This window comes from Muscardinus avellanarius (genome assembly GCF_963383645.1).
Source record: "Muscardinus avellanarius genome assembly, chromosome: 1".
Lineage (NCBI taxonomy): Eukaryota > Metazoa > Chordata > Mammalia > Rodentia > Gliridae > Muscardinus > Muscardinus avellanarius.
In genome coordinates this window covers 147,580,771-147,652,859 of record NC_137786.1, presented here as the reverse complement: position 1 = coordinate 147,652,859, position 72,089 = coordinate 147,580,771, and the positions used below count along the sequence as shown (strand labels likewise).

At 36.6% G+C, this 72,089-nt stretch overlaps 2 protein-coding genes across 3 annotated transcripts; one reads left to right on the top strand and one right to left on the bottom strand.

Annotated features, from left to right (window-relative positions):
- Positions 1-21,264: 21,264 nt before the first annotated feature.
- On the bottom strand, positions 21,265-26,183 carry KBTBD3 (kelch repeat and BTB domain containing 3; the record flags this gene model as incomplete). The annotated part of the gene is made up of 2 exons (XM_080706057.1): positions 21,265-22,867; positions 25,951-26,183. The coding sequence occupies 2 exons, from the start codon at positions 26,181-26,183 to the stop codon at positions 21,265-21,267; spliced, it is 1,836 nt and encodes a 611-aa protein (XP_080562183.1).
- Positions 26,184-40,463: 14,280 nt separating this feature from the next.
- AASDHPPT (aminoadipate-semialdehyde dehydrogenase-phosphopantetheinyl transferase) lies at positions 40,464-66,035 on the top strand (the record flags this gene model as incomplete). Of its 2 annotated transcripts, XM_080710390.1 has the most annotated exons (6): positions 40,464-40,646; positions 42,125-42,350; positions 52,754-52,875; positions 53,480-53,641; positions 63,010-63,081; positions 65,871-66,035. In XM_080710390.1, 6 exons carry the CDS (start codon positions 40,464-40,466, stop codon positions 66,033-66,035), a joined length of 930 nt encoding a protein of 309 aa, XP_080566516.1. The 2 variants fall into 2 exon arrangements, with proteins under 2 accessions (XP_080566516.1, XP_080566517.1); XM_080710391.1 differs by lacking the exon at positions 52,754-52,875 and having other exon boundaries at positions 42,125-42,310.
- Positions 66,036-72,089: the final 6,054 nt, after the last annotated feature.

Genomic DNA, 72,089 nt, shown 5'->3' with positions numbered 1-72,089 from the left:
ACAAATAAAAAAGAGAAACAAGCAAACAAAAAACCCAGCAACAATAATACCAAAGCAGCAAAAGTGATGCCATACCAATTTCAGACATAATGTTGAACTTCTATGGCAGCCTCCATTTCTGCCTCTTACAAGGCAACCATCCAGATACTATCCAGCTGTGAGAAGCCCAGGTGTTGTGGCAAGGTCTTAGAGGAGAAGATCTGATGTAGAGATGGAAAGATGTCAAGAAGCACTGAGGTGGCAAATGAGTAACTGGAAAGCACCATCTAGAAGTTGAATCCTCATTATCTGCCCCTGTGGAAGCTTCATGAACCAGAAGCAAACCATACAACCAAACTCTTCTGGAATTCTTGGTCTACCAACTGGAGAGGGACTCCATTTCTATCACTTAGTAATCTGATGACTGAAGGAGTTCTGCATTCACTTCCATTCACCTCCTCCTAAGGCAAGAATCAGCATCCTGTGATAATCAAAAAAGATAAATAAGGAGCAGGGCATGGCATTTGGGAGGGTGAGACAGGAGGATCATGGTTCTTGGACAGCCTTGGCTACTTAGTGAGGCCTTTTGCAACTTAGTGAGACCCTGTTTCAAAATAAAGAATAAAAAAACAGGGCTGGGGCTGTAGCTCTGAAGTAAAATACCCCTGTGTTTCATTCCCAGTACCCCCCCCCAAAAGTTAAAAAAAAACAAAGATAAATAGGTGGAGTCAACATATATCTTTGCTCCTTGAAGAATCTCTATGCCTAAAATACTGACTTGTATGCCCATTATGTACGTTTTAATTACCAAATTATCATTCTTTCCAATATAAACATAGATATTTGATATTAGGTTATCGATTTCCTTTGTTGACTTAAAGGTAGTTTTCAATTTAGGTGCAATGCTTTATAAAATACAGAAATTATGCTATTATATTTCTTTTGGTGCATAGTACTAAAGATGAAACCCAGAAGCATTTTACCTCCAAGTTATACCCTCAGCCCTATTTTATTCTTTTATTTTGAAATAGGGTCTCACTAAGTTGTGGAGGATCTCACTAAATTACCGTGGCCGGTCTTGGACCTGCAATCCTCCTGTTTCAGTTTCCCAAGTACTGGGATTACAAGTGTGGGCCACCACACCTGCTATATTATTGTAATAGTAACATTTTAAGCAATTGCTAGCATTTTGCTCTCCAAATATATTTTACATTTTATTCCAATATGATTAAAAAGCTTTCCTACATTTTTTAAATTATCAAAATGATATTCCAGGCCAGACGTGGTGGTGCACGCTTGTAATTCCCTGAGCTTGGGAGGTGAAGACAGGAGGATCGCGCAGGTTTGAAGCCAGCTCCGCTGGTTTAAGAGACCCTGTTTCCAAATAAAAATGATTAAAAAATAGGTCTGGGAGTGTAGCCTGGAAGTAGAAGGGTATCCATGTTAAGAGTAGGTCTCCACACTTTCCACAAACCCGGAGCCTATGTCTCTCCTCACCTGTGTAGGAGGCAGTTCCCACTGGGACCAGACCCAGGGTATAAGTAGGAGTCTAAGTTCTCCACAGATAGGGCTGGGTTGGTCTGACTTCTTCCTATCACCTTGACTGGGTGGTCTGTGGCAGTCTTTATAGACCCTACTAGGGCTCTGTGCTATGGGGACTATAGGCCTTTTTGCCCATTTGGCCCTGGGCTGTCTGCTAATCCATGCCTCTGCTGTGTCTGACAGATTTCATCCCCACTTTCACCAGGGTGAACCACAAAATCTCAGACCCTGAAAGTCTATCAAGTCTATCTCAGATCCTGCAAGACTATCACTTGCTGCATGAGTCACTGCAGCCATGTTTGGTGGTCTTCCTTGGGGATGGCTAGTTTACTTATGGTGTTGTTGAATGCTGCTCTGCATCTCTGGAGGATGTGTTGAGCTCGGCTGCTGCTGCTGCAGAGTCTAGCCAAGGTTCAAGCAGTAGTGTCTCTGTGGAGCATGGGAAGAGGAGCCAACTGCTTACAATTCCAATAAGGTACAGCGCCTTACTTTGTTCCAAGTCATTGGTTTTGTTATTGTTGTTGTTGTTGTTGTTGTTGTTGTTGTTGGTTTCTGGAGGCCACAGTATCAGCATTACCAGTGATGTGAGGCAAGATGATGCCACTGGGAACCCCGTGGCAGCAGGTGTTAGAGGCAAGTAAGGTACTTTTCTGCCCTCTGTTCTGCCTTCTAGCTTTTTTTTCCACTGCCTTTTAACTCTTGGTACTCTGTTCAATTTTGTGCCATTTTTTTCCCTTGTCAAGATGCTGTTTTCATAGTGATAGAAATCTAATGTCAGCAGGACTGAGATGTTCTGCTTCCCTCAGTCATTTTCCTGTAAGTCCTGGTTTTTCTTACAGTTCCTCTTTTCTACATATGCTTCCCATGACCTTGGAGAGCAAAAAATCCTTCCCCCAGTCCACCACCAACACCACCACCACTCGTTTACCCACAGTCAGAATGCTGGAAGAAATACCAGTTCTAAAAATTAGGGCAGTATTGCTGCTTCCTTTACTTTGCCCAACAAACAAGTACATGTCTTTTATACTTTTAGTACCTCTGTCTTGATAGTCCCTAAATCTATAGCTGCATGGCACCAGTACTCCTACTAACCTTCCCCTCCTTGTGCTGAACTTTCCACTAGGTGTGATTTCTCTTCTGAAGCTTTTTAAGATATCACATCTAAAGATTCAAATTGTTTGTTGATAATTTTCTACATAACAACCTTTCTTTATGTCTCTGCTGGTCTCCATGTGTCACTTATTGTATCAAGTCAAAGGTCAAATCTGTGGCTAGGCTAGCCTTGAGAATGTCAGATGGCTATGCACATTCAGGATAGGTATCAATGCTCATTTTTTTCTCTTTTTTTTTTTTTTTTTTGGTGGTACTGGGGTTCCTGGAAGCCCTTCTACTTCCGGGCTACACTCCCAGACCTATTTTTACATTTTTATTTGGAAACAGGGTCTCCTAAGCCAGTGCACGCGGCTGGCTTCGAACCTGCCCGATCCTCCTGTCTCTGCCTCCAAAGCGCAGGGATTACAAGCGTGCCACCACTACACCCGGCTAAATGATCTTTTTTTTTTTAATTTGTATTTTTAACATGGTTAAAGAAAGCAGGATACACACACACACACACACACACACACACACACACACACACAGTGTCCTAAATTATATTCCACTTAAAAAAAACTACACTTCAGAAAGTAGACCACACATATTTGCATGTTTAAAAATTGAATCACTAATCAAACAAAAATTCATTAAGCTATGAAACAGCAGAGCTACAAATCTATGTTGCCTTTAATGAATGCATTTAATTGTCAAGGGATAAAATGTTCAGAAAAAAGGCTAAATGAGTCCTTGGTTTTGAGTAGATTTAACCTTGCAAACACTATTTGTATATTTAGCCTCTACTGCTAAAAATAAATAGCAAAATATGCTATTTGCCAAAATATGCAAGAACAAAGTATTAACTAGTGTTTTGAAAATGTTAAAATACTATCATTAAACATTCACTGAGCATCCACAGAAAGAAATGTGCTTTACTAGGTACTTTGGGATCATTGTAATTTTAGTTAGACCAGTACTTGTAAAATAAAACATAGAAGCAGGTAAACAATAGGTTTAAATAAATGAAATAATTTATTATTAAGTATAAAATTTGTTAGATTATTAGCAAAACCAGTACTTATAAATTGTTATTTCATACAATTATCTGTATTTTAAAATATGCATCTAAAGTTAAAATGTATATGTTTGTATTTGAAACATAGATATATATTCAATATACATAAATATATTTTATGTATATATATATATATATTGTATATATATTCATACATAAAACTTTAATATGCTAAACAATGTAGTGGAAGAGCCCTGTGGCTTTCTATGCCATATTCCTCCTAAAGGTAATGAAGAACAAAAGAGGAATGACTTCTTTAAATAAAAATAATTTCACATTGTAAAATCAAAATTTAAATCTCTCAAATATTCATAGATATGGTAAAACCAAAACTATAGGACAGAAAACACTAAAGAAGTGTGGATGTGAAACAGTTATGTACTAATTAATATATAAAAAACACTAAAGAAAGTTTTGAATTTTTTTTTTTTTTTTTTTTTTGGTGGTACTGGTGTGGAACCCAGAGGCTTTCTACCTCCAGGCTATACTCCCAGACCTAATTTATTTGGAAACAGGGTCTCACTAAGTTGCTGAGAGCCTCACTAGTAGCTGAGCCTGGCTTTGAACCTGTGGGATCTTCCTGTCTCAGGCTCCCAAGCGCGGGAATTACAAGTGTGCACCACCAAGTCTGGCTTGTAATGGGTTTTGAAAATATTTTTATAGGCATTTTCCTGATGAAGTACCTACTATAAGCCATTACCAAATAATATATTAGTAGAAATTACTGTGAGTAGCAAATTTCATTAGAAAAGTAATGTAGGTTAGAAAAACAAGATTAGGAGCCAGGCATGGTGGCACACCCTTGTAAGAAAGGCTGAGACAGGAGGATTACAGTTCAAAGACAGCCTCAGCTACTACTTAGTGAGTCCCCATGCAACTCAGTGAGACCCTGTTTCAAAATAAAGAATAAAAAATAGGGCTGCGGATATAGCTTGGAGGTAGAATGCCCCTGGGTTCAATCCCCAATACCACAAGAGAAAAAAAAGACAAAGAAAGGAAGAAAGAAAGAAAAACAAGATAAAGAGGGAAGATTGCTAAGCGAAAAAAGGACAAAGAATGAATCCTGAAAATACCAATTTCATCTTCTTGATGATTTGGCCTGGCTCTGGCCTTAATAACAAACACATTATTTACTTTTAGTTTAACAGACAGAAGATCATTTCATCTCCTAGCATCGTTAATGTTGGCAATAAACTACTTTCTATAGACATGGTGACTGCAGCAAGCTCCTTTCATCTTCCCTCCTCTGATGCTACATTAATTACATTTGTAAGGGAAAAGCAAGATCTTGAGTTAGTAACGAAAAGGATCATTGTAGATAAGTGGACTGTTTCACGACTGGCCATCCTCATTGAGTATTTCTAAATATCAATAAACTGGCCTCTGAACATTTTGCAAATATGCATTATTTTGGTGAGTATGTATGATGGGGGAACACATGAGAAATGGTACTTTCATGCAATTTATCAACTAAGAAGTAGTAAAATAGTGCTCTGCATAATACTTGAGACTTCACCAGCATAGAATATTAAATAGGGTCAAATACATGTACCAGGTAGAATATTACTAAAAACAATGAATTTTATTCATTCAAAAATGTATTCTTCTGCATCTGAGTTTAGAAAAATATATTTAGTAGATTAAAGTCCTCAGTGGGCTACTAAGATCTCTCACTCATTTTACTTTTTTCCATATTTTATTTTATCTATAAGTGGAACATATTAAAAATGGTGTACATTTAGATTGTGCTTCGTGCCCTCTCCCTGCCCACTCCCCTTCCCCTTCCCAATAAAGAGTGTCCAGGATAACCATGCTATATTTATATTATTACACATAATCAGATTTAGCTCCTCCATTGAACAACCTCAGCTTTCTTCCTCTCCTATCCTTCCATTCAAGCTTTGCTGAGATTTCCCCACCATCATCTGGAGTCCCTCTGGTATTAACTACTCCCTAGCTTGGGCATATTAGAGAAAATATATATTCCTTCTCTTTCTGTGCTTGACTAATCTCACTTAACATAATGTTTCCAGTTCCTTCCATCTTCTTAAAAATGCTATTATTTTATTCTTCTTTATAGCTGAATAGAATTCCATTGTGTGTATTTCCCATAATTTTGCAATCGATTCATCTGTTGATGGAGATCTAGGTTGGTTTCATATTTGGCTATTACAAACTATGCTGCTATGAACACGGGTATGCATATGTTAATGTAGTTCTCTGATTTCAAGCCCCTTGGAAAGATACCCAGGAGTGGAATAGCTGGACCAAATGGTGGATCTATTCCCAGTTTTCTAAGGAATCTTCACACTGATCTCCATAGCAACTGAACTACTTTGCACCAGCAGTGTAAAAGAGTTCCTCTTTCCCTGCATCTTCGCCAGCATTTGTTGTTGTTTGATTTCTTTATGCTTGCCACTCTGATTGGGCTTAGATGGAATCTCAGCGTAGTTTTTATTTGCATGTCCCTGATGGCTAGTGATGTTGAACATCTTTTCAGGTATCTATTGGTCATTTGTATCTCTTCTTTTGTGAAGTGTCTATTCAGTTCAGTTGCCCATTTCTTGATTGGGTTGTTTTGCTAGTGTAGAGTCTTTTGAGCTCTTTGTATATTCTGGATATTAGCCCCTTATCAGAGTGGTGGCTGGTAAAGATCTTCTCCTATTCTGTAGGCTTCCTCTTTAGGTTCTTGATGGTTTCCTTTGATGAGAAGAAACTTTTCAGTTTCATGCAATCCCAATTGTTAATTCTTGCTTTAATTTCCTTTGCTTTGGAAGTCCTGTTGAGAAAGTTACTGCCTGTGCCTATATGTTGGAGTTTGATCCTATGCCTTTCTCTAATAACTTCACAGTCTCTGGTCTAATATCTAAGTCTTTGATCCATCTCGAGTTGATTCCTGTGCATGGTGAGAAGTAAGGATTTAGATCCCACTTTCTACAAATGGATAGTCAGTTCTCCCAGCACCATTTGTTGAAAAGGCTGTCTTTTCTCCAGCATATGAGTTTGGCCCCTTTGTCAAAGATTAATTGAGTATAGATATGTGGGTTTGTTCTGTGTCTTCTATTCTGTTCCACTGGATAGTCTGCCTATTGTTGTGCCAATACCATGCTGTTTTTACTACTATTGTTCTATAGTATAATTTGAAGTCCAGGATTGTGATGCCTCCTGCCTGGTTCTTGTTGCTGAGAATTGCTTTGGCTATTCTCTATCTTTTTTTTTCTCCATACAAAATTCATAACTGATTTTTCTATGTCTATGAGAAATGTTGTTGGTATTTTAATGGGGATTTCATTGAATCTATAGATCACTTTTGGCAGAATGGCCATTTTGATTATATTAATTCTGCCTATCCATGAGCAAGGGAGATCTTTCCATCTTCCAAAGTCTTCAATTTCTTTCTTTAATGTTTTGAAGGTTTCTCTGTAGAGGTCTTTTAAATCTTTGGTTAGGTTTATTCCTAGGTATTTTATTGGTTTAGAGGTTATAGTAAATGGAATAGTTTTATTTATTTCTTTTGTTGTGGATTCATTGTTGGTGTAAAGAAAAGCCACTGATTTCTTTAGGTCGATTCTGTATTCTGCAACTTTGCTGAATTGGTTAATCAGCTCCAGAAGTCTTTTGGTTGAGTTCATTGCATCTTCTAGATAAAGAATCATGTCATCTGCAAATAAGGATAGTTTTAATTCCTCTTTTCCTATTTGAATTCCTTTGATTTCCTTCTCTTGTTTTATTGCTGTGACAAGAGTCTCAAGGACTATATTGAAAAGAAGTGGTAATAATGAGAATCCTTGTCTTGTTACTGACTTTAAAGGGGATTCTTGCAGTTTTTCCCCTTTCAATATGATATTGGCTTTGGGTTTATTGTATATTGCCTTAATGATGTTGAAATATTTTCCTTCTATTCCAATTTTCTACAGTGATTTTAATATAAATGGATGTTGGATTTTGTCGAATGCTTTTTCAGCATCTATTGATATGATCATGTGGTTTTTGTTCTTAGTTCTATTTATGTGGTGAATAACATGTATTTATTTGTGTATGTTGAACCAGCCTTGTTTTTCTGGGATGAAACCAACTTGGTCATGGTGCACAATTCTCTTGATATGATTTTGAATGTGTATAGCTAGTATTTTGTTTAGAATTTTTGGATCTATGTTCATTAAGGATATTTGTATGTAATTTTCCTTTCCTGGGGCAGGGTACAGGCATCCAGAGCTAGCACTGGACCTGAGGTGCACGCTAAGACTTTCAGCTTCTCTGAGTGCGCTCAGATACCTGGCTTCCTTGATCCAGGTGTCTGGAGTACTCACTGCGCCACTGTGGTCCTGTCTTTGGTGAGCACACTGGCTTCTGGCTTGCAGACTGCTCGCTGTTTAAGATTTTGGAGCTCTATGTCTGTTTTCAGACTCTTGGGTTATTTTGCCATGTTGGTGTCAGTCAGGTCCAGGGATTGCGGTTTGGGCTGTTTAAGATTTTGGAGCTCTATGTCTGTTTTCAGACTCTTGGGTTATTTTGCCATGTTGGTGTCAGTCAGGTCCAGGGATTGCGGTTTGGGCCGGCAACCTGTGCTGGTGCCACCGGCCCAGCTGTGTAGCAGATCCGATGCTTGAATTTTTTATTTTTTTATTTTTTGCAGTGGATCTTGCAGTTCAGCGCTTCTGGATTCCTTCCACCGAGGTTCTTGGATCTGTTTTGGTTCCAGTCACGTGAGGTGTCGGGGAGGCCTCTCTCACCCAATTTAGACAGCTCTACATCTCTGGCTGTCTGACTGCTTTGCTCATGGGTAAGCAGGCAAGATGAGCCTCATTCTTCATCTGGCACCAGACACAGGGGTCCTGGTTGAGGTTGAGAACTGTGGGACAATGGGAATGCACATCTGAGCAGAGAAGATGTGAAAGCTTCGGAACTATTTCAGGTTCAAAGTTGAAAAATCATGGAAAACAAAAATGGGACCATGTTGGAAGTGTTAGGCATAGAAGTGATGGGCAAAATCAACAGATTCACAGAACCAAGTGGATTCTCAGTGATTCAAAGAAAGCAAGATCAGGCCCTGTTTTCTTGTTTTTATAATGCCAACTCTAAGATAGTAATAACACTCAGTTGGAGTTCAAGACATGGTTGTTGGATGAATAATACATGAGAAACTCATAGTTGAGAAAATGTTTAGGGTAAAACTAGATTGTGCATTTGTTTAAGTTTTACTTTATTATATTGATTCCTTCTGGCAAGGTGGACTTAGGTAGTTTTCAGATTTAATGTTTTATATATTTATTGTGGAATGAAAGACTGGTAGCATTTTGGAGAGTTGGTAGAAGATGACTTCCACTGAAATCAAGCAAGAAAAAAGAAAACATTTACTGAACATTGTCTATTGGCTGATCACTGTGCCAAGTATGTCATATGCATTATTTGATTTAAGTCTTAGGAGTTTTTTTTTCACTTTTTTAATATATTTTTATTGGTGCATTATAGTCAAACATCACAGTGGAATACAAGACTTGTGAGGTTATACAAGTATATATCATCCAATTAGCCCTTATCCCATCCCCATTCCATTCCCTCCCTCAATCCCAAGCTTGATTTGGTGATTAACTTTGATACATTTGTTTACATACATCATGCATTTTAAAGAGATTCCATCTTCCCCCATCCCATCTCCTCTGTTTGGTCACTTTGATTGCTCTTCCATGGGGCCCTTTCTTCAGCTAGCTCTCCTCCCATTACCCATTTCTTCCTAGTTTTTGCATATTATGGAAAGCATCTGATTTTCTATTTTCTGTGATGTTTCTCTGTGTATGCCATATTGCAAGTCCCATTTCCACTCCTGAAGGCCCCGCTGCCGGCCTTGCCCCCTGGCAGACTCTGATCCCAGCCTTGCTGGCTCCAGCAATGGCCTTGCCTCATGACAGGCCCCGATTCCTGCCCCGCTGACCCGGCTCCGGCCTCACCCCTCGGGAGGCTCGGATCCCTTCTACAGAGGCCTCAGCACCAGCCTTGCCTCACAGCAGGCTACAGTCCCTGACTTGCTGGCCCTGGGATCAGCCTCACCCCTCAGCTGGCTCTGTTTCCGGCCTCGGAGGCCTCAGCACCGGCCATGCCTCACAGCAGGCCCCGGTCCCATCCTTGCTGGCCCCGGCACTGGCCTAACCCCTCGGCAGGCTCTGATCCTAGCCTCGGAGGCCTCGGCACCAGCCTTGCCTCACGGCAGGCCCCAGCCCCGGCCTTGCTGGCCCCAGCTCCGGTACCAGCCTCAACCCTCAGCTGGCTCCTATCCCGACCTTGGAGGCCCCAGCACCGGCTATGCCTCACGGCAGGCCCTGGTCCCGGCCTTGCTGGCCCCAGCACTGGCCTTGGCTCACGGCAGGCTCCGATCCCGGCCTTGCTGGCCCTGGCACCGGCCTAATCCCTCAGCAGGCTCCGATCCTGGCCTCGAAGGCCCCTGCACCTGCCTTGCCTCACAGAAGGCTCCAATCCCGGCCTTGCTATCCCTGGCACAAGCCTCACCCCTCAGCAGGCTCTGACCCTGGCCTCAGAGGGCCCCGTCTGGGCAAGGTGCAGGAGCCCTGCACCCTGGAAGGCCCGGTCCGGGTGGGGGGCATGCACTCTGTGTCTTAGGAGCTTTTGTGGGAGGTATTTATTATCTCAGTTTTACTGATAAATAAATAGGAACACAGAATGTTCAAAAAACTTGGTCAAGCTTCTGTAGCTTATACTTCATTCTCTCCAATAGCAATACGTTTTATTAATTAATTAATTTATTTATTTATTTTTGTGGGTCTGGGAATGGAACGCAGAGGCATTTGACCTCCAAGCTACACCTCCTGCCCAACTTTTTATTCTTTATTTTGAAACAGGGTCTCACTGAGTTATAGAGGGCCTCACTTAGTAGCTGGAGCTGTCTGTGAACTGCAATCCTCTGGTCTCAGCCTCTGAAATGCTGGGATTACAAGTGTGCACAAGCATGCCTTGCTAGCAATAATATTTAAACCCAGGTCTGTATGATTTCAGAGCTGAGTTCTCAACAGTGACCTCAGGGTGTTCTCTACCTTACCTACTGATAAAAATTATTTATAATGCTTGTGAAAATACAGGTCTTCAGAAGCTGAATCTAGAAGTTTTTGAGTAAAACTGCCTAAGCGTCAGACCCTAGATTTAGTGCTACCAGGCACTCCTCAGATTATTTTATTTTTTTAAAGCAAGTTTAAGGAGCACTGCCTGATACTACATTTGTGGTAGACATTCTATTATAAAAATATTGGATAAAGCTACAGTATTGCACTTATTAAAGAAAGAGATGTAGATGCTTTATTTTAAACTATTGAATTATTTTTCTTTGTAAAATTTCTTAGAAACCCAAGTGCATACTAATTTGCTCTTGTAAGAGAACCATGAACTATATTTAAATGAATACTGTGGAGTAGGTACGAGATGATTGCTATTTGTAAAAAGAGCAAAAAATTTCTTGATTTGTTAAAAGGTTGTTTAATAGGGAGCTATAAATAGTTTGAATTTCAATTAATGTTTCATAACATAAAAGGGTGGTTAATCTTTAAAAGGAAAAATGTTAAAGCTAATTGGATTTTTAAATCTGAAAAGCCCATAGGGAAAGGCTTTTCTTGATTAAAAAATTTAAATTCATTTTATAGAACACATTTTGGTCAAGGTTAGGGAAGGGTAATTAACTTCCCATGGAAGACTCACTAATTACTACGAGAGCAAAACCAGGTTAAATAAGCTTTGAACTGGGAAGAAATGCAAAAATATTTATCAAGTGTAGTGGAACCTAACACTATTGATAGCAAGATGATCTGTTTAATATTTATATCTAAATTCTATTTCAAGAAATTGCCCACAGATTTCTTAAGGTTTTCATGGATATTATTAAGTTGGTTATCTCAGGTTTAGGTTCAATAAGCTTTTTATAAGTCTTTAAAACCTCAACATTTAATAAGTACAAAATGGCTTTATCTAGGAAATACACGTTTAAAAATAATTTACTAATAAATTTTATAATTTTAAATAACTGATATTCATTATGTATGCTGGTCAAATGCCACATTGCCTCAAAATTCAATGTTATTTTTGTATTTGTCTCCCAAACCCCCAAACTACTAACGATTGTGAAACTTAGTGGATTCATAGTGAAAATAGTATTACAGTTTTAGGGCTATTTTCTCAGAAAAATATCAATTAAAATCAACATAATGATGAAATTGCTATCAATAGTCATTTGTTTTTTTGTTTTGGGTACTGGGGATTGAATTCAGAGGCTTTCTATCCTTTAGTTACACACCCAGTACTATTTATTTATTTATTTATTTTTGAAGCAGGGTCTTCCTATATTTCTGAGGCTGATCCCCCTGTATCAGCCTCCCAAGTATTGGGATTATAGGCGTGTGCCATCACACCTGGCTACCACCATTAGTTTTTGACAAGTCATATTGCACAATTCACTTTGTAAATGCATAATAGCTTGTAGGTTCATATTAAGTAACTGTTAATGATCTGAAAGAGGATAAACTGCTACTTTCAAGGCTTTTACCACTTATTTTCTATAAGAATGAAGATTAAAATTTGTTGAGGGGCTTTTTTTTTTCCTCCTATAGTGAGATGAAATGGGCTAATTCAGGCAACTTCTGAATTTAGGGGAAGAATGCCAAATGCCACTTCATCAGACTGCAATGATTAGCCCGTCTACTTAATGACTTAAAAGGAAAGCTTCACTTGCTTGGGGACTGTGAGTATGAAAATATTGACTTAGAGAGAACTCTGATTTAAAGGGAGCATACATAACCACCGAATGGCAGGCAAGTTCTCTACAATAACCGTTTTTTTTTGTGTGTGTGTGTGTGGGGGGTCTGGGGATGGAACCCAGGGCCATTCGACCACCAAGCTACACCCCCTGCCTTATTTTTTATTCTTTATTTTGAAACAGGCTCTCACTAAGTTGCAGAAGGTCTCACTAAGTAGTAGCTGAGGCTGTCCATGAACCGGGATCCTCTGGTCTCAGCCTCTCAAATGCTGGGATTACGAGCATGCATCACCACGCCTGGCTTAACCTTAAGTTTTTAATAAATTCTCTTAAAAGATTCTAAGAGAATTAACAAAAGGCAATGGGTCAGGGTTTGATGGCAAAAAAACTGGGAGCACGTGCAGAAAACTGGGAGCACGTGGAAAATAGGAGGTAATAAGGAAAACAGTCTAGAGCAGTAAGTTGGGATCAAGAACTAGCCAGTCGCATGACTGAGCTTCAGAAATTAAGAGAATACCCTTGGCCTTATGTAGAAATGTGGGGACGGGACAGAGTTCATTTTTCAAGACTGGGTTTTCATGGAGAAATGCTGTTTCAGCTGGCACCATAATCTGGAAGAAAGACTTAGTAGCCAAGGTCACTTAATAAATCATAGCTCATCACATAGGAAAACCAAAATAATGATTAAAAAATGGCCCTGTCCAGAGAGAAGGAAAATTATAGGAACTAGAATTAAGATAGTATCTGTCCAGGGCACATTTGTGGAAACTCTCTTTCCGGAGTCACTGGGATTCTTAGACACTAGGCCCCTTCACTACCCCACACCTAAGTATGTCAGGTAAAAGGCTTACATCCTGGCAGCTGGCTGGTTCTTGAATGCCTGGTGTCTGGGGTGTCTGGTGAGGTTGGGTTGGCCTGTCTGAACCCAATATATTTGTACCTTCTGTTACTGCCATCTGTGGCTAATGGGCATTTTTTTTTTTGTTGTTCTTTCTCCTTTCCTTTTTTAAAAATATACATTTATCAATACATTGTAATCTCACATCATTTAGAGTGATGTGATCTGGGTTTTCTTAATTCAATCAAAGTCTGGAGGCTTTTTCCAGCCTATGTCTTATCTAAGGAATGGGCATTATTCATTTCAAGCCAGGTCTGAATAAATTCTACTTGACTGGATATATCCCAACTATAGAAGCCCCCCCTGACAACACCCCTCCCCCACCTTTACCACCACTTTCTCAGTAGTTCTAAGATCTGTAAAGAGCTACTGAGGAAACTAGGAAATCTGGAGAGAAGCAAGAAAATGAGAGCCCTGGCATCCATCTTTCTCTACTTCTTTTATTTCTAATGACAATACATACAATATATATTTTTCTGAGATACATTTCAATAAATTAATAATTATTTTATGGAAATGTTTATTACATGTCACTATGGTTTCTGAGGAACTGCAAAACTGCTGATTTTTATTTCTCATAGTTTATGGCAAAAGCCCACATTCTGCTAAGAGAGAAGAAGCTAAGTAGCTTTGGGCACTATCCTCACCCTAAAAGGGAGAAAGATCACTGAAGCTATTATGCTCTTGCAGAAAAAATGGGGATTGCATATATAAGAATGAAACCTACATTGTGTTATCCATTATTACCTTTGAAAAAACATAGAACTAAATATTATAGTTAAAATTCATGTAACAATCATCCTCAAGCACTGAAAATTTAGGCAGATAAATGACTTTGAATCTATAATTTTATTTTCAATGATTACATATACACAGCTGTACATTCAACTACACATGCTCTCTAAAATTCAGAATGTGCTGAATAGTGTGATTTTACTCTCAAAAGATACTTGATTAACTCTGTTTTGGTTGTACTGGGGATATAAGCCAGAGGCATTCTGCCACTGAGGCTACGCCTCTAGTGATTTTTTTTTTTTTTTTTTTTTACTTTTTGTTTTGAAACAGGATCTCCCTAGGTTGTTGAGAGTCTATGTTGCTAATGCTGTCCTTGAACCTTAGATCTTCCTGTCTCAGACTTCCAAGTAGAGACGAGAGGCATGAAACACCATGCCCAGTTTGTTATTTGGGCTTTTTTGCGGGTCTGGGGATAGAACCCAGGGGCATTCGATCACTGAGCTATACCCCCTGCCCTATTTTTTATTCTTTATTCTGAAATAGGGTCTCACTAAGTTGCAAAGGGCCTCACTAAGTAGCTGAGGCTGTCTGGGAATCACGATCCTCCAGTCTCAGCCTCCCAAATGCTGGGATTACAAGCTTTTGCCACCATGCCCGTCCATGCCCAGTTTTTGATTAACTTTTCCACACTTAAAAAAAAAAAGCCATACAAACTACCTAAACCAATTTTCTCAGACTTTAACCATAAGCAACATATGAAACATTATAAAAATAATTAACATAAACATTTAGAGATAACTAAAGTGCAATAAGGTAGCATTCTAAAATGTAAAGTTTTAACATAAAATAATATATATACATGAATACAAGTTGAAAAATGTACAGTTATATCAACCACATTCAGCAACAATATAGCTACATTTAGCTTCACATTCAGCTCTACAGAGTATCAGTTTATTGTTTGCCTTATTATATGACAGGCACTATGTAATTGATGGGTCTCAAAATGATGAAGATATGCCCCATCCCCAACAGTTTCCAGTTACATGAGAAAGACATGTAAAGAAATTACAATGTGGTAGTCATTAATGGAAGACTGATTGTACTTGAGTTATTTCAGAAACCTCATTATCTTTGAGACCAATAGCATAATTTATTGATCTAGTTAGGTCTTTGTGGCTGGGGACATTGTTAATGTTAATAAAATAAACAAAGCCCATAGAGTTATTTAATTATGGCCTTATTTTATAAAAATGTTCTCCATTCAACTGGATTAATAGCACAAATTAATCCCCAAATTTTGATTATCATCATAAGGCTGGTCTGAATTGATTGGAAAGTTAATTTTTCTCTTATTAACCACCAAGGGTATAGCTGATTTAGTTTATTTTTTGTATATTTTCTGAAGTCTTTTGTAGAAGGATTTTAAAACTTTTTTGTTTTATGAAAATATCAATCTCTATACAATTGGATTAATAGCACAAATAAATATCCAAATTTTGGTTGCCACCATAAGGCTTGTCTGTATCGATTTGAAAGCAAATTGTTCTTATTAACTACCAGTGGTATAACTGCTGTAGTTTCAATTTTCTGGAGTCTTTTGTAGAAGCATTTAAAGAATTTTGAAAACTATGACAAAAGAGTGTCATTAAAATCTGGCTTCAGAATTCCTCTCCAGGAAATATGTATTTGTGGTGATGTTGATGGGAAAGAGGGAGATGGGAGGAGAAAGAGGAAGGCTCTAGACTTGTTGGGATTGATAAATCTAGAGGGCGAGATGAGAATGTGATGTCTGGGTTTCCAGGCACACTGGGAATAGATAATGAGGTAATATCCAAATGTGAAAACAGAATCTAAAGGGCTGGTCAGGCCCAATCCAGCAAAAAAGTGATGTAGCTGGGATATATTCTCTGAGACAACTGAAAAAAGAAAAGTCCTGTAACCTAGGTACTGTGGGAAATGGTAGTGTCCAGAACTTGAACAAGAGGGAAGTGAGACCTTATTTTGGAGCTAACTGACATGCAGGGACAGCAATGTAGATCGCAAATCTAGGAGCTATCAAGTGAGGTAGGTGCTATTTCCAATGTTAGAAATTTCTAATAGAATTGTTAAAAATAAAGATAGTGACTCTGTTCCTGAAAGCACTGAATTAGAAACTGAAAACAATATCAACAATAATAAAGAATATCCTTGTGTCCAGATAGTTTTAAAAATTGGAGAAACTAAAAATTGGACGAGATAAGATACTGTATTAGATTCTAAGATCATTTTGAAATTTGAATGAGTCTATGATTTAGAAGACTTATCTTTTGATAGATAGTATCATACTGTAACTAATTTCCCTATTTTGATACTAATTTGAGTAAGCATCAACCATCACATATAACTTATAGACACATTTAACAATTTAGAATATAGACTTTCAAATTCAATAATAACTAAAGTCACTGTCTTTGATTGTTTAAATGCATTTCCAGGGAAATAAGAACAATAATTCAGAGAAACTGGTCTTTCAGTTTTTATTCAGTATAAAATTAAACATGCAATTATGGTAAATTGAAGAAAAAAATCTCAGCAGATCACTATAACTATATCACTAAAACTATTTACAGACTTTTTCTGAGTGATGCAAGGAAAAGAAAAAAAAATCCCCTTCAACCAAAATGTTCCTCAAATATTGTAGTTTTAAGATTCAGGTCTCACTTAAAAAGTCTTGAGTATGCAGAATGATTGAAATCAGAATGCCTAAAAGGCTAAATTGGAATAGGAGTTAATTAGTCATATATAACAAAATTATTGAGATCTAAATGTGTAAATAGAATGTAGAAATCTTTGGTCATATAGTCCTTTGTAGGAAATGATTGGGCTGATAATCTGTCAAATGCCATAGTGCTTGATAAATAGTCTGATTCTAAAGTAGTACTTATTTTTAAGAAAGTGCAGTAAAATAATTTCTTACGGTGAACAGAAACTTGCTTTCTTATAAGTTCCAACCCTTGTGTTTAGATTGCCCTCTAGAGCGATCCTCTGGAAGACTTTTGTAATATATCACTTCAATTCTAAATATAAAGGGGGCAAATTTCAATACTGAATCTAAATAAACTAATGATCTTAAAGTATCATATATTCAGCTATATACTTGTTATTTCCAAATATAAAAATATAAAGATGCATCCCTCTGTACGAGTCTGATTTTCAAATTACATACCTTGTGCTAAGCACATTGAACACATATTCAATTGCTTCTCTAAATATCTGGGGAAATTGAATCATACTGCAGTAAGTGGTCAGGTTCAAATAAACTTTCAAAAATAACATGTGATGAATACTACATAATAAGGATCTCTTCCTTTCCCAATACCAGAGTTAAGTATTATGGGAATTTTGTTAATTTTGATTATGCAAATATTCTTCATGATATTTAGTCTCAAAGGCTATAGATGAAGTAAGGGTTACCACAATTTAACTATATTGAACATCATTCTAGGAATATTCATTAACTCCGATTATCATGTTAATTTTTTATATTTAATAATGTCATATATATACTTTCAATTTTAGAAGACATTACAGTGTTCAAATATTTTTGCATGCATAATACAAATGTAGTATAGCAAGACAAATGATAATGAATATAGAACTGTTAAGCAGAATGTTTTCCATGGGAATGACAGCAATCTGGATAATGAGCACAATTACTTTTTCTCTTGTGCTGTAGCACTGGCTAAAGGAAATAATGAAAGATAAACAGACTCTGACAAAATGACTCAGAGAAGAGACCATAAGAAAATGTTATTTTTTCCTTACCAAACCTTAGGGACAAGAAAAATGGCTCCATCTGGAAGTACAGATAATAGACTTGACAGACAACTGAGATTGTCAGAAATACAGAATGAAGATTGAGACCAGAATGATACATTTTGTTCTGGATACTAAAGCCATAGTGATTGACAAGACCAGAGGATATAACTATTTAATCACTGACCCTCTGTGGCTGGTTCCCTCAGGATTCTGAAGATAAAATCATTGTTCAAAAAGACAGATCAAATGAAAGTGTTACAAGAGGATGCAAAATTAGAATATCAGTTAGCAGAACCAAGCCCAGTACTGATTGCTTTTAGGTAACAACAGGAGGAAAAATGGTGAAGGAAGTTTGGGTTTTTATGACTAAATAGAATATTTTCCTTGCCATGATAGTTGGAAAAGGGCATGAGGGTACAATATAAATGGATGACAATAAGTGAAAATGATTTTAAAAATAACCCATGGCATTAATATGTGTTAAAAAAAATTCAGTCAGACAAGGTGGCACATGCCTGTAATCCCAGTACTTGGGAGGCTGAGACAGGAGGATCGCAGATTTGAGTACAGCCATAGCAATTAGTGAGACTCTTATCAACCTAGCGAGATTCTATTCCAAAATTAAAATAAAATCAGTCTGGTGGGTGTATCTTGAAGGTAGAATGCACCTAGGTTCAATCCCCATAACACACACACACACACACACACACACATACACACACACACACACACACACACACACACACACACACTACCACCACCACCACCACCAAGCTGAACAAAACAAAATGTCAAGTAGAAAAAAATAATAATAAAGTAACAGCAATTTTAGCAGTGGAGGCAGGAATCCTACGTGAAAAAAAAATTAAATGCAGAGAGAACCACTTAAGTCTTGATAGCAAGGAAAATATTGCTATAGGTCAATGGCCAGTAAGAATAATGGTGGAAATAAAGATGATACAAGATGAAAACAGTATCAGGTAGAGATTTGGTTTTGCTTCAATTTCTCCTTTCTGAAAGACCTGAACAATTCCTAGAGTCAGAGCTAATGACAGTATTTATTTTAAACATGCCTTATTAATATATGCTTATATCCACATATGCTTTCTCAAATAATTTGTTTTAAAAGGCACACTTACAGAGAAACCTCTACTGAATATTCCTTTTTTAAAAAAATGGATAACATATGCATAGAAGAAAAGGTCACAGCCAACGAACCATGTGCTTTGAAAGGAAGGCCACCAATTCTACAGAATTCTTTTTATGTAATTTATAATTACATTAGAGAGAGTTCCTCCTTGTACACTAATACTGTTTAATTTTGAAAAATATATTTGAAACATGTTTGCATAAATTTATATGGTAAAATAAAAGAACCTTTAAGTATACTTCCATTTCATATATACTATAGATTAACATTTACTACCAAATATAGGAAATTCCATTTGGTTCCGAAGAAGTACAATCTACACATTACCTGAGAGTTAAATCAGGAATCTTAAAATCTAAAATGTTTTCCTTTTTTTTTTTCAGTACTGAGAATGGAACCCAGGGACGTTCTACTTTTGAGCTACACCCCCAGCTCGATTTTTTATTCTTTATTTTGAAATAGGATCTCACTAAGTTGCAGAAGGCCTCACTAAGTAGCTGAGGCTGTCCTCCAACCACGATTCTCCTGTCTCAGCTTCTCAAATACTGGGATTACAGAAATGCACCACTATGCCTGGTTGAAACATCTTGCAAGGCAGAACTTTCTGGATGGAAACAAGGATAATCGATGTTCTTTCACTGAGTTAAGAATTAGATATCTAAACAGATGCAGGTTTTGATGCAGATTATCAATACCAAAAGCTTAGTCAACCTTTTAAATTTAGGAAGTAATTCAGTATGAATAATTTACTGAAATAGCACACCAACATGGTGCTTTATAGTTGACATATTTCGTCAAAGGAAATTAATATAGTACTAATTAAAACTAGAATTTTTTATTGTAGCTCAAATTAGAGACAAAGCTTAAGAAACTCAGCAATATTAATTTACCTAGATATCTAAATTTCTACATCCACAACCACAATCACCTTGGGACCTGACACTGATATAAAATATTTTCAGACTACCATCCCTGAACCAAGAACATCACTCAATGGGCTATATGTTACAATAAACTTGGGCCAGGGGTAATTTAGGACTACTAAATGAATGTTAATTTACTAAGTTTGAACCAGATAATAAGAAGAAAAACGTGACATTACCTGACTTTTATTTTGGACACTCCCAGACCTATTTTTATACATTTTTTTATTTGGAAACAGGGTCTCTTAAGCCAGCGCTGCTGGCTTCAAACCTGCACGATCCTCCTGTCTCCGCCTCCCAAGCGCGGGGATTACAAGCGTGCGCCACCACGCCCGGCAGAAACGTGACATTTCTTAAAAAAAAAAAATCAAATCCAACTGGCAATGAAAATAGAATTAACAGTTTAAAAAGGACTTAACTGCCAATGATGTAGAATTATATCCTGTACAATATGTTCTTAATGAGCTGAATCATAAGAGAATCTGTGTTTAGTGAATTGCTTAGAATGATAAAAATATTTTTTAGAAAAAAATTGACCAAAAAATGGTAAATGAAAAGAATTATCTAAAGCTAATCAATGCTCAGAGAGGGCAGGGATTCAACAATTCTTATGCTTATAGTACAATTCTAACTTATATCTTATCAGTCACATCACATTGACTGTGTAACTTTTTTTTTGGTGGTACTAGGGATGGAACCTAGAGGAATTCTACTTCTGAGCTATACTCCCAGCCCTTTTTAAATTTACTTTGAAGCAGAGTCTCACTAGGTTGTTGAGACTGGTCTTGCACCTGTGATCCTCCTGTCTCAGCCTCCCGAGTACTAGGATTCCATATGTGCACCACCCTGGCTGTATAATTTTTTGTATTAATCAAGATATTTTCCCTTCCAAAAAGTATATAATTCATTTTTACTTCCTCAAGAGATTTCTCTCATCTACTTAGCACAAATTCATGAACCTGGATATCTTTTTAACTAGCCTCTCATAAATAGTTTAAAACCATAGTGTGAAAGACTGTGACTTTTATTTACCCTTCTAAACACTAAGTACTATGAATCCTTGAAGATTAAATTATATTTAATATAATTTTTGGTAAAATATATTTTGTGTTTTAAGTTCTGGGAACTGTTTATTTACAGATAGTATATATATATATATATATATATATATATATATATATATACCTAATTCTCTAATGGAAGAAATATTTTATTTTAGTAAATATAAAGAACTTTTTACCAATAATTATGGCAAACAAATTTACTATAGGTTATAAGAACTAGAGTAGTTTTAGAATGCCCACACACCTACTACGTTTAGAAATGATTAGAAAACCATGGGTCTCTGTATTTATTGAACTGAATCACCTGGCAGTAAAATTCAGTTAAGGCTTTTGGCATTGGTGAGACTTCTTCCCACTCTGACCTGCTGCTATGATAGACCTGTACTTCATCTGTGATTTCATCTGGTGCATAATCACCACCTAATATATAAATCTTATCTTCAATTCCAATTGCACCTGCATTAAACCCTGCACATTCAAAAGATCCTTCACCCTTCCAAACACAAGTATCTGGACAAAAACTATAAACCTTATAGGTAGAAAGGTCACATATATACAGTGTGCAATTTACAGGGACAGCTTTAATTAGTGTAGCATGAAAAAACTGTCCAAACTCTGCTACTAATTCAGACCACTGATCAGTTGTAGCATTATATTTAAAAAAGCAATCAAGTGATGGGTTAAAGGCATCTGTAATCTCTACTTCTGATCCAAGAACATAAATTACATTTTGGCATGCACTTGCTTCTGGATAATATATGCCTCTAGGTAACGGGCTAACAGATATCCATTCCTTGGAAAGAGGATTATAGGATTCAACATCTAAGAGACTTTTAATGTCCTGAGACCCTCTAGTCTTTCCACCTATGACAAATAGCCTATTGAGAGCCATAACTGATGTATGCATGGTTCTTGGTGTTTTCATAGTGGATACCAAGAAGAACTCATTTTTGATTGGACAGTAGCACCAGGTTTGATCAGTGGCATCATGATAAGACTCAGCAATATGAAGTCGAACCTTTCTACAACACTTCCCTTTGCAACCACCTGTCAAGAATATTTTCTCTCCAAAACTAGACAGACTAGACCCAGGCAAATCAATCAGGTGTGACTGTGGCAGTATTTTCCATGAATCAGTTTTAATATTATAGCAAAATGTATACTGATTTTCTCCATTTTCCTCAGTTTTATGAATGAATATATATTTTTCAGTTGTAGATGGTCGAGCATCAGGAAAGAGTCCACTAGAACTCTGTACACACTTAATTGCATCCACAATTATGTCAAAACAGTTTGTGCTTTTGAGTAAACACTCTTCAGTGAGCAGACAGTCTTGAAGTGTGTCCTCAGATAACTGATGTAATCTTACTTTTTTAATCAAATGAGGCAGATGCTTTTGCCTTGATTCTAAGTTATGTTTTGTCCAACTAAGGACGACTTTCAGTACTGTTTCTTCTTCTGGAACATTTAATTCATCTGACTCCAGACATTTTTGTAGTACTCCAAAATTCATCTCTAAGAAATCATTGGATTTAAATAATAGAGAAAAGTGATGTTGTACAAAGTACAATGCATGATCAAACAAACGGGTAGAGCCATAGCTATCTGATATAGATAATAAATGTAAACAATTGACCAGATTGATGCTTTTTATTAAAAAGTCACTGCAAGCTTTGGATAGGAAGGAAACTTGAAGAAATGATGACAACTGGAAGAACATTTCCACATTATCATCTGTTATTTTTGTTCTTCCAGTATAGGCATAATCAAGAAATGCTTTTACTGCTTTGGAGGACAAATTAGTAATGGTAACACTTCCATCATCTCTTTCTTTCATGTTTACTTCAAACATAGCCCTGCAAAAATAAAGAACACAGAATAACAAGTAAACAGAAATATTATGTTCTATAATTATTTTCAATATACCTTAAGGAGGTTTCCTTTACTCTTAAATTGACTTGAAACACATTTATGAAATATTTTAATAGTACCCTAATCAAGTATTTTAAATGTATTTATCTGCCACCAAACATATTATATAACTCTCATATTAAGGCTATACAGTATAGCTGAGATACATAAACTAATCCATAAACACTTAAGGTTCTAATTTTATATCCATATTTCTTCATATATATTGTTTAAAAATTAAGACAAAATTTCCATAATGGTAGAAAATTTTAATTTATGATTGACTAGTATTAATTGTCAACTAAAAGTAAAAATTTAATGCTTGAGGCTTAGGATTTAAAATTTTCTTTCAAATTAATTTTTTATTTGATAGTAATACAATGTAAAAGATACACCATAGTGAAATGCCAGAGGTCTCCAATGAATTTGTCTGTGTGGGGAAATCCATCAAATAAAATATATATCTAAAATAACATAATTTTATATAGTACTTTAAGGAAAAGAAATGTTATTTCATATGATTAAACCTTAACAATATACTTCATCAAGCCAAAAAAGCAAATTTTAAGTTTTTGTACTAATAGCCATTGAGAGTTGGAGATAAGTTCTCATATTTGAATAGTTAGACCAGCTTGATAGTTCTTCATTGAAAGTTCTATTTCATCTTCACATATAAAACTTGATAGAATCTAAGAAATTGGGAATTTCTTTGGCTCAGTGTAAGTGAAATAGAGATTATTTGGAAATGTGTGGGTAGGGACTAAAATGTATTTTTACTACTTGGTTTAAATTTCTGCTGGTATTGTCCAAAACACCTTTGTGAGTAGTACTCCTGGTATACTTCATTAATAAGTAAATTGGTGAACAACAACAACAACAACAACAATGTACTGATTAGAGTACACTCCAGGGCACTAAATTTATTAAAGAAGGATAACATCCAGCTAAAAAATATGAGGGCTTTCAAATAGGATTATCCTTGAGGAGAAAGAAGGATGACAAACACCCTTCCTACTAAGATATTCTCTACTTCTTAAACAAAACCAAATATATTCAGTGGTAATTATATCCACTTTACCTATTATGTAGGGGTTTTCAATCATGTATCTTAATTGAGAGATGTTAACCTGTGATGACATTAGATTACAAAATCATCTACATTCATTCAGGGTAATAGTAAGAGCATGGTCTCTTGAACTAGCTGCCTGGATAGACAATTTTCCTTCAAAATTAGATTTAGATTAGGACATGTGTATTAAGGGAACAAATATATAACCATTATATTAGACAGCTCTTTATGAACAAGCGTCATCAAGAATAAAGGAGTAGAAAAGAGATATGTGGAAGGCTGGATTGAAAAAGAAAAGGGCCGGGCAGGGTGGTGCATGTTTGTAATCCCAGCATTTGGGAGGTGGAGAACAGAGGATCGTGGTTTGTGGACAGCCTCAGTTCTTAAGCAACTCAGTGAGACCCTGTTTCAAAACATAAAAATACTAAAACACAGGGCTGGGGGTGTAGTTCGGAGGAACAATGCCCCTGGGTTCCATTTCCAGTACTGTAAAATAAATAAATCAGGAAAAGAAAAGTGAAGACTCTGAGAGAACCTGAGAGTGGCAGAATATAACAAAACGTGGGGTCACAATGGAGTCCAAGGGATAACTTAGATTATCTCAGAGAGCAAATGAGAAGAATAAAGTTGTAGCTTCCCTGTCCTGAGCCAACTGTGTAGCACTGAGTCGCTGCTCCTAAGTTCAAAGCAAAATTCCCTACAGAAGCAGGTGTTGAGCAAATAGTAGATGACAAAAATAATTTTTTGTTTGCTCAGTGTCCAGCTAGGATTTTCTCTAAAGGCAACAAGGATGAGGTTGAATTTGATATTTGTAGAAAAATAGGGTTTAAATTAAGGATTAAAATCGTATAAATTCCATTTTATTTCTAGATCTTTAATCTTACTCTATGTTTTTTACCATGTTTATTTATTAGACTTTAAACTCTATTTACTTTGCTTCCAAAATTGAGCGCAATGCAAAATACTACAATTAGGACTTAAGTTTACTACAATATGACCAGGAAGGCTGAAGGCCAGGGCAACCCAAAAGAGACTTGTCTAATACATGTCTAATGACCACTGGATCCTAAAAGATGGTATTACCTTGAGACAATTACCAGAGTACTATGATAATATGTCTGTAGAATAAAAAAAAAAACCATATTCTTGCAATTTCATGTCTATGACATTCCCTTTAGGGTAACTACATGGAAAACCAAATTATATTTAGAAAGTTGCTTAGAATAAGAACAATTTATATACTCTAAAGAAATGTATTTTTATCTAAGAAGTACTTTTCATACTATAGAAGTATCTCTGCTTAAGAAAGAAGAAATTTTAAGTCGTCTGAGTTGAGTCCCTCTTCTTTGGTAATACATGGATATAATATAAAACAAATTTATTTTCCTTACTCATCATGAGCTTGGAACTCTGCTTCCATTTTATTCAACTTGTCATTTCATCTTTTTACAAAATTATATAATGTAGAAATCTCTCAAACAAATAGCATAAATTCCGTTTTATTTATAGATTAAAATAGTATAAATGCCATTTTATTTCTAGATCTCTAATCTTACTCTATTTTTTACCAACTTTATTTACTAGAATTTAAACTCTACTTACTTTGCTTTTATAAAATTATAAAGTACAGAAATCTTTACTTTGCTTTACTTTTATAAAATTATATACTGCAGAAATATCTCAAACAAAACTGATCCAAGATGGAAATACATATCTCCTTTCCCAGAGCATCTCAAGGATATAATATTCCAAAGAACTTTGGGCTGGGCTGGGAAGACGCAAGCTTTCAAAAAGATAATCTTATATTTACCTACTCAAAAAACAGTAATCTTAGTTCTAATCAGTTTTTATTTAAGAATTCAAAATTACTCTTGAATACTGTGTGAGGAAAAAATTAGTGTGGTTATAAAATATAACTTAATTATCCATAAAATCTGAGGCACAGGCAAGGTAAGGTACCTGAAAAAGTCACTGCATGCTGCTAACACACAACGATGACACGGGATTATCTCATCTTTCATGATTATCTTGAAATCATAGAAGACATTTTGTTCTCTAAAATTCTGCAGTATACTTAAGATTTTCTGGCCATGATCTTCAGATACAACAAAGTCGTTTTTCTTTCCAGATGGAATTCCATTACATGACCTTCGTTCATTGAAATCATACAAATTATCCATAGTGAATTCCATCTGTTTTTAGAACTAAAATGAGAAAAGAAGTCACTGATGTAGTAGAGATCTCATAAAAATACAGAAATTAGAAATTTGCCCTCAGTATCAATTTTGCAAAAATGTTTACAAACAACAATCACATGATAATAAGCCTTGCTCTAAACTTTTTTTCATGACTTTTAATACTAAAATCGTGTTAAATTTTCATAAATGTTGTGCTGATTGGAATAGCATACTATAAGCCCTAACATTCAAGTTACACAAGTGTATTAAACAGTAAAAGTTCTAAGTTGTACACAAATAGCTTATCTAAGATCTTATTGTATAGTTATTGTATGCTAAAAATAAGAGGCATTATTTCTATAGTAGTAATTACCTGAGTATATACCCAGCACATTCCTCTCCCCTCCATTCATTTTATTCTGGTTGTAAAGTAGGCATTTAAAGGCTGACATTGGAGCATAGACTACTTTCCTGTAGTTTTGACTTTTACAAGACACTTGTTTAAAAAGGATCAGTGATTGACTGTATTGACTAGTTATGGCATTTAGTAAAGACAAGGTAAATATTAACTGAAGTTGACTTATTTGACAGCAGGAAGGAAAACAACATATAACTTTAAGAAGGTTGTACTAATTTACAATCCCACCTTCAATGTATAAGAATTCCCATTTCCTCACATCCTCAACACACTTGTTATTGTTTATGTTTTTGACGACTGACATTCTATCTGGAGTTAGGAAAAATCTCAGGGTAGTTTTGACTTGCTGGTGATGTTAAACATTTTCTCATATATTCATTGGCCAATTGTTTTTCTTTTGGAAAATTTTAATTTGGTTCTATTGCCTATTTCTTATTTGATTATGTATTTATTTATTCTTTAGTGTTAAGTGAGGAAATAGGTAATCTTATACACTGTTGATGAGAATATAAATTAGTCAACCAGTATCGAGATCAGTCTGGAGGATACTCAAAAAACTAGAAATGGAAGCACCATATGACACAACTGTTCTACTCCTTGGTATCTTCCAAAAGAATTAAAGTAAAAATACCTATAGTGATGCATGTATATCCATGTATATAGAAGCACAATTTATAATAGCCAAATTATAGGACCAAGGATTATAGAACCAACAATCTATGTCTCTCAAAAGATGCATGGATAAAGAAAATGTGGGATATATACAAAATGGAATCAGCCATAAGAACAACTAACTTATAACATCTGCAATAAAATTAGTAGAATTGGAGAATACTGTGCTATGTGAGATCAGTCAGTTTCAGTAAGTCAGGGTTGTATATTTTCTATGATATGTGGAAGCTAGAGAGAAAATAGGAAACCTAAGGGACTGTAATAGTAGAAAAGGAGAAAGAAAGGAAAAGGGAGAGGAAGAGAAAGAGAGGAGAGGAGAGGAGAGGAGAGAGAGAGAGAGAGAGAGAGAGAGAGAGAGAGGCCTATAGAATGGTAGAAGAGTGATAAGGGTGGGAGGTAGGGAGGGGAAGCAAAAGTAATGAGGAAGCAAATAATTCAAATACAATGGCAATATGTGAAGGTATTGCTACTAATTTCACTACAACACATGTGGGGAGGGAGGAAAAGCAGGGTGGGATGAGGAGGGAACTACACCAAGAGCTGTATACACTATGTTTTTATCATACTGAACCTCACTATGATGTATAATTGCAATGCATACACACACACACACACACACACACACACACACACACACACACACACACACAGGCTTGTTAAACACAAGGTCAGGAATCCAAGAAAGTTGAAGTCCAGATAATCATGTGCCGGGGTCCAGCCCTAGCAGAGTCGGGGTTCGTGTGAAGGTGAGGAGAAGCCGAGGTCGAACATGAAAGAAGAATGACCACACGAAATAGATTCAACCTTCTTCCTTTTATTCAGGATTTGTTACAGTTTTTATACTTTCTTTGTTGGCAGAAAAGCCAGAGCATAGTCATGCAAGCAGGATTGCCAAGGACGGGAAAAAGTTATTATTTGTTATAAAGTTTAGGGCAAGGGTGCTAGACATTTAAACAATCATAGTGTATTTTGTCTCACTTCACAAGGCTGACTCAAACTTACTCTTATACAGTGGCTTTAAACTAAGGTCAGTTTGAACTTAATATTTGGCCCAATATCTTTATCGTTGGGAAAAAAATCCTCGCCGCCTGAGTCTCTCACAAGCTGCTGCCCATCAGTTTTAATTATAATGTTTATACATAAAATTCCAATTAGACATATTAATCCAAATAATCCTAAAATAATTTTATGAAGAAAGGAATGCTAGACATACTTCATGGGGGATCTACGCCGTTGCGGATCCCCCGATTGAGCTTTCTCAAGATCTGCATGATATGCGGTAGCAATCATGAATTTTGCAAACTGCCAACAATTCTACTCCAAGCATAAAAGAATTACCACCAAAAGTAAGGAAGTGGGAAGCAGAAAGAAAAAGAAGACTGAACACTAGGGGGAAAAGAAAAAAGGAAAAAGGGGAAACTGATTCTCTAGTACATTTCTGTTGTGGTTATCCATTATTTTGAAATCACCCCAAAATTTAGTGACTAACAATTTATTGTATCTCATGGTTTTGTGGGTTTAGCTATAGCTTCTTACTCTGGGGCATTCATGTGGCTACACACAGTGAAACAGCAGCTATTTGTAGTCATCTTAAGGCCTGACTGGGTTAGATGTTCAATATGGGTTCTTTTTTTATATTTCATGGAAAGTTTCAAAAGTAATTAACTACTAAAAAGAATCATTGATGCTTTAGGGATGTAGTGGGGAGACAGCATTATTGTGGGTTTAAGAAAAAATAATAGGCATAATTTGTATGAATTATTCTTTAAAAAGTTCAGCAAGATGGGATCTAAAAGCATATGTAGATAATAGGAAATTTTATTTTGTTTTATACAATAGAAATATGAGCATGTTAATATACTGAGGACAAAATTCAGGTAAGAAGGGAAATTTTGGCAATGATAATCTAAATTCAGTACCCCCATCCACATCAGAAAGGAGGTATGGAGGGAAATACTACTAATGATCACAACATTATATATTCAACATCAATAGCTACATCACAAAGTAAAATTTTATGATATTTATTTATTTGATTATGGCACTGAAGATTGAATCCAAGGGGATTCTACCTCTAAGCTATACCCAAAGTCCTATTTCTTTTAATATACTTTTTTTGGAAACAGGGTCTCACTAAGTTGCTGAGAGCCTCACTAAGTAATTGAGGCTGGCTTAGAACCTGTGCAATCCTCCTGTCTCAGCTTCCCAAGTGCTGGGATTACAAGAGTGAGCCACCATGCCCAGCTAAAGTCCTATTTTTTAATTTTTATTTTCTAATAGGGTCTTCCTAGGTTTCTGAGAATCTCACTACCTGCTCAGGCTGTCCTTGAACCTGAGATCCTTCTGTCTCAGCCTCCTGAGTACTGGGATTACAAGCATGCATTACCATGCCCAGCTAAATTTTATGATCTTTAATCAATAAGCTGAAGAATAATACTATACAAAAACTTGTTTCTTTTAACAGATAAGCATTAATAGGAAAATAAATAGTTATAGACTGAACTTTTATAGCATTTAGTAATGTAATAAGAAGTCAGAAAGTATGAGAATTTATAAGTGATTTGTATAGTTATCACAATCAATGCTCATAATAATCCTTTAAGATTGGTATTAATAATGGATTTTTAAAACAAAAAATTGAGCCTCAGATTAAATAATATGTCTAAGAACACAAAACACTTAGAAACGTGCTCAAAGTCCATGCTTTTGCTAATTCTATTCTCAATTTTATCATCAAATGAAAACCTACAATTTTTAACATAAATCTAGCATTGTATCCCATTAGAATTGTAATGCTCAAAAGCTACAACAGTTTAAAATCATTCTCAAAAACAAAGACATAGATAATAATAACAGATAATATTTGCTAAGCCAGTTAGATGTGTCAGGCACTGGCCCATAGGTTTCATGTGATGGTTAATTTAATTCTTGTAACTATAATCCCTATACAAAAGAGACTCCTGCTTTCCCTGTTTTTTTTTTTTTCTGCTAAATACAACCCCCCTCCCACAATCACACAATTAAGAAAACTGTAAAATTGGAAAGAAAGCAGATTTGCTGGTGAACTTGGGATCTAAGGACCAACACAGTGGTGAGTTACTCAGGTATTCTTTTTGCCTAATATATTAAATTTAATGGAATATAATATAGAAAAGAAGCTAGCAACCCAAAACGCTATTGGACACACACAAAGAACTTCAAGAAAAATTTGTTGTTTAGTTATTGTACTGGGATAGGAGGATAGGGGCAACCTGGCAATACAAAAAAGTTTAGATAATTATCCCAACCAAATACCACAAAACGACTGTGGCTGTTTGCATACCACACTTAGGGAAAAAAAAAAAACAATGAAGGGCCCAGAATTCTAATCATGTTAAGTTCTAAAGAGGGGCTTGATCCTCCTTCTCCTGTCTCTCCAAATCGATGGTGTCTGAGAAGGCTGAAAAACTACTAGAAAAAATATGCAGAGATAATGCTTAGCGTTACTATAGCTAAATCAAAATAAATTCTAAAAACAGTTCAAGTAATCCACAGAAAATCTGAGAAAACAAAAACAGATAAGTAGAATAAAAAATTATAAATGGTGGACTTAAGTGCTATGATGATAACTGCATTAAATGTGCTTTTTAATGCAGTTAAATATACACTAATTAAAATAGAGATTATCAGAGTAGATTTTTAAAAAGGCAACCCAATTTTATACTTCACATAGGTAACTCACTTCAAATATAATAATATGTAAGTTAGAAGTAAAATAGAGCCAGGTGTGGTGGTACACTCTTGTAATCCCAGTATTAGGGAGGCTGAGACAGGAAGACAGTTCAAGTAAAGCCTCAGCAAGTAGTGAGACTCTCATCAACCTAGCAAGATCCTTTTTAAAAATGAAAGTAAAATAGGGCTTGGAGTATATCTCAGAGGTAGAATACTCCTAGGTTCTATTGCCAAAAGAAAACAAAAGAAAAAGAAAAAGTAAGATACACTATGAAAGCACTAATCAAATCAAAGTAGGCATGACAATATTAATATAAGATTAAATAAACTTCACAAAACCTTTGCAGAAATAGAGAAGATATACACATAAAGATTAGCAATCATAAACGTGCATATACCAGACAACAGAGTTCTAAAATATGGGAAGCAATAATTGATAAAACTGAAAAGAAAAATAAGATAAATGTATTATTATAGCTGGACACTTCAATACCCTTTCTCTAAAATTAAGTGAATACCTAAAAAGTCATCAAGAATATAGAATTGAAAAACACCATCAATCAACAGAATCTGATCACTATTTATAAAAAACTACACCTAAAAACCTAACATTATATTCTTTATAAATGTACATGGAACATATGCCTAAATTAACCATATCTTTCCTCATAAAACAAACCTTAAATGATTGAAAGAACTGACATTATACCTAATAAGTTTTTGGTACAATAAAATTAAACCAGAAATTAACTATAAAAACCCACAAAAATATCCAAGTACTTGGAAACTAAATAACAGGCTTCTAAATAATTCTCAGGCCAGTATTAAGATTTGTATTTGGAATGTCCTCCAGAATCTCATGTGTTGGGTGCTTGATCACCAGTGTTTAGAGGTGGGGTTTCTGGAAAGTGATTGGATCATGAGGGTACTAATAACTCCATCAATAATCAGTGATGAGTTCATAGATGACTGGGCTTTTAGGAGATGGAGCATGGTGGGAGAAAGTTAGGAGATGGAGCACAGTTAGAGAAAATTACTGGGGACTTGCCTTTAAATGATAGATTTTGTTCCTAGCCCCTTTACTTCGTGTGTGTGTGTGTGTGTGCATGTGTGTGTGTGTGTGTGTGGTCTGTCTGTCTGTCTGTCTCTGCTTCCTGGCTGCCATAAGGTGAGCCTCTTTGTTCTGTTACAACTTCCCCATCATCATATTCTACTTCATCTCTGACTCAAATAGTGCCAGCTATCTTAGACCGACACCTCTGAAACCACGAGGCAAAACAAATTTTTTCTTTTTAAAGGTGTTTTTCTGAGGTATTTTGTCATAGCAACAAATAGTTGACTAACAGAATTAGTGTCAAGGGTAATTAAATGTTGAACTGAAAACACTATGTACAGAAATATGCAAAATACAGATAAAATATGCTCAGAAGAAAATTTGAGGCACTAAATGTTTATATTATTACAATTCACATAGTATTTTAATATATTATTTGAACAGGACTGTAACAACCAAGGAAATTTAATTTATCACAAATTTAAGAAAGAATTAAACCAATTCTACAAAAATTTTTAGACAAAGTAGAAGAGGAAAGATTTCTGAATTAACTTTATGAAACTAGTATTACTATGGAACTCTAGATGAACACAGTACTCAAAATACATACATACATACACACACACACACACACACACACACACACAAACACACATATACATACACACACACACACACAGGAACTCCACAGTCATAGACCAATTCTCTCACAAATATGGATGCAAAAATTTCTCAACAAACTATTAGCAAAAGAAACTCAGCAAAATATAAAAGGAATTATACAATGGCCCAATAAGTTTAGTTGATCAATAGTTGAGCATCAATCAATGTAATCCCTCCTATTATCAAATTAAAGCAAAATTACATGACCGTATCAATTCACACAAAAAGCATTTGACAAAATCCAACACCCATTCATCAGAAAAATTCCTAACAAATAAAGAATAGGGGAGAAAGTACCCCTTTCAACTTGTGTGTGTGTGTGTGTGTGTGTGTGTACCTTTGTGTATATATACATGGCTAACATTATACTAGGTGGTAAAAGATTGAATTCCTTCCTTTCCTTCCTTCTATGATGCGGAAAACATCAAGTCTGTCCACTGTACTCAGCACAGTGCTAGAAGCTCTAGCCAGCACACTGGAGTGAGCAAATTCAATGAAAGACCTATATAGAAAAGGAAAAAACAAAACTGTCTCTATGTGCATATGTCAAGATAGTTTATATAGAAAATCCCAAGGAATCCACAAAATAAAAAAACTCATAAAATAAGAGCTAAATTATACCAAAGGATACATTAACATACAAAACAATTATATTTTTGTTAGTGATGAATACATGGAAATCAAAATTAAAATAAATAGCTGAAATAAGGGAAAAGAAATTATATATATAATATATATATATATCTTCTGATATATATAAGATTTTTATATATAATATATATTTATCTTCTGAATATGTGTGTGTGTGTGTGTGTGTATGTGTGTGTGTAAGATATGCAGGATTTGTACACTGAAAGCTACACAATCCTAACAGAGGAATTTTTGAAGACTTAGACATGTTGTATGTCTTTGAATTGAAAATTTTGATATAGTAAAAGTGCTACTATAGTAAAAGTATATATAGTAAAAGTACTTTTTCCAAATTAATATATAGGTTTAATACATTCCTATCAAGTTTCCAACAAATGTTTTGTGGATATTGTTGAGACTGTTATAAAACTTATATCAAATGATAAAATAGAATAACCAATGAAAAGTGATACAGTGGCAATTATCTTTCAAACTAATTTCATGACTTTTTATACAGTAACCAAGACTGTATCATTGGTGAAAGGACAGACACACAGGTCAGTGGAACAGAATATGACATTGAGGAACAGCCCCATACAAGTATAGGCCCTATTCATCTTTTCTTTTTTGGTGGTACTGGGGGTGGAACTCAGAGGCTTTCTACCTCCAGGCTATACTTCCAGTCCTATTTTGTACTTTATTTGGAAACAGGGTCTCACTAAGTTGCTGAGAGCCTCACTCAGTAGCTGAGGCTGGCTTCGAACCTGTGCGATCCTCCTGTCTCAGCCTCCCAAGTGCTGGAATTACAAGCATGCACCACCACGCCCAGCTTTATATATTCTTTCAATTTTTAAACCAATTGTAAAAAGCAGATACCATAACTTCTCTATTTTATAGACAGGGAAAAATGAGGCTTGAAGAATTTAAATAATTTTCCTAAAGTCATATAGCAAGTAAGTGGAGAGCTGGAGTGTGACCGGGATCATCTGGCTCCCTTGCTCTTATTCTCCACAATATTAAGGAAAGCCTTTCTGAGACAGTGTCATTTGACACCTGGATGATAATAAGGTAAGGGGTTGGTGAAAGAAAGACTACACAAAGTCCTCAAGGGACACTGGGCAGTGTAGAACACATACCTAGTATACCAGTACTTGGGAAGCTGAGACAGGAGGCTTTATAGGTTTACTACCAGCTAGCCTCAGCAGCCTAGTGAGCCCTTCTGGAACTTAGTAAGACCCTGTTTCAAAATAAAGAAAGAAAGACTGGGGGTATAGGTCAGAGGTAGAATGCTCCTAGGTTCAATCCCCAATACCAAAAAACAAAAACAAACAAAAAACCCAAACAAACTCTAAAGTGAAAAAGGAGTCTCAGTGTTAAGAAATTAAAGAAAGACAGAATGGCTGGAGAATACTAGTGGAAACAATAATGTCAGGAGATTGGGCAAAAAAAAGCAGGTCGAAGGAGCTAGAATTTTATCCCCAAAGCAATAGGAATGACTAACTTTAAACTATGCAGTGGTTTCTCTGATAAGGGGATAATATCCAGAATATACAAAGAGCCCAAAAGACTCTACACTAGCAAAACAAACAACCCAATCAAGAAATGGGCAAATGAACTAAATAGACACTTCACAAAAGAAGATACAAAGGGCCAATAGATACATGAAAAGATGTTCTACATCATTGGCCATCAGGGAGATGCAAATCAAAACTACACTGAGATTCCATCTAACCCCAGTCAGAGTGGCAAGCATAAAGAAATCAAATAACAACAAATGTTGGTGAGGATGTGGGGAAAGAGGAACTCTTTTACACTGCTGGTGGGAGTGCAAACTAGTTCATCCACTATGGAGATCTGTGTGGAAATTTCTAAGAAAGCTAGGAATAGATCCACCATATGATCCAGCTCGACCACTCCTGGGTATTTTCCCAAAAAAGTTGAATCTAGAGAACTATAGCAATGTATGCATACCTATGTTCATAGCAGTACCAACCCAGGTCCCCATCAACAGATGAATGGATTGCAAAACTCTGGGAAATACACACAATGGAATTCTACTCAGCCATAAAGAAGAACAAAATAATACAATTTGCAAGAAGATGGAAAGTCCTGGAGAGCATTATGTTAAGTGAGATCAGCCAAGCACAGAAGGAGAAGGTACAATGTTCCCTCTAATATGCCCAAACTAGGGAACGTAGAGAATACCTGTGGTACTCCAGGAAATGGAGGGGAAATACCAGCAAAGCTTAATGGAAAGAGAGGGGAGGAAGAAGACTGAACTTGATTAATGAGGGTCTACATCCAAATATGTGTAAAATTATGAATATGGCATGGTTACCCTGAACATTCATTGGTGGGAAGGGGGAAGGGGAAACAGGGGTGGGGGGGGGAGAGGGCACCAAGTATAGTTTAAATGTATACCATTTATGTTCAATAAAAAAAAATAAACACACACACACAAAAATAAACTAAGCAGTGGTTTGATCTAATTTACATTAAAATGTCTTTCTAACGGATATATAAATGATAAACTGAAAGTTAAGAAAATTTGACTCAAAGTCATTCAGCAATTGTTAAAAAAAATTTCACAGAGTAGCTATTATCATGGTAGGCATTATTCTAAATATGGGCCACAGAGCTAAAAACACTACAGAGGTCATCCACTCTGAAATACACATCAGAGAGGTAAACACAAACGCACACTAAAAAAAGACTTCCTCTTCTACATGTAGTTTCTTCTGCTGTACTAGACATTTTCCATAGCATGAAAATTCTAGTATCTCCCATCTGTAAATAAACATCAAACAACAAATCTACCTTCTGACTTCCTATTTTGTTCTAGATACCATCTTATTTTTCTCATTAACCCCGCAAAACTACTTTAAAGAGTAGCATCACCACCAGATTTCTCTCTTTTGCCCTACTAAAACTAACCTTGCCCAAGTCACCATGCCAGCATCTTGATGTCAAAGGCTCATGTCTCTCTTCTCATCTTATTTAAACTTTCAGGAATACTAGTTTCTCCTTTTTGAAACACTAATCTCTTAGCGTCAGTGCCACAACAGGTTTCCTATTTTCTGGCCTGTCCTCAAATAAATTAGGAGTCAGTGTAGCATAGTGATTTAGGACATGGGCTTCTAGATTTAGCTCTGAAGACAAGTTGTGCAATGGAGATGAAGAGAAGGGAGTGTGTGTGTGTGTGTGTGTGTGTGTGTGTGTGTGATGAATAAGGAGAGTGAGGAAGACTGAGAATCATAGTTTGTTCCTTGAGTAATTAGCAGAATTATAGATCTATTCAATGAAGTCTTGAGGGTGAAAAAGCTTTTACAATAAAATATAGTTGGTAACAACAAAAAAACCTACTGAACATTACCTAAAAATCACCTAATCTTAGCAATTACCTCATGTTATACCTTTCCATGACATTGATTTCTGGGAGAGATTATGAGATTCACTCAAAGTCATATAAGGAATTGGTGGTAGAAATGGAAAGAGGATATCAAGTCTCCCAGAATCCTGCTAAACGCCACAGATCAGAATTAAGCAAGATGGCCACTATTCACATGTTGCTGAGCCTCTGTTAGTCCACTTCTACTGAACAATGCAATAAACATATTTTAATAAATTTGGGGGTATACTGAACATAATTAGGCAAGTTATTAGCTGCACATTTTGTTTTTAAAAATCAAAGGAAGTAAAGGTAGATAATGTAAAAACCAGTATTATTCCTGTGAGAATAAAATATATTGCAAAAGTCAATCCTAGCCTGGGTACACATGCCTGTAATACTACCTACATGGAAGGCTGAGGCAGGAAGAATGAAAGTTAGGTCAGCCTGGCAACAAGCTGGGAATATAACTCAGTGATGGAGTGGTTATCTAGCATGCTTGAGAACTTGGGTTCAATCTCTAGAACAACAACAAAAATCAATTACTATCATTTACTTATGTGTAGTACTTATAAAAGTTAAGGTATACCTGAAAATCCTTCCCAATATTATTCTAATTTACAAGATAATATATTTATGTTATAATTTGTAAAATCATATATAATTATATATGCATATAATTACACAATATAAAATTATATATATATAAAATGCAGAACCATAGAAGAGATGTCATAATGTACTAGATGTACTAGAATGATTGCCAGATGAATTATATAAACAATACTTTTTTTTAAAGGTATTCTGGAATAGGCCTTAAAAAAAGTTAAGGAAGGTAATTTTTTATAAAGGTAAAGTTTTAAGGTAAGTTTTATAAAGGTAAGTTTTAAGCTAAGTCTTGAAGAACGAGTAAGATTTTTTAAATTAAGGAAAGGGATTAAATTAAAAAAAAACAGAGATTTCACTAAGATACTAGGCTTGGGGCTAGGAAAAGGGAGTGGTAGAATGAGCTATTTCAAATTGGGTAATTGTCTTTGTATGATATTCAGCGTAAATGATACACAGAAACATGGACTGTGATGATGGTAAGAGAGGAGGGCAATGTTCTAGTTAGAATCAGTACAGATAATCACTAAATCACCTGCAATCCTTATATCTGGTCTTCAAAGCTTGCTCTAATGGTCAAAGAATGGAATATAAATTCCTTAACCCAAATCTAAATTATTTCACCAAATTCCTTCTGAACTGTTTCTCCATCACTAACTACTTCACAGAAGAACATGTAAGATTATGTAGATGGAAGTATTTTATTTTTATTTTTTAACATATGGAAGTGTTTTAGAAATGGAAAATATACCAAAATTATACAAATCAGTTCAAAAAGACAAGAAAGGAAAAGTTGGTAATATGCTTAGATGCATAAAGTGAAAACTGGAAAACTGAATTATGATCATTGTTGATACAGGTATTAGTATCTTTTTTTTACTTCATATGTCTTTTTTATTTTATATAGTATCTTAATTTACTTTATAAATGTAAAGACAACTACTCTTTTTTTAAAGAATCCAAATTAAAATTTTATTGACTTGAATGAAAAGAATAGATATGGGCATACATTTATTCTTCTTGCAGCTTTTTAATGTGTGTTCTTCATTTGCCTTGCCAGATGGTAAGCTTCCTGCAAGCAGCAAACATATCTTAAATACAGCACCTGATCCAGGCTTTTAGTAACTAAGTTGACATATAAAGCCAACATTTCATTTTGTTGCCCTCTGAGGATCTGTGTGTTCATAATCAATATACTAGCCAGGTGAGGTGGTGCATGCCTGTAATCCCAGTACTTTGGAAACGGAGACAGGAGGATTGCAGGTTTGAGGACAGCGTCAGCAAGTGGCGAGCCTCTCCACAAGCTAGGGAGACTGTTTTGTTTTGGTAGTACTGGGGATGAAACCCAGGGGCCTTCTACCTCCAGGCTACACTCCCAGACCTATTTTATATTTTATTTGGAAACAGGGTCTCTTAAACCAGCTGAGGCTGGCTTCGAACATGAGCGATCCTCCTGTCTCAGCCTCCCAAGCGCGGAGATTATAAGCTTGTGCACCACGCCCGGCAGGGAGACTGTTTTAAAACAAAAAATAAAGGCCAGGTGTGGCGGCACATGCTTGTAATCCCAGCATTAGGGAGGTAGAGACGGGAGGATCATGGTTCGCAGCCAGCCTCAGCTACTTAAGCAAGGACCTTCGCAACTCAGTGAGACCGTGTTTCAAAATAAAGAATAAAAAAATAGGGCTGGGGGTGTAACTCGGGGATACAATGCCCTTGGGTTCTATATCCGGGAACCGCAAAACAACAACAACAAACAACAACAAAAACAAAAAATAAAAAGGGTTGGGGGTATAGATGGGTAGCAGAATGCCCCTGAGTTCAATCCCCAGCACCACAAAAACAACAATAACAAAAACCCCATCTACTTGCAAAGGATTCCAGAGGACTCGTGATGTTACAAAAGGTTAATGAAAACACATATAGATGAAAAAAAAAACACACACACACAATCTAGCTTAAAATCATAAATAGGCAGGTAATTGTGTTATTTAATATTTCTAGCATTTGGCTAATATTTCCTGGCAACCGTAGGAAGAACAGAACAGGCTGAATCCCAGTTTGGCACTGGATACACCATCAAGTGAGGTATTTGGATTCAGATACGGAAACTTTTTCCTGGCCCCAAACCCACAGGGGACTTTGATCAAGTGGGCATTCATTATAAGAGTCGCCAATATTGTACACGGAACAATATTGGAAACGTACTTATACTAATATGACTCTTCAAAAACTTCAAGAAAAAAAAATGAGGAAAGGAGGAATAAATCTGAGGGGCTTCTGAGGTTATTTACTTGATTTTGCTATTAGATCCTGAACCTCGGCTCCGAGGTAACCAGTCAAGGGAATCCTCAGTTTCCTCCCTAGCGCTCTGGCCCGGGCTTGGCAACCTCAAAACAGACCTGGCTCTCTCGGCGCAGCAGTGAGGGATCAGCGTTAGCCCAGGGTCTGGCTGACAGCCTGGGGCTCTGGAGGGGCCCCGCGCCCGCACCGAGGGCACACACCTAGCTCCTGGGTGGGCGGCTGCAGGAATAAGGAGTGTCTTGGTGAGTTTGCGTTTTCCACTGAAGGGGCTGGGGAAGGAAAGGAAGCAGCTCAGAGCCGCATCATCCCTCAACTCCCGGGGCATCAAGACCATCCCCTCCTCACCACTGAAAGCTCCCCTGCTTCAAACACGAAGGAGCGACAGAAGTCAAGCGACTCCTCTCATCTGCGGGTCCTAGGAGCCAACCCCAGACCCCGGGAATACGGCGCTACCATCCCACTCCTCCTTCACCCCGCGGAGATCACCCACCTGCAACTGCAGTCTCCGAAGTCTCCACCCCAGTCTCTCGGCTTCTAAAGTACTCACTGTGATTGGCGGGCACCGCTGTCCCGTTACCTTTTCCCCAAACACGAGTGGCTCTGGGCTTCGGTCCCGCCCCTCGCTCACCACAGGGCCACGCCCATCTGACGTCACAGGAGACCGCAGAGCGCGGAGGTCCTTCTCCCCCGCCGCCTCCAGCCTAAGCGGCCGAGTTTGGGGCGGAACCGCGGGGGCGGGCCGTCGACGCCACGCGTCGCCCCGCCCACTGCGCGCTGACATCACAGGGGGTGGAGCCACCCTGGCGTCAGCGCCATCAGGCTTGAGGTGGCCGCGAGAACCGTATTCTGTTTATGGTGTTCCCGGCCAAACGCTGCTGCTTGTTGCCATCCATGGAGGGCGTGCGCTGGGCCTTTTCCTGTGGCACTTGGCTGCCAAGCCGCGCCGAATGGCTGCTGGCGGTGCGGTCGATCCAGCCCGAGGAGAAGGAGCGCATCGGCCAGTTCGTCTTTGCCCGGGACGCTAAGGCAGCCATGGTAGTACAGGCTTTGGTCTTCAGAGCCGCGGAGGCCGAGGTCGGGGAGGTGGGCCGGGCCGTGGGCAGCCGCCTCGCCCGCGCCCGCCGGGCCCGCTGCGCCCGGGCCCGGGCTCCCTGAACCCGCGCGGAGGCCGGGGTCGCCGAGACGCTGGCCCCGCCCCACCGAACCCAAATAGAGACCCCCCTGCACCGGGAAAGCAGTGTAGACCTTGAAATGAAAATATCTGTTTTCAAATTCACTCATTACCAGAAAACTACTACTTCGTAGGTCGACATTGATTTCATGATTCAGTACTTAAATGTTGTCAAATGTGAATTTTTATTCCTTTGCTAGAGTCGTAGCCCATGCTTTATCTGTTTTTTAAGTATCCCACCACTGCCCAAGGCCACAATGCACGTGGTAGGCCCCAGAAAATATTGACCATATGGTTTGTCTGGTAACTCGGCACCACAGGGCTGGGAGAGGCCTACCAGAGTCGTAGTGGGCCTACTTTCCTGACTGGATAGCTTAGGAGACAGTATTTTTAATAGACTTATATGTTTTAGTCACGTGTTTTCTAGCGACAAATGGGAAAGTGAATTTCACACAACTTTACTACATAGCAGTTTGAAAAAAACCTCTAATTGCTATCACTTCCAAGACACTTAAAAAAAAAACCTATATTCAAATACCTTTGTTTGAAATATGGAGTACTATTTTGAATGCATCTTGGTGAATATTTTTTACTTTTTTATAATTTGTAAGATTGAAAAATAAGCGAATTTGAAAGTCCTGTAGTTTTTAAAGGTCAGTGTTGGCATCGAAAGAGAAAAAAAATCTTGAAGAATTTTTTAAGAATATTACATATCTTGTTGTACCCTTAGGGGTTTTGTACTTTTTAGCTACGTTTTAAAGTAATGATGATATAAGAGAATGGAACAAGATAGGTTATGCCTTGCTAATTTTTGAGTGGACAGTACTTACGATCTATATTCACAGATGTAGGTACAAAAGGGTGGCTTGCTCCAGATCTTTTGATAAGCAAACCTAAAATTTTCAATAACCTAAAATGTCCAATAATTGGGGAATATTCACTACCCCATTGTACCTCAAGCCCCCATATGTACCTCAATACTATGAAATAGTACACAGACCAAACTGAAATAATCCCCAGTACTTAAAAAGCTTATAGGTAGAGTACTACATATAGTAGGATCTTATATGTGTTTATATGGAGAAAAAGCAAAGTCATATACAAAATTACTTAAATACTTAAAAGACTGGAAAGATGCCTGCTTCAAAAGTTGCTTACTGGTGAAGGGGAAGATATTGCTAAACAAGACTTTACCTTTCTATCTACTTCAGAATTGCTTGATTTTAATGCATTGTAAAACTTAAAATGACTATAAGTCACAAAGATATACATTTTATACATATAGCAATATACCTACATGTTTAGTAGACATCAATACATATATGTTTTATATACTTAACAGGCTGGTCGTCTGATGATAAGGAAATTAATTGCAGAAAAATTGAATATTCCATGGAATAATATCCGTTTGCAAAGAACTGCAAAAGGAAAACCAGTTCTTGCAAAGGACTCATTGAATCCTTACCCAAATTTCAACTTTAACATCTCTCATCAAGGGGAGTATGCCGTACTTGCTGCTGAACCTGAGCTACAAGTTGGAATTGATATAATGAAGACTAGCTTTCCAGGTAATGTTGCATTTTTGTGGTGAAGTTAAGTGTCTTGATGTTTCAGTTCTTAATTACAGGCCAGGAAATGTAGGTATTTCAGTTAGGGAAAATGTATCCAATACCCAAAGTTTATATATCTGAGAGCCATATATATGAAAAGGATATATTTTCTTTAATATCAACAGATTTCTACAAAAACAAGTTTCTTTTCTAATGAGGATAGATGTAATACCCTACAAGCAAAGTAAAAAAAAATTTTTTTTAAATTATACCTCAAATTGCTTGTTTCACCTAAGCATTTCCCACAGTTCACCAATAACTTTAACAACTTGTTTATTTAAAGTAAAATACATTATGGTTCTTAGTAGAGATGACACATTGGTATTGTATTAGGTACTCCTTTTGGTGTACTTATATTAAGTAAAAATGAAGAATAGGAACTATTGGAATACTTAAGGTTCTTATATATTGCCTTGGGAATTTGTTGTTGGTGCCTTTAGGACCTGCTAATAGTTATTGGGGAATTGAGTGTATTCAGGCACTTTGAATACTTATGTACTATGTATAGGTTCTCTTAGTTGCTCTACAATCAGTATCTTTGATGTTAATGAGTATTCACTATGTGCCACAGCATTTTACTAAATTCTTTCATATGCTCTTTCTTTAAAATCTCTCAACTACTCTGTGATAAACATATTTTTATTAGAAGATAAATAACAGGCCCAGAGAAAAGCTATTAATAAGAGAACCCACATCTTCCTAATTTATTTATTTATTTATTTTTGTAGCACTGGGAATTCAGCCCAGAGGCATTTTACATCTGAGCTAAGCCCCCAGCCTGATTTTTATTTATTTGAAACAGAGTCTTACTAAGTTGCAGAGGGCTTTGCTAACTTGTTGAGGCTGGCTTCAAATCTGGGATCCTCCTGTCTTAACCTCCTAAGTACAGGAATTACAAGCATGTGCCACCACCCCCAGATCTAATTTCTTAGTACACCTAATCTGTCTACACAGTGCTTTCACCTTAGTATCTTTGCTTATGTGGTCCTTTCTGTCTGGAGGACATATATTGTTTAACTTTATTTCCCCATCTCCATTTCTGCACAGATTACACTTACGGGTTAGATTTCACTGTAACTTTACTTTAGGGAAGCCTTTCCTGAGTGCTGAATATGCTCTAGGTTCTTTTGTTGTAGGGACTTAAATATTTCCATTATCCTCGTAGCATATCTCCATTTATAATTCATCAAGATGATCCATTTTCTTTCCCCTGGTGCTTACAAGATGATCCATTTTCTTTCCCCTGGTGCTTATAAAATACATGAGGGAAATAATCATATTAGCCACATTACAGTTTGATCATTATCCTATTTTTTAGTACCTTCCCTTACTACATAATGGTACTTAATAAATAGTTGTTAAGTGAATGAATAAGCATGATGCTTCTGTATTCTAGGCTTCAGAGTATTGTAAATTTCATCTCACTTTTGCTTTGATTGTCCATTTTGCCCACCCAAACATTTGCTTTATCTGTCATGCTCATAAACCTTTTCATTATTACAACTCTATTGTCTAGTTTGCTCAGGATGCTTTACTCGTGATTTTATTTTATTAATTTTTTTTTTGAGGTACTGAGGATGGAGACCAGGGGCATTCTACCTCCAAGCTACACACCTAGCCCTCGTTAATAGGGTCTCACTGAATTGTGAAGGGCCTCGCTAAGTAGCTGAGGCTCTCCATGAACTGCAATCCTCTGGTCTCTGCTTCCTGAATGCTGGGATTACAAGTGTGCTCCACCATACCCGGCTTTTTTACTGGTGATTTCATAGCAAGTTCTTGACCTAGAATCCAGGGATAAGTACAAGTGTGTGTGTGTGCGTGCGTGTGTGTGTGTGTGTGTGTGTAGTACTGGGGATGGAACCCCAGGGGCCTTCTACCTCCAGGCTACACTCCCAGACCTATTTTATATTTTATTTGGAAACAGGATCTCTTAAGCCAACTGAGGCTGGCTTCTAACCTGTGCGATCCTCCTGTCTCAGCCTCCCAAGTATGGAAATTACAAGCGTACGCCACCACACCTGGCACATGGCATTTGTTTAACCACTTGAAATTAGTAATTACATTTTGTACGATGTACACATGTGCATTTGTCCCAATGTCTTTAGTTTTCTATTGTTATAACAGGAATGCCTGAGAGATAATCTATAAAATAAAGGTGTATTTTGGCTCATTATTCTGGAGGTTGGAAAATTCAAGAGTAACAGAAGGCACTGGCAAGGGCCTTGTTCTATTGCTGCTTCGATTCCTTGCAGAAAGTGGAAGGGCAAGCATGTAGAAGGGACATGAGGGGCCACCCTCATTTTAAAAAATCCTGCTCTTGAAGTAGCTAATCAGTCCCACAACAGTAAGAACCCACACATTTGCACCATTAACCCTGTGAAAATGGTTTAATGAGGGTAGTGCTCCCATGGCCTAATTGCTTCTTAAAGGTTCTACCACCTCTCAGTACTATTACTTTGACAGCTAAATGAGTGTACAGTTTTGGAGGGGACAAACCATATCTAAATTATGGGGAGCCTATTTTAAAAGAACCGCTATCACACAGGATTCAGAATGAGCACAGGGATGAACCCATATGTTTGTATAGCTTTGCAGTATCCTTACATAAACTTTTCCTAAAATCAGAATTAGTGGAGAAGCTATTGGTTTTTAGAATGCGGTCAGCACAACTGTGTAGTAATGAGTGGCCCAGCAGGTTGGTAACTGCCAACAAATGATACCTGTGAGGAACAGGTTTTATTACCAACTGGTTTGATATGCAGTGTTGGCTTATGTTCTGTACTTGATACATACTTATTTAAGCTTTTGTAAGTGCTGAGAAGAAAGTTGTACAAAAATTAATGAATCTGTTTTTTTTTTTTTGGCAGTACTGGGGTTTCTGGAAGCCCTTCTACCTTCGGGCTACACTCCCAGCCAGACCTATTTCATATTTTAATTTGGAAACAGGGTCTTTTAAGCCAGCCTGGCTGGCCTGGAACCTGCACGATCCTCCTTTCCTTTCTCTGCCTCCCAAGTGCGGGGATTACAAGCATGCACCACCACACCCGGCTTAAATTTTTTGTTAGTATTATGGCGATATTGAGGAACGTGGTAAAGCCTACTTCTTGTCTCCTTCCACCACACTATTTCTCACTATTAAATTATTTTAATAATTTCCTAATTGTTTTCCCCCTTTTACAGTTTTGTCCTCACCCAGTCACTACAGCCTCCATACAGTGTGAAGTAGTCTTTTGAAATACTTGTACAATTTTCTTAAACCTCTTCATGTTGGTTCTTGTTAAAGAATAAAACCCAAGCCCTATAACATGATTCTTTTGTCTGTTCTCATCTGCCTCTTCATTCTCAGACCTCTCTACTGCTTCTCATTTCTAGCAGTTCTCTTCCTCACTGTTTTCTGTCCATAGTGGTCTTTTACCTTATATATGGCAAAGTTCTTCCTGTTTGGTTTTATTGCAGAAAGCTGATCTCTCTGCTTGTGCTTTCCTTACTCTTTTCTTGGCAACCTGAGACTTGAAGGATGAGAATTAGCCAGTACCTCCTCAGAAGGGACTTCTCTTACATTCAGTTGTCTTTTCTTTAGTCCTTTTTATGTATCGTTTTGACTTAATTACCTGATTATTTATTATGCCTCTCATTAGATGAGTTCAGGAACCATGCTTGTTTTATCATTGTCACAGAAGTGTACCGAGAACTTAGCACTGTCTACCACCTACCACATGCTCCATAAATATTTATTAACTGTACAGACAAAAGAAGAATTCAGGGAAGCTTTTCTTTTCTCAAAATATTTCCAAAGACTATGTTCATATTAGATTGTAGTTGCAATATAAACTGTTCTCATCAGTGTGTTATGATAAAAGTTATTTAAGACTTCTTTCTCTCCTTAGCTTTTTCTTTTCTCCATTTCCATTAACCTGAGATTCTGTTTTTGTGTTTGCTGTTATTATAATCTCTTCAATTATTTTTATTTCCATCTAGGATATTCTACATCTTTATAGTTCTGCATTTTTTAGGGTACACTTAGTTAAAACAATTTTTTTTTAAGGTTAGATTTAGTTTGTAAGTAGCTTTGAAGAGTCATATTCCCTTTGCACTCTGAATTCCATACTGGTAAAGCAAGTCTCCATTTGCAAGTTTTGCCCCTTCTTGCTTATAGCTGGATCTTTCCTAATGTCTATAGGATTTATGTGGGACCTAGTATTTATTGAGCAACTCCTGTGAGTGTGACACTATGTTAAGTGACTTCTACTTATTTCTTCCTCTTAAGCTTGGAGTATAAGTATTTTTATTACTATTTTATGAAAAAGGTTCAGATAGATTGCATAGGATGTGTTTCAGTTTAAAGAATAAAAAGTTTTAGAGATCTTAGTGGTGATTATTATACAACAGTATGAATATACTGCACTCTGCTGAGCACTTAAAAATGGGCAAAATATATAATTTATAATTATAGTTATAAAAATACAATTATAAATGTATAATTTTACCTCAATCAAAATGAAGAAATAATATAGAATAATATCAGAATTAAATTTTATGGGAGGTTGAGATGGTCCTACTAGCATTCAAATAATAAAATAGTTTGTCTTGAAAGGAACTAGAAAGAGTTTGGTCTCAGACTTCCCTTCTGTAATAGAAATAAGACCATGCAATCATATTTTGAAAATTATGGTTAGGGTATCAAAATCGACCAGGATGCTTATTAAAAATGCAGATTTCTGCTTGGTGTGATAGTGCATACCTGTAATATTAATACTTGAGAGGCTGAGATAGGAAGATTGCAGGTTCAGTGTCAGTCCCAGCAATCAGTGAGATCGTCAGTATCTTAGGGAGAATCTCTTTCCAAATAAAAAATGAAATAGGGCTGGAGTTCATTACTTGGTAACCTTTTGCCCAAATGAAGATTTCTTAAAGCTGCATCAGACCTGGTGAGCCAGAATTTCAGAGTATAAGCAAACATTTCTTTATTTAAACAGTTTCCCCAGCTGTTAGGCATATTAATGTTTGTGAGACAGTGTATTTGGTACAGTTACAGAACCAACAGAAAGAAAAATTATAACCTATCCACTTTTTAAAATAAGTGAATCAATCACAAAGCCATTAGATACTTGCACACTGTACAATGAAATTAACTAGAATTATTTTTTAATAACAATTGCTGGAACACAAAAGATTTTGTACTTGGTTAAACTGAAAGAAGGATGTCTTTTTAAGCTTAGAAGAGTAAGAAAAAAACCACAGAGTCAATAGATGTGAATTTATATTATATTACTTTTCCCCAGGAGTACATACGCAAACACGCATGCATGCATGCACACATACACACACACAAATACATTTCAGTATTGATGAGAAAACCATATATGCCTTTTCTGAAGGGCTTCCAACAGTTGACAAAAGAGGATATATATTTAGCAGTAACAACTACCATACCAACTTAAAACTCATCTTTAGGGCTGAGCGTGGTGGTGCATGCTTATAATCCCCGGGAGGCGGAGACGGGAGGATCGCGCTGGTTTTAAGCCAGCCTCACTGGCTTAAGAGACCCTGTTCCCAAATAAAAAAAATATAAAAAAATAGGTCTGGGACTGTAGCCCAGAGGTAGAAGGGCTTCCAGGAACCTCAGTACCACCAAAAAAAAAAAATAATAATAACAACAACAATAACTCATCTTTAGTAAATACTTGGTATTTCCAGGTACTTTATTTTTATTTTTTTGCGGGTCTGGGGATGGAACCCAGGAGCATTTGACCTCCAAGCTACATCCCTGCCCTATTTTTTTATTCTTTATTTTGGAACAGGGTTTCACTAAGTTGTGGAGGGCCTAAGTAGCTGAGCCTGTCTGCGAACCACAAGTCTCCGGTCTCAGCCTCCCAAGTGCTGGGATTACAAATGTGCACCACCATGCCCGGCTTTCCAGGTACTTTATATGTCTGTTCTTAAATCTACCCAATTCTTTGTTCCTAGAGATTTTAATAAATATCATTGCTAAGAAATGATAGAGCCAGTACTTGACCATTTGACTCCACTACAACTCATAAAAGCATGTGTTTTTCTACTTATCTCTAAATTATATAGGTGTGTGTATTGGTTTCCTAGGGCTGCCTAAAGAGGTATCCAAACTCAGTGTTTTAAAACAACATGAACTTAAAGAATAAGTTATTTTCTAACAGTTCTGGAAAGCTGGAAGTCAGTCATAGTACAAGCAGGGCCATGTACTCTGAAGGTTCCAGGAAAGAATCCTTGCTTCTCTTTGGTGCCTTTGAGGAATCCTTGGGTTATAGCTGCTTCACTCCAATTTCTGTCTCTACCTTCATGTATTGTACCCACCCTCCCCTCCTCTCTCTCATTCATATCCTCCCTCCCTCTCCCCCCTCTTTCATTCATGCACACATGTATATAAGGTAACAAATCATTGGATTCAGGGTGTACCTTAGCTAGATATGACTTCATCTTAATTGGATTATATCTGCCAGGGGCTCTGTTGGGTCTCAGTTTGGTTCTGGGTGGACAGGAAGTTTGGAAGACACTATTCAACCAGTATAGTTCATCTTCTCTCCCCCCATTTATATGCATCTCAAATATAAAATAAATATGCCCCATTCCAGCATCCCCAAGGTTTAATGCATAATTGTATGAACATTAAACCCAAAAATCTCATCTAAACATCATCAACTTAAAAAGTTAAAAATCTCATCATCTGAATCACTAGGTGTTGTTTTAGTCAGATTTTTGTTGCTGTGACCAAAAAACCTCACAAGCATAGAGGAAGAAAAAAAGGTTTACAGGGATTTGTGGTTTCAGTCTATGGTTAGCTTGGCTCCAAGGGCAGAAACCAGGGTGGCAGGATGTATGGCAGAGAGAAGCCACCCTCAATCATTGCATCCAGAAACAGAGATAGAGGAAAGTGTCAGGGACTTATATAGTCCCCAGAGGCCCAGCCCCAATGGCCCACTCTCTGTCCAGCCACGCCCTACCTCTGAACCTTCCTGCATTGGGGACCATGCTTTCAGTACAGGAACTATTGAGGGACATTCCAGACCCAAATAGTAATAGGTGCGCTCCATTTGGAACTGAATTCCTCCCTATCCGAGGTCCTGTGAAACTTCAAGTCATCTCTTCAATTACAGTGGTAGGAGAGGCATAGGTATTTTCCCATTTTAAAAGGAAAAAGTTGTAAGAAAATAGAGATTATGGTTCCCCAACAACTTAGAAACCCAGCAGGGACATTCCATTAGGATTCAAGTCCTGAAAATAATGGCTTCAAACTCTGTCTTTTGGTTTTAAGGGTGGTCCCACCTGCTCTGCCCTGGTCCCTCTTCAAAGACTTGCTGTTGGGAGTCCTTTGTTGAAGGGGAGTATTCTTGTCTGTGTGTGTTAATACTTATACCCGTGGGCGTATGTACATTTAAATAACACAGAAGAGCAACTGAAGATCAGGATTGGCTAAGGGTGATACTCAAGCCCAAATCATCATAATTCAATCTAATGCTCTTTCTACTATATTGCACGTAAGATCTTAAAGGGATTCTTTGTCAATAATATCAAGAGGCTGTGTGAAACTAATTGCAGCTCACAGTTTTTGTTTTATTTTAGTTTTGTATTTCCATAAATTCCAAATAGATGAGCTAGTAAGTGAAGTATTACTGTGTATATATTTTCACTTTTCAGAGGCAAGACTATATATATAATCATACTTTAAGACAAAACAATGAGAGTTTCTAATATTTACTATCCAAAACTGAATTTTGATACTTTGAAGCAAGCACACAAATTGCTCAACCTCCTCCACTCTCTCCCTTCCCCCAAAATAAGTGGCCTATTTTTTTTAAAAAAAAAAAAAGAGGAATGGTGAACTTTAGGCACGCACACATACACACACACAGACGACTGTTCACGACTGTTTTGGAGAGAAGGATGTAGGTAGGCTTTAAAGTTTTGGTACTGTTAGGATATTTTTTCATAGTTATTACTGTTTAACTTTTTAGTGCTGTGGTCTTATTTAATCATTGCAGAACATTAAGTTAATATCTAACTTGGCCTGCCTTAAAAAGTAAGCTATAAAATAGTGCATCTTTTTCTTCTAAACTTGACTGGTGGCACCATGTTTTCGACTCATTTATCTTATATATACATATATATATATATGTATATGCTTCATATGTTCTTAAATGTTACATAGAACAGTTAGGGAGTCTGTTATAGTATTATGAGGATTAGCTGAGTTACATTTTAAAAAATAGTGTGAAGGACACATTTACTTTTCTATGTGTATTTTCTAATAGTATTTATTTTGATATCCTAAATAACCTATGTGTATAAGACTCTCTTCTCATAATGTATTTCCTCTATAATGCCACAGTGTGGTGCTGTTGAACTTTGGCTGAATACTTGCAAAATCGCTTTTTCCTTTTGCTGTCAAATTTCTTAATTTTGTAGATTAGATAAGAATCTCTCAAAAGTATATGAAAACACTTAAATTACATTTTTAGCCATAGTGAATTCTGTAATTGTTCTCTACTGATTGTCATAGATTGCTTTTTATGTTAATCAATTTTTTATAAGCAGGCATTTAATTTTTCCTTGATTGCCTTATCATATTTAGTTAGAAATCAGGGCATCTTAGATGTTATGAAACCTTGAGGAAACAAACAAACAAAATGACACTATAGATGACAACAGGCACATCTTTTTAAATTTAGGAACTTGTTATATTATTCTATTAAAATAATAGTTCAAGTAAACAAATATATATAATATCTTCCAAATTCAAATTAAACTGTTCTTCCTATTTTTATTACTTAAGCTACATATGCCAGAATCCATTCAAGAGGAAACAGTTTATCATTCATGTCCTTTCTTTTAAACTTTATCCTTTTTTGAAAACTATTTTTTATACTTTTGAAAGCCTTTGTTTTTTAAGGGATTCTTTAGGATATTATTTACCAAGACAGCATATAGTGGTGATTCATTTTTTTAATGAATGAATACAGTGAAACTAATTGTTGAATTCTTATGAATTAACACATTAATGGGGGTTGTAACATCTATTTTCCAGACATTCTTCTCATAAATGCCTATATAGTTGGCGTAATGAACATAAATGTCTAAAGTATTATAGGTGTAATGAGTTTGGGAATGGAATTTGGGTATTTTGTACTTGGGAGTTGGAATAGATCAACCACGTTAACAGAGAGACTACCTTCAAAAGGTACTCTGAAAAATAATGTAGTTACAAACTAAGTGTAGAGGGCAGGAGAACATTTAGAATGTAGAATACCAGATATTTATTATCTTCTTGTTTATCTCTTAACTGTTAGGGTAAATCTATTACATCCAGCCAGGCTCTCTAATTGGCATTTAGGTTGAAAATGTATGCGGCCACATTACTGTGACCTGTTTGCTTTTAGCTATTAGTCCAATACATATTGTGTTACATTTGTATATAGCCTACATATTGAAAGAATAAATGAATGATACTAGAATATTTCTGTTTAGAGAGATGAGATTATAATATTTTGAAAAAATATATAGGAGGCTTAATTTTAATTTGTATCATAGACTTTAGTTCTAGGAAGCAAACTCTTAGAGTTGTATCCTTTAATTGTCACTTAGTTTTAAAATGTTATGTATTGTTATCTTTGGAATATTGGAGCTAAAGATATATGTCATATTTTAAAATGAGCTAAGTTCACAGTAGTATCTGCTAAAGAAAAGAAATTAAAATGTTTTTACTTGCAAAGGTCATATTAGAAAAATATTTTGAAAAATAGTTATTTTGAAGGAAGTAAGTATGTATTAATATTTCAGCCACAGTAATAATTTAGAACAAAGGAACAATATTCAGTGTTTTTCCTATTTCCAACAAATTACAATAATTTTTTCCTTTGTCCCTTGGTAATATAGCAACATAAAATTTAAACCCAAGAATAGCATAGCTTTATATTAGTGTTTTTGTGGGTTCTGAGAAATATTATGTATGAAATTTTCTTTAGTTACTTAGAATTTATAAAAGATTTGTCTGCTAAATTTTATCAAATTTCTTGGAATATCTTTTGCTACAACCATATAGTTTTTCTGCCTAATTATTTAGTAATTTATAACTTCACTGATTCCTGATTAACTGCTGTACTGTTGCTAAGCTAACCCTTGCTTCTGATTAATAATAGAATTATTATTCTCTTAATTCCCTATTCAACTTAATTTACTGACATTTTATTTAGGATTACTGTGACTTGATGGATGGTACAGCTTGTTTTTTTTTTTTTTTCCTGTGCTAACAGTTTTTAGTAATAGAATAGATTTCTTTTTTATTTTTGATAGAACAGCTATTTAGAATTCTGTATTTTCTCATTTAACAGGTCGTGGTTCAATTCCTGAGTTCTTTCACATTATGAAAAGAAAGTTTACCAGCAAAGAATGGGAAACTATCCGAAGCTTTAATAATGAATGGACTCAGCTAGATATGTTTTATAGGAATTGGGTATGATTTCTTTTTAATTTTGAAAATCAAAATCTGTAATGGTTCTATTTTCTTTACAAAAAACATGAGTAAAAGTCCTTTGCTTGTGTAGTAGTTCTGCACAATGCTTAAAGTAAATGAGTGACTGCTTGAGGACTTTATAATTTTTATGCATGCAATATACATTATAATGTTTATTTTGAGAAAATTTAACTTATAGTTAGTGCTCAATTAGATAATTACTGTTAAAAACTAAAACAAGACATTTATTACCATTCATAATGTTTCATACACATGAACTTTATTTAACAAACAAATAATATTTTAGTGTATGCCAGAAGATATCACTTCCGGTTCTTCATAAATTAAATTTAATTCTCATTACAACCCTGTGAAGAAGGTATCATTATTATTATCACAGACACAGGAGGGAATGAAGACACAGAAGGCTTAAATGATTTGCCTTAAGGTCACATGGATAGTTTGTTTCCCTGCTCCTATAAGGATAAATTTAAAAAAAAACATAGAGCCACAACGTAGTACAGAGGTAGAAATCCAGATGTATTGAGCCCATAGTTTTTATCTTCTGAATGCTCTTTGATAAAAATGTCTGTCTGTATCTTAGGCACTGAAAGAAAGCTTCATAAAAGCCATTGGTGTTGGACTGGGATTTGAATTGCAACGGCTTGAATTTGATATATCTCCATTAAACTTGGATATAGGCGAAGTTTATAAAGAAACACGTTTGTTCCTGGATGGGGAGGAAGAAAAAGAATGGGCATTTGAGGTAAGAAATTTGATCAAAATTGCTGCAGCCACAGATTTTTATATTTTTATGAGTATGTGTGAAATTACTTTGGAGTAGCTAGTATTTCAAATTAAACACAACTGGAATTCAATTCTAGTGTTTAGAAAATGAAGTCAGGAGCTGGGCATGGTGGTGCATGTTTGTAATGCCAGTACTTGAGAGGATGAGACAGGAGAATCCAGGTTCCAGGCCAGCCTCACCTACTAAATGAGGCCCTCCATAACTTATTGAGACTCTATTTCAAAATAAAGAATAAAAATATCAGGCTGGGTTGAACTCAGAGGTAAAATGCCCTTGGGGTCAATCCCCAGCAACACACACACACACACACACACACACACACACACACACACAATATGAAGTCAGGGATACTATGAGAGCAGAGTTGAATAGTTGATACTTGAAAGATGAGTCACAATGAGTTAAGGAGAGTGAGAAAAGAATAAAAGGCCTTGAAATACAGTTGTATGTGTGTGTGAGCAGCCAAATTTAGTCACTTTGATGTAGACTATACTTAGCCTTGAGAGAGATTCTGACTTAGGCTGATAGATCATGTAGACCATTATTGAGCAGGTTAATGATTTTTGGCTTCTTTCTCTATTTGGTTTCTTTCATTAGCAGTTCTTGTTGGTGAGAAAAACCCAACAGAGACTCACTTAAACCAAGAAGACATTATTTTAGACAACTAGCGCGATTCAGGAAGGATCTCAGAATTGGCTAGGATTAGGGACGGAACTATTCAGTGCTCTCTCTACCTCTTTACCTTTCCCTATGTCTTGGTTCCAGTTTTCTCTCATTCTATTTTTCATTCTACATACCAGCCTTCTCAGCTTGTCTTTCTGCACAGCAGGTAACATGGATGCCTACCACTCTTGTATATGGGTTTATAATTTAAAAAGTCAAAAAAGAAACCATTAAATTGCCTTTGAGTTCCAGGCCTGAAAACCCTGGAGAAGGGATTGCCTAGCCTAGCTTGGGTTAAATGTTCTTTCCCAGATCTGTCACTGTAGCCAAGGAAGTGATCCACTGTCACTAGTACTATTCATGTTACATGTCCAGAGCCCAGCAAATAGACTGTGTTACAATATAGGTGTTTCTGCTATAATCCCTTGGCTGATTTACAGAAAAGGTCAGTTCCCCAGAGTTAATATTGAATGGATAAAATATAAGGTGTTCGTTCATTTTCTCAAGAGAATTTAGCAGGTGTTAAATGGGAGTGATAAAATCAAATCATGTTTGTGATGGCATGTGGAAGTTAATTGAGTTGTCAAAAGTGTTAGGAGCAGTGCTTAGACTTTATTGAGATATAGAGTACTACAAAACAAATAGAACATTAAGTTTGAGCTTCTGTGAGATGCTATTGAAATAACCTAGTGAAGATAGATATCAAATAAGTGAATAGAATGGAGGACTAGACTAGAAAAATATTAAGATCATTAGAATGATTAGTTGAAACCATGGGATTTGAAATTGAAGCTATGAGATTACCTAGGTTTTTTGTTGTTGTTGTTGTTGTTGTTGTTTGTGGTCCTGGGGGTAGAACCCAGGGGCTTTTCTACCTCCGGGCTATAGTCTCAGATCTATTTTATATTTTATTTGGAAACAGGGTCTCACTAAGTTGCTGAGAGCCTCACTAAGTAGCTGAGGCTGGCTTCAATCCGGTGTGATCCTCCTGTCTCTGCCTCCCAAGTGCTGTGATTATAAGCATGCGCCACCACTCCCAGCTGAGATTACCTGAATCCATGAAGACAAGCTCAAATTGAAGTGGTAAGATTACCTAACTTCAAAGAAAGGCCTGGGACAGAGTCCTGAGAACACTAATATTTAAAGGTAGAAGTGGAGGAGATTGAGAAAGAATGATCACAATAGTAAGATTTAAAATTAGAGAGTAGTGTCAGGAACTCCACGGACAGAAAGTATTTTGATAAAAAGATCTATGTCCAAAAGAGATTGTCAGTTAAAGAGTAAATGTTACCCTGAATCCCCCCCAACCCCCCGCTTTTTGTGGTGGTACTGGGGATTGAAAGCAAAGTGATTCTACCTCTGAGTTACACCCCCAGCCCTATTTTATTTTTAGAAACAGGGTCAAACTAGGTTACCTCAAGCTGATGGCCTCTAACCTGTGATCCTCTCTCAATCTCCCGAGTACTGGAATCACAGCCATTAACTACCACACCTGGCTATATTTTATATGTCTATGTATGTATGTGTGTACTGGAGATTAAACTCAGGGTTCTTCAGCTTTTTTGGTGGTACTGGAATTCCTGGAAACCCTTTTACCTCCGGCCTATACTCCCAGACCTATATATATATATATATGTGTGTGTGTGTGTGTATATATATATATATATATATATATTTTTTTTTTTTTTTTTTTTTTTTTTTTTTAATTTGGAAACAGTGTCTCTTAAGCCACCAAGGCTGGCTTCGAACCTGCACTATTCTCCTGTCTCCGCCTCCCAAGTGCGGGGATTACAAGCGTGCGCCACCACGCCTGGCAGGGATCTTCAACTTCTGAGTTGCACCCAAGCCCTATTTTATTTTGAAGCAGGGTTTTCAAAATAAAAGTTATTGAGGCTTTGAACTTGTGAAATACTGGGATCACAGGCATGTGCCATTGTGCCTGGCTGGATCCTGTTTGTCTTTTTGGGTTTTTTTCTTTGAGTGTGTAATTATTTTTAATTTTTACTTTTTTTGTGCTTTTATTGGTACATTATAGTCTCACATCATAAACGTAAATCATGTTAACAATGACATACATGCACATGACACTTGGTGCCTTCCCCTCCTCTATATTTCCCTCCCTCCCAATACAGAGTACCTAGATTGGCGTTGGTATATATTCACATGTGTATGTATACACATAGTCTATGGTAGTATTTCCATTACTGAGCCTCAGTTTTCCTCCCCCCCATAGCCTTATATCTCCTGACTCCACTGAGGTTTCTCCTCTATTATCTGGAGTCTTTCTGGTATCCCAATGACTCCCTATCCTGCAAGTATTAAGGAAAATATGAACTTTCACACTCTGTGATTGTCTAATAAAAGATAATAAAGTAGCACATTTGCAGTTTTCTTTAGCCATCATAGCAAAATCACACCCTGCTATTCTTTGAATATCTCCTTCCCCCCCTTTTTTTTCTGTTTCCTTGTACTAATTCCGTGACTAACCAGTCTTTATTGCCTTCTTTAACAATTTAAGTTGAACCCAGGGTGCCTTTTCTAAGAACATATATTTTATGTTTTGTTTTATTTTTATGATGTGCCACATATTACCTTTTAATCTCTGTTATTTATCTAGTTTCCTTACTTCCTTAGTGCCCCCTGATGGTAGGGGCAGTATCTTATTTATTGTGTTTTCTGCTACAGACCCTATAAAACTAACTTGGTCATCATCAATCATCCATTATTAGCCAGGCCAGGCATGGTGGCGCACACTTGTAATCCCTGCACTTGGGAGGCTGAGACAGGAGGATCGTGCATGTTCAAAGCCAGCCTCAGCTGGCTTAAGAGACCCTGTTTCCAAATAAAATATAAAATAGGTCTGTAGCCCGGAGGTAGAAGGCCCCTGGGTTCCATCCCCAGTACCACCAAATAAAAAAAGAGAGAGAATCCATTATTAATTGCAAAAAATTCAAAGGGTTTTCTACTTATCCAGATATTGCATTTCATTCCTGGAAAAATGAAAATACTCTAGAAACTAAATCATGAAGTCTTATTTCAGGAGGAGTATAATATTTTATAGGCTCTAAATTTTTATAATCAGTTTCTAGTAGGAAAGTTAACTATCATAAGGTTCGAAATAATAAGACTAAATAAGGTAGAAATTCTTCATTTTGCTTTAGAAAGGAATGTTCTTATCAAGTAGATATGTGTTAAAATTTATAGGGATACATTTTTAATCTTTTGCCTTTGGAAAAAAGTAATATTGGAATATTTTAAGTTATAGCCTATGTTTCTTATTTTGTTGGTAAGAGGGGATATTTACTGAGAAAATGACATACTATTTTGCTGAAGCAGATTAATCTTTTTAATCTAATGCTAAGCTATCTCCTAAAAGTCTACAGTGTCCTTTTCCTTTGTATCCTGTGGAAATTAGAGTGAAATTTTGTTATTCAAAATAATTTTATATATAAAAAATTAGGGGAATTCTTAAAACTTAGGGAGTCCTAAAAATCAAATTTAAATTTAGTAGTATTGAATGAAGTAAACTTAACTGGCTAGCCTAGCTTGCTGGTTTCATTTGTTTTTTTCAGCTTACATTTTTAATAGGCACTTTCCCAGACAGAAAATTAGGACAAATTCCTTTACCTCAGAGCTTTCATTCTAGTGGGATATTGGATATTAATAGCTAACATTATTAGAACCCAGTATATAGCAATGAAGTACCTGATACAGTTAGATAATTGACTAATCGATTGTAAAACTGCTCTAGTTTTGCCACATCATATTCATATGATGCTGATAAAGTCTAAGACAAGATGAAGCTTCATTTTCATTGAATTTTGGCATGTCACAACATAAGTAGGTAAGGTAAGCAGGACTTCTTAGCATTATTTTGGCTGACAGTCTGAACAGAAGCTGGTTATTTTTTTTTCTTTTTTTAAATTTTTTATTGGTGCATTTATACATCATGATGAAGCAAAAAAAAAAAAAACTTGTGTAGACATAAGTGCATACATCCCCCAGCCAGCCCCTCCCATCCCTACTTCCCTCCCTCCCCAGCCCTCCCTCATGCTTGGATCAGTGGTTGACTATGATATGAATTAGTACATCCTGCACTTTAAAGAGTTTCCTTCTCCCCTCCTCCCATCCCCACAGTTAGGTTATCTTATTTGCTCCTCTGTAGGATCTCCTTTTTCACCTGGAGTTCCTCCTATGACCCCTTTCACCTTAGCTTTCACATATTAGGGAAAGCATCCGATTCCTTGCTTTTTGTGACTGACTAATCTCGCTTAGCATAATGTCCTCAAGATCCATCCATTTCCCTGCAATTGTGTGTGTGTGTGTGTGTGTGTGTGTGTGTGTGTGTGTGTGTGTTTAATGGCTGAGTAAAATTCCATTGTATACATATCCCACAGTTTTGTAATCTAGTTATCTTTTTTTTGTGTGTATGTGGTACTGGGGTTTCTGGAAGCCCTTCTACCTCCGGGCTACACTCCCAGACCTATTTTTTAACTTTATGTGGAAACAGGTTCTCTTAAGCCAGCAAGGCTGGCTCTTAACCAGCGCGATCCTCCTATCTCTGCCTCCCAAGCGTGGGGATTACAAGTGTGTGCCACCACGCCCGGCTCTAGTCATCTTTTGATGGACATTTTGGATGGTTCCATAGTTTGGCTATGGTGAATTGTGCAGCTATGAACATAGATACACATGCATTAGTTTGGTAGTTTGGTTTTCTCTCTTTTGGGTAGATACCCAGAAGTGGTATTGCTGGATCAAATGGTAGATTTGTTCCCATTCTTCTGAGGATTCTCCATACTGTTTTCCAAAGTAGTTGCACTAATTTGCAATCCCACCAACAATGTTTTAGAGTTCCCACTTCTCCACGTCCTCACCAGCATTTTTTGTTGTTTGTGTTTTGAATGGTTGCCATTCTAGTTGGGATAAGGTGAAATCTCAGGATAGTTTTGATTTGCATCTCTCTGATGGCCAGTGATGTTGAGCATTTTTTCATGTACTTTTTGGCCACTTGAATTTCTTCTTTCGTGAAGTGTCTAGTTCGCTTGCCCATTTTTTTAATTGGATTATTTGATTTTTTAGTGTTGAGTTTTTTGAGTTCTCTGTATATTTTAGATATTAGTCCTCTATCGGAGGAGTACATGGTGAAAATCTCCCATTTGGTTGGCTCTGGATTGAGGTTCTTGACAGTTTCCTTTGTTGTACAAAAGCTCTTCAGTTTCATGCAATCCCATGTATTCGTCTTTTAGTTTGTTGTGCCTTTGGGGTCTTGTTGAGAAAGTTTTTATCTGTGCCTGTGTGTTGCAGTGTTGGGCCTATGCCCTCTTCAAATAGCCTCAGGGTCTCTGCTCTAATTTCCAAGTCTTTGATCCATCTTGAATTGACTCTTGTGCAGGGTGAGAAAGTGGGTTTCATTTCCAATTTTCTGCATATGGTTAACCAGTTTTGCCAACACCATTTGTTGAACAGGCTATCTTTTTTCCAGTGTTTGTTTTTGACCCCTTTGTCAAAAATCAATTGGCTGTAAGTGTGTGAACTTGTTTCTGGGTCTTCTATTCTGCTCCATTGGTATATGTATCTGTTTTTGTGCCAGTACCATGCTGTTTTTATTACAATGGCTTTGCAGTTTAAAGTCAGGTATTGTGATTCCTCCTGCATGGTTTTTGTTGCTGAGAACTACTTTGACTATTCTGGGCTTTTTGTTGTTCCAAATGAATTTAAGGACTGATTTTTCTATGTCTGTGAGGAATGATCTTTGTAATTTAATGGGCATTGCATTGAATCTGTAGATCACTTTTGGAAGAAGAATAGCCATTTTAATATTTATTCTGCCTATCCATGAGCATGGCAGATCTTTCCATCTTCCAAGATCATCTTCGATTTCTTTTTCAATGTTTTATAATTTTCTTTATAAAGGTCTTTTACCTCCTTGGTTAAGTTTATTCCTAAGTATTTTATTTTTTTGTGAGAGATCCTGAGTGGAAGTGTTTTCTGAATTTCTTTTTCAATGGATTTATGGTGGGTGTACAGAAAAGCTCCTGATTTTTTTTTTTTTTTTTTTTTTTGGAACAGGGTCTCCTAAGCCATCATGGCTTCGAACCTGCATGATCCTCCTGTCTCTGCCTCCAGGGTGGGGATTAGGGGATTACAAGCGTGCACCACCACACCCAGCAAGCTCCTGATTTTTTATGGTTGATTTTTGTATCCAGACTGAATATTTGCTGAATTTGTTGATCAGTTCTATAAGTCTTTTGGTTGAGTTTGTTGGGTCTTCTAGGTATAGTATCATATCATGTGCAAATAGTGAAAGTTTGAGTTCTCCTTTTTAATTTTTACTCCTGATTTCCTTTTCTTGCCTTATTGCTCTGGCTAGGTTCTCAAGAACTATATTGAAGAGAAGTGGTGATAATGGACATCCTTGTCTAGTTTCTGTTTTTAGAGGAAATTCTTGAAGTTTTTCCCCATTTAATGTTGGCTGTGAGCTTATTGTAGATTGCCTTTATGATGTTAAAATATGTTCCTTCTATTCCAGTTCTCTGCAGTGCTTTTATCATAAATGGATGTTGGATTTTATCAAATGCTTTTTCAGCATCTATTGAAATGATCATATGATTTTGTCTTTGGTTCTGTTTATACGATGATTTACATGGATTGATTTTTGTAGGTTTCTGATAGTCCTCTGGATTTCTACACTGTCAGTAGTGATATCCTTTTTCATCTTTTATCTTCATAATTTGGGTTGATTCTCTTTTTTTTTAGTTAGGTTGGCTTGTGGTTTGTCTATCTTGTTAATTTTTTTGAGAAATCAGCTTTTGTTTTTTTGACTTTTTGTATTTTTTTATTCTCTACTTCGTTAATTTCTGCTTTGATTTTAATAATTTCCTGTCTTCTTCTGGATTTGGGGTTAGATTGTTTCTATTTTTCAAGGGCTTTAAGGTGTGTCATTAGGTTATTTATTTTATGATTTTCTGTTTTCCTTATGTGAGCACTCACAAGCTGGTTATTTCTCACAGTCATCTCTGATGCTATACAGTACACCTGCTTACCTATTTTTCCAAAAGTAATTATAACTAAAACATCATATATTATAATGTTCAAATTATTGATACATTCAATGTGAATGTATTGTATTAAAAAGAGAAATTTTGTTTATAGTATTGTAATAATGAGCATATTTTTTAGTTTAAAAGAAAACATTTTCCTTTTTTGAAGGAGATAATAGGAAATGACAGTCTATCTATCAATACTCAATGAGTATTTTTAAGAGATACTAACAGATAGACTGTCATTTCCTATTATCTCCTTCAAAAAAGGAAAATGTTATTTTACCTAAAAATGTTTTTAAAGTCATACATTCAGTTGTTACCTTTTTACTTAAAGGAGAATAAAACAGTTTTATGGCCAAACGTCTTTTGATTCTTAGTGGGGTTTTTTTTTCTCTTAAACTGTGTGGTTTTAAATTTATTCTTGTTGACTTTTATTTTTGTTAATGTGGATATCTTAAGGTGTGAAAATATGGAGAAAGGATTAAAAATGAAAGGTCCCAGTTCTATTTCTGATTGTAGTTTCTGTATCAACTGATACTGTACTGGAAGAATCTGGTAAAAATGGCCTTTCAAAAGTGAAAATTTTGCTTAGTTTGTAATACTGGTTCATAATTTTCTCTGTTGTAGTATGTATTATAGCCTTAAGCCTCCTTCTGCTTTGTCTCATACATTAGGGGGAAATAGAAAACTATTTGTTAAGTACAGTCTTAACTATACGTTTTCAAAATGGTTTCTCATAGGGTACAGTATATAGATGACTACATGTATACAAACCAGTATTGCAGACTTTTCTTTTTAACTTTTTTATTTTTCATAGTACTAGGGATTAAACCCAGGGACATTCTACCATTGAGCTACACCCCTATTCCTATTGCTAGTTCTTAAAAAGTGCATGGCCTAAATTTAATCATTAGGAAACCCCAACCCAAAAGTTAGCAACATATATATTTGGGTTTTTTTGTGGGTCTGGGGATGGAACCCAGGGGCATTTGACCTCCGGGCTACACCCTCTGCCCTATTTTTTATTCTTTATTTTTTTTTTTTTTTTGTGGTACTGGGGTTCCTGGAAGCCCTTCTATTTCCGGGCTACACTCCCAGACCTATTTTTTATACTTTTTTATTTGGAAACAGGGTCTCATAAGCCAGCGCACGCGGCTGGCTTCGAACCTGCGCGATCCTCCTGTCTCTGCCTCCCAAGCGCGGGGATTACAAGCGTGCGCCACCACGCCCGGCTTTATTCTTTATTTTTGAAACCAGGTCTCACTAAGTTGCGGAGGGCCTCACTGAGTAGCTGAGGCTGTCCGTGAACCGCGATCCTCAGGACTCAGCCTCCCAAATGCTGGGATTACAAACGTGCGCCACCACGCCCGGCTTTAGCAACATATTTTTAATGAAAATGGGGAGGAATGGAGTTTGTATTTTAACCTTTTAATGTTGTAGAAGACAAAGGCTAACTGTGTAACTGAATGCAGTATTTGATCTTGTTTGCCAATTACTAGATTCTTAGAGGAATATGTATTTGTGTGTATATAGAAAGAAATAGATTTAGGAAATGTAAATCAAACTATATCTAGATTTATTTATTAAGTAATCCATGTGTGCTTGCCTTTTGTTTTTCAGGAAAGCAAAATAGATGAGCACCATTTTGTTGCAGTAGCTCTTAGGAAACCCAGTGGATCTAGACATGAACATGTAAGATTTTCACTTTTTTTTCTTTCTAATAAGCATGAATTAATAAGTTTGTCTTTTACTTCTGAAAGCAGTTATTTGCCTAGGGGTTGTGTGTGCGCTTTAATTTGGTTAAGTTAGATTATAGATTTTAGAAGCATTTTTTAATATCAAATCTTTAATTATTTCACAGAACTTTTTTTTAAAAAGGCATGCTTTTTACTTTCAAATGCATTTAATATCACAAAGAAAAATGTTGGTAGTATTCTTATTTCCACTGGAAATTTACTATAATAACTATCTTAGTTTATTTTCTGGTGAATGGAGTCTGTTTGGAATATGAAGGGTACCAGCTTGAAGGTTGGCCAGCAGTAGAATTGTCTTGAATATTGAGCCTCCTCCCCTTTTAAAGTAATATCCTAAATTATTCTCAGAGTTAGAGTGTCAAACCTATGAGACACTTTATGCCAACCGCACTGTGGCATAAAGTGAGCAGTCTCAGTTCAGTTTTTTCAATCACAATCTATTTATATTTCTTTGGCTATTAATTAGTAAGTAAGGGGGGGGAAAGTTAGTGCTGAAGTCTCTTAGCCTACATTTAGTTGTGATTTTGTTAAAACAGTTTAGGAATACTTATACTATTATAATAATCAAAACTATATGCACATCATTATGTTTAGGGAATCTGGATGAAAGAACATAGAGTAAATGAAATACCATTCCTTTTAGAGCAATAGCTCAGACAAGTCTGTGCTTTGATAGATTAATCAAGTGATCAAAATTTTTCATAGATTATTTTTTCATTCAGCATTCTTACCACTGTGCCCAAAATACTTGAAACATAAAACTTAGTATAAAAAAGATTTACATGCTCATAGTTTTGGAGATTTCAGTTCATATATACACAGTCCATTTTACTCTGGCTTCAAACAGGATCTGAGGCCGGAAATTCTTAGGGTATCACAGCAGGGAGCAGAGAACAAAAGATTGGAGAGCAGATGTTACAACTGGGGACCAGGACACAGACACACCCTTCCCAGCCATGCATGCAGGAACTCTTCCCAGCTACCACATTTTACCTTCAGCATGGCTGTCTCCAGCACATAAGTTGCGGGGGAAATTTTAAAACCAAATGATAAGTTAGTTTCCTTTAAAAGGAATGGCATATTAAAATTAATATCTCTTATTTGAAAGTGTGCTGACCGAAGTTACCTATCTTAATGTTCTCAAGTCTTAGCTTAATAGCTCCCAGAAAATATGTTATTTTTTTGTATAATTTTTTAGCTTTTGAAACGTTGGTAATTCCTTTCCTAGATAGAGCCTAGTTAGGCAAAAGTGGCATAGTGGAAAGACTAGGTTCCAGGGCCAGGCCTACCATTTAACCTGGGTGGTATGATTGGGCAGTTGTTTGACCTTCCTGAGCCTGAGTTTTCCCATGTAAAAAATTGAAATAAAAACCTTATCATGGCCAGGCGTGGTGGCGCACGCTTGTAATCCCCATGCTTGGGAGGCAGAGACAGGAGGATCATGCAGGTTCGAAGCCAGCCTCGCTGGCTTAAGAGACCGTTTCCAAAAAAAGTATAAAATAGGTTTGGGAGTGTAGCCTGGAGGTAGAAGAGCTTTCAGGAACCCCAGTACCACACACACACACAAAAACATATCACAACAGAGTTGTGAGACATACGTCATACTAAATAAGTACTGGATTTTGTTAAAGCATTATACAAAACCCAAATACTATTTATATAGGTTGAGTAGCCCTTATCTGAAGTACTCAAGGCCAAAAGTATTTTGGATTTTTTCCTAGTTTCAGGATATTAACTCAAACATAATGATATAACTTGGGGATAGGACCCAAGTCTAAACATAAAATTCATTTATGCTTCACATACACCTTGTACACCTAGTCTGCAGGTAAATTTATGCAATAGTTTTAGCATATCTGTGTTATGAGTGCAGCCTGTCACGTAAGATCAGATAATGGAGTTTTCCATTTGTTACATCATGTTGACACTCAGAAAGTTTCAGACTTTGGAGCATTTTCAGTTTTAAATTTTTGAATTAAAGGTTCTCAACCTGTACTACAATGTATAGAATATAAAAGATCTACACTGGGTTGGGTTCTTGAACAAAGGCTGTATTTCATAGTAGAAGATAACTGTTTATGTTTCATGTTAAATAATTTCCTAAAGAATTGTTAAATCTCTATAGTTATAGCTGTTTTATCATATCCATACTCTAGAGTAGAAATTCTCAGAAGTTTGCCCTACTCTTCTTGCCAAAATTGCAGATTTGGGCATTTCTTTTAACTTAAGTCTACTGAATTGATCTTTCTGGAAGTGGGGCTCAATAAATACACATTTTAAACAACACAGTGGTTATTGTTAAATACAAAAAGTTTGAGAGCTGGGTGTGGTGGCACATGCTTGTAATCCTAGTACTTTGGAGGCTGAGACAGGAGGATCACACAGGTTCAAAGCCAGCCTCAGCTGCTTAGTGAGGCTCTCAGCAACTTAGTGAGGCCCTGTTTCCAAATTAAATATAAAATAGGTCTGGGAGTGTAGCCAGGAGGTAGAAAGCCCCTGGGTTCTATTCCTAGTATCACAAAAAAAAAGTTTGAGAACCTTGGTTTTTTAACTTATTTTGTTGGCAACACTAATATAAAGAATAAAAAATATTCTATAAATTTTCACTGTGTTATAATTTAATGCTATGGAAATGTAAGTCACTTTTATTTTCACAGTTGTAAAACTTGATTATATAATTAACATGTTCAGTTTAATAATGAAGTAATCTATTTTTCCCGCTTTTAGGCTTCATCTCAGGATGATTCTAAACCAAGCCAGAAGCAGTTTACTGTTCTCACCTTTAAAGATTTAATAGCATCTGCTGTTCCCATGACACCTGAAGACCCTTCATTTTGGGACTGTTTTTGCTTTACAGAAGAAATTCTCATAAGAAATGGTACAAAGTCATGATATGATTCTTTAAGTAACAAAGGAAGTCAAAACCATTATCATCTATATTCACTGAAAAATCATTGCCTGATAATATCAAATTTTATTCCACAAAACATTTTGAGAAGCTAAAAACTATTATTATCATAAAAGCAGACTTCCAGTTCAAGATAGCTTACTGAAATATATATTACCTCTTCCTGTTCAAAATTGCATTGAATTGATAGAATGACAGATGACAGAATCTTACAGATTTATTGTAGAAAAAGGAAAATGCAAATAAGCAAAAAGGAAACATTTAAGTTCTGTCTTTAGAAGTAAGCCTACTTTTAAAACCTTGAGTCATCTTTCCAGACTTTTAAGTGGAAATAAACTTTTTTTTTAAGTGGGAACAAACTATTTCATAAGTTTCTTCAACTATACATCTACAGTTAATAATATCTCTGCTACATAAACTTTTAGTAGTTCTAAAGTATTCTCTGTATGACTAATATCAGGATGCTTTTGAACAGTGGTAGCAGTGTCCAAATATAATTGTCTTAAGTAACCAAGAACATTTATTATCTCAAATAACACAGTTCAGAAGTGTCATTAAGGACTCACTTTTTGGCTTTGGCTTCATTTTATTGATTTTTGCCTTAGGTTCCTCTTATTCTCGATCACAAGAACTGCTGCTGTAACTTCCAGTTTTATTTTTCTATAATATTGCATCTAAAAGCCAGGAAAGGCCATTTCTCTTATAACATCTGTTTTATTAGTAAAGAAGACTTGTCCCAGTAGTCACCAGAAGATTTCCTCTTGCTTTCCATAAAGTCAGATCTGGTCAAAGAAAAAGCCAGAGTCTGTCTTCCTCTGTTAGAAGTAGACTCTTCTGTTGGGCAGAAAAAAAGCTAAAGCAAGTTTGAGGTAATGGCATTGAGAAGAAGCCCGCGGCCTGACATGTGAAGATGTGTCATAGTATACTTATTTTCCTCCGTGTCAGACATTTTGATTGTCTGTATTTGAGTACTGTAAGTGGGTGCAGTGAGTGTACATTTTTTAAGTACATGTTTAATTATGCCCTTAAGAAAGATTTTAGAAGAGGAATGACTGGTTCAAAGTATTGCCATATTGCTCTTCTAAAAGACTATACTTTAAGCTTCCAGGTAATAGTACCTGTATGACCACAACCACCTACATACTTTCTGATCAACTTTAAGTATTATCTTTTTGTTTTTCTCCTGTACTTAATCTTTGCTAACTGAAGAATAGTGTGTCATTTTTTGAATTTGTATTTCTTTCGTGACAAAAGAGACGGATATACAATGTTGTTATTGGCTGTCTGTGTTCATTTTTTTTCTGAACCTCTTATTCATTGTCCTCATTTGTTTTTGCTGTAGTAAATAGTACATAATTTAAAGTTTAAACATAATATATTAAGATGCCAAGACCATCATATTAATGAAAGAATCTGTTATATGTTTGGAGTATATGTCTTTGGGAGTCAGTCTTTTTTAAATATCAAGAAATAAAATAATTTCATTGTTTCTTTTACTAACATTAAAAGTTGTGTGTAAACTGTATAAAAGTAGATTCTTTGCTTAGTAAAAAATGTTTTATAAATATTTTATTAGGCATGCTCAGTTATTCTAAGCATACTAAATAATGTTTTAAAAAGATCAAGTAGCATTTATAATAGAGTAGGTGTTGTTATCCTTAGCACGAGTGTAATGGGCATAATGTAAAGTCATTTGTTTTGTCATTATAATAATAAATGATTAACAATTTTATGAAATTTTCATGAGCTTCACATGGTGCTGTGTTTTGTATCTTTGAAGGTTTTTTCTTTTTTTTAAACAAAGTTCTGCATATATATATATATGTATATACATATATACACACATACAGTTTAAAAAGTCAAATAGATCTATAAGATTTTATATTTCCAAAGAAAAATACCACTAGTTTATTTATTTATTAATAAATTTTTATTGGTGCATTGTAATCATACATCTCAATGGGATAAAAAACTTGTGGAGATACACATGCACACATCACCCAATCAGCCCCTACCCAATCTCTAACCCCTTCTCTCTTTTTCTATCTCTAGGACAAGCACTTTCAACTCTAGCTTGAATTTTTTAACTTAACACCATATCCCCGAATGGCATACTTTTACTTGGTATTTAACTTTAAGCCCTCTCTAGTTGGGCCTGGTGATTGTAGGCCTGTCATCCCAGTACTTGGAGGCTAAGAAAGGAGGATCAGAGATTCAAGACCAGGTTCTGCAACTTTGGGAGACCCTCTGCAACTTAGACCTTCTTTCAAAATAAAAAAAATAGGCTGGAGGTTTAGCTCAGAGGTAGAGTGCCCCCGGGTACAATCCCATTACCACACAAAGCAACTTTTCTCTTTTTCCAATATTGCATGAGCAAGAAGCCTGCTGAACAGGTTGCTCTCTTCAACTCGAAATTCACTAGAGACTGACTGCTCAGCACTCCAGGACGTTAGCATTCATGCATATATTAAGCAGGCTCCCTTTCCCTTGCTTGGGTCCTACAAATGAAAGGGGCCATTAAGGGAAGTCTGGGTGGCAAGAGGAAGAGTCAGGATGATTATCTTGTTATGCAGTAGTTTGGAAACAGCTATTTTTCTCAGCATCACAGCTTCTGACATAGCCCTCTCCTCCATATATAGATCTCCAAAGTTCAGCAACCAGTTTTTTTGCCCTTTCATTTTGGAAGTAGAAACATTTGTTCTTCCTTAGCCCAGGCTGCTTCTCTATCTCTTGAAAGTTTCTTTTATTCTTGCTTATACTCTTCAGTCATTCCTTTTGGGTGTACCATCTGCTTCTTGCTGCAACAGTAATACAGTAATTTGTTCCACAAATAGCCCTAGGAAAGTGGTATGCTGGGATTGGATTGCTCACATATTTGATTCTATGTAAATAAGTTTTTAAGGGGAAAATGGATGCTTGTAATTGGTGACAAGTGATAATGTCACAACCATTCACCAGTGGTGATGTGGAGTGATGGAGTACAGGTGGGAGACAGTGTTTTGGAAAATGTAGTGGCTGTGGCCCTTAACTCATTTGTAGCCATGGTGGAGATTACAGAGTGTTGTGAAACCTGGTTCTTTTGTGTATACAGAGTGGAAGCATGTAAAAAAGTAAAATGGAAAGCAAAGGGTAAAAGATCAAAAGCTTAAAGTAGCTCTCAGAGATCCTGTAACCACAAGGCAGATGTGGCCTAAGAAGCTTAAGGCTTTTTTGTAAGAATTGCAGCGTTGTAGTACCAATTGTTGGTTAGTACTCAGTTTCTTATGCTGAACGGTAAGGGCACTCACTGGTGTGGAAGGAGAGGGGCATTCAGAAATGGGAGGGGGGAAGCTGGGCGTGGTGGCCCACACTTGTAATTTCTGTGCTCGGAAGGCGGAGACAGGAAGATTACGCAGGTTCGAAGCCATCCGTGCTGGCTTCAGAGAGCCTGTTTCCAAATAAAAATAAAAAATAAAAATAGGTCTGGGAGTGTAGCCCAGAGGTAGAAGGGTTTCCAGGAACCCCAGTACCACTGAGAAAGAAAGAAGGAAAGAAAGAAAGAAAGAAAGAAAGAAAGAAAGAAAGAAAGAAAGAAAGAAAGAAAGAAAAGGAAATGGGAGGGGGACATTGGATCTATACTTTAGACCTCCTAAATTTCCATGAAGCTTCCTGGATGTCAGAAGCAGCCACTTGTATCTGAAAGGAAGAGTCTTAACCTCCCTTTATCCCTGCAAAGGGGAAAAAAATAGTTATACTGAATTCACCTAAGACAGTTCTCTCTCAAGGGGATAGCAGTTATCCTAAAGGCAGTATAACCTAAAAAAAGGTCAGGAAGAGGCACCTACTTAGAAGAGTTTCAGGAGATGACCACTTTTCATTGGTAAGACTTTGGGAAATAAAATGGGCGTAGATTCTAAAGTACGAGACGAAAAAGGATGATAGAAAAAGAGACCAGGCCTACTAATAGGGCATATTCACATGAGAAAAATGTGACTTATTGTGTTGGTAAGAATCTGGGAGTGGTGTTTGCAGTATGTCAGGATGATTAATGAATACCTGAACTTAGTGATGGCTATAGTTAATTAGGTTGAATTGTCAGAATTTTCCTGGCATTCTGTAAAAGAATGAATTCAAAGTATTAGGAAGATGGAACTGTGGGTTTTTTCTTTACAAACCTGCTCATTCATACTCTGTGGAATGAACTTTGAAGACAATCAAAAAAAGAAAAAAAGTGCCGGGCGTGGTGGCGCATGTTTGTAATCCCAGCATTTGGGAGATTCATGTATAGCCTCTGATACTTAGCAAGGTCCTTTGCAACCCAGTGAGACCCTGTTTCAAAAATTAAAAAGCCAGGGGTGGTGGCGCACGCTCGTAATCCCGGCGCTTGGGAGGCGGAGATAGGAGGATTGTGCAGGTTGGAATGGTTTAAGAGACCCTGTTTCCAAATATATATATATATATATATATATATAGTCTGGGAGTGTAGCCCAGAGGTAGAAGGGTTTCCAGGAACCCCAGTACCACCATAAATAAATAAACAAAAAACCAAAACAAACAAACTAAAAAATAGTTCTGGGAGTATAGTTTGGAGGCACAATGCCCCTGGGTTCCATCCCCAGTATTGCAAACAATAAAAAATTTAAAATGGCATTAGTGTATGAATATCAACATCCTTAAAAAAGCTTATAGTAGTATTGCTGTAGACCAAAGATGACTGAGAGATGCTACAGTGGATTTGGGTTACCTGGTTTCAATGAATAATAGGATCCCAGTATTGTTGAGATTGTGAGATGGCGCTTACAGAGTAGTGGTAAGAAAATGTTTTGTGACTTCCGGGAAGATGGCGACTGAGAAAAGCGGGGCTTAAGAGCCCCGCTAACAACCAATCTCCATTACCACAAAATCAGCGCCTTTCATAGCCAGAAAACACCATCACCAGAGAAACAAAAAAATCACCAGGCTCCAGAGAGAAAGCGGACTGAGAACAGGGCTCAGAGCCACGGAGGAGATACACCGGTCTCACGCCCAAGGACGCAGCAGCAGCACCATACTGCCGGCGGCAGCTGCGACTTCACCAGATGGCTACAGCAAGCCGAGGTGAGCCACTGCAGATAATCCAGGCGGGATCTCTCGGCGCAGGGAGCATCTAAAGCTCCCAGTGGCTGAGCTCAGCACACGCTGCAGGGACTCAGAGTGGAAATCAAAACCAGAGAAGAAAAAATACGCCAGCCTCATGGCCGAGGGTGTGGCAGCGGCACCATATTGTCACCAGCGGCAGCAGCAGGAGTGAATTCACCGAGTCCAGTACAGCTACATCTGCGTACTCAAGAACGGTGAGTCAAATTGCGGGCCACAGAGGAGAAATCCCAGTACTCTAATCCCTGGGACTTGACCCAGTGGGGAAGTGGCGGTGGCAGAGATATCACACCATAGGAGAACATGCAACCTGGCACCCCCCATAGTCTAAAGCAGCCTCTATCGATTCCCTGGGTCGGAGACTCTGTGATACAACCCAGTAAAGGAGTAGTGGGGTCAGAGATACTACAGACTCGAGATCCAGAGCACCTTAAGCGAAGTCATAGTGACCCAAAGAAGAACCCAGAGAAGGCACAAACTTCCGAAATCATGGGAAAGAGGAATAACACTGGAGCAATGAATGCCCACAACCCCACAACATCAGAACCCGATAAAACAGAAATTCAGAGATTTCTAGAAGATCAAATCAGGAAAATAACTGTAGAAATAATAGAGGTGTTTTGAAAAGAATTCAGAGAGAGGCAAAAAGAGATAAAGGATGCAATTAATGAAGTAAAGGCCTCAATTCAAAGCATGAACAACCGATTAGACCACATGGAGAACAGAATCTCGCTCTTAGAAGATGATCATTCAAAAAACGAACGCATAGTTTCTAATCTAGAAAAAAATATCCGACAGCAGGAATCTGACATTGAAGAAATATGGGCCCATTTTAAGAGAGCTAACCTAAGAATAATTGGAATAGAGGAGGGAAAAGAAGGTGAAACCAAAGGGATCAACAATCTCTTCAAGGAAGTAATAGC